Source organism: Lates calcarifer, linkage group LG12, assembly GCF_001640805.2.
Source record: "Lates calcarifer isolate ASB-BC8 linkage group LG12, TLL_Latcal_v3, whole genome shotgun sequence".
Lineage (NCBI taxonomy): Eukaryota > Metazoa > Chordata > Actinopteri > Centropomidae > Lates > Lates calcarifer.
In genome coordinates this window covers 12,798,031-12,870,119 of record NC_066844.1, presented here as the reverse complement: position 1 = coordinate 12,870,119, position 72,089 = coordinate 12,798,031, and the positions used below count along the sequence as shown (strand labels likewise).

The 72,089-nt window shown below is 39.2% G+C and overlaps 1 protein-coding gene across 1 annotated transcript; it reads left to right on the top strand.

Moving 5' to 3' along the window:
- Positions 1-28,753: 28,753 nt before the first annotated feature.
- LOC108898886 (contactin-4) lies at positions 28,754-65,021 on the top strand. Its single transcript, XM_018699006.2, has 22 exons — positions 28,754-28,896; positions 31,706-31,829; positions 32,110-32,285; positions 34,582-34,677; positions 37,840-38,043; positions 38,579-38,681; positions 38,834-39,018; positions 41,727-41,869; positions 41,979-42,108; positions 42,436-42,586; positions 47,572-47,699; positions 48,271-48,443; positions 49,686-49,803; positions 50,931-51,089; positions 53,203-53,352; positions 54,009-54,079; positions 54,504-54,738; positions 54,850-54,965; positions 59,681-59,861; positions 61,067-61,179; positions 61,980-62,148; positions 63,522-65,021. The coding sequence occupies exons 1-22, from the start codon at positions 28,836-28,838 to the stop codon at positions 63,608-63,610; spliced, it is 3,075 nt and encodes a 1,024-aa protein (XP_018554522.1). The 5' UTR covers positions 28,754-28,835; the 3' UTR covers positions 63,611-65,021.
- The last annotated feature ends 7,068 nt before the right edge of the window (positions 65,022-72,089 follow it).

The window sequence follows — 72,089 nt, the reverse complement described above, 5'->3', positions numbered from 1 at the left end:
ATTTGGAAATTTAAGTTTTAATACCAAGGCTCAGCACCAGAAAGCTGAACCATGTAAGCAGAATGGCAGTGTCAGTCAGTCAGTCTTTCCAAATTTGGAATGGTATTGCACACTGAAATATTTCAGCATCTGTTGGATTAATTAGCACAACATTTTGAACATGTAATCATAGTCCTCAGAGGATTAAGTCTACAGACTTTGGTGATCCTCTGACTTCTTTCCTCTAGCACCGCCATGAAGTTGACGTTTGTGGTTTTGAATGAAATGTCTCAACTGTATTATCCAGGTGCTCACAAAAATAGTGCCATCATAATCCTCCCAAATATTAACTGTAACTATCAAACTGTAGCAGTGCATCTTGTCTGGAGGCAGGATGAATCAGGAGTAATATCCACAGGCTAACATGTTAACGCACACTGCTCAAGCTGAGTTGAATCAAGTCCAGTATACAGGATTGTGGTATGGAATGATTTCAGCAGGGAGTGCATACAGCTATGGTAAACCCAGAGGGGAAAACATAATTCAGACAGTCACTGCAAAAAGCAAGGTTAAACTTTGTCACACAGGACTAAAGTGAATTTTAAAAAACCCTTAAGATTGTAATGCTCCCATTTATATGGATGGCATTTAATTTGATAATATATAAATGCTGTGTACGTGGGAGAAAGTGATTTCCTTTGTCAGTATTAGACTTTAGCATGTGAGAATATGGCTTCCGGAAGCAGTATATTCCAGTGTAGACCAGACATACGTCAAAATCACCATTAGAAAGGATTTGGTTGTTCATTTTTGCCCAGAATTACACCAGTGGCACTTTAGCTACTGCTTATTCCAAAGATACCAGAAACTTTGACATTCTAGCTTACTACCAGACAAAAACTATATTCAGAGTTAATGTTCAAATAGGAGATGTCAAGATTTTTCAACCACAGCATTCTTGAGATAATAAGTACTTATCTGACACCTTGCAGTGCGATGGCTATAGCTATTTGGAGCTCGCCTACTACATGTTGTTGTTGTTGTAGTTTTAAGTGCAAATGAAAGACAAAAAAAAAAACAAGTAAGCTGAACTGTGTGTTGTTGGAGCATTGTAATGTGTGTTGCCCAAATCCTATTTGTCATGCGCAGTCTCTTGGAATGTGTGTCCTCACCTTCGCAGTGCAAGACTGAGGTTTGTTATATTTCTTCCCTCTGCAGGCACCCCTTTCGCTGTGAAACAGAATGTGCCACTGTTTGCTTAAATAACCATTAAATGTAGTAATAGCAGGTGAAGAATAAATATTTTTTCTTTTGCCAGTTAAACTGCAACAAACAATTCAAAGTTACAAAGGTTTCCTGAGAAATGCCTCCATGTGTTTATTTGGAATAGAATTTTCACTGTTATACCGTAGATGTCACTTAACCAGCTGTATAATTGTCATTCCAATTCTTCTTTTACTTTTGTATTTGCTGTTTCATTGTTTACATCTCTGGTATTTCCCTGTTAAACCATACTCTCACCTCCTCTCTCACTGCTTGGCATATGTGTCCCTTGTTTAAATGACAGGTAGTTAGCTGTTAGTGTCTGACGAAGGATCCCGGTGGCTCGCTAACCAAATATAGACCAATCACCCAGAAGCACAAGGACATGCTCCTGCAACCTTCAACACATCTCCATACTCACAGTGTGCTTCTGTATCTGTGCTGCAAAAACACAATATCCACAAATTTCTCTGACCTGTTTTTTTTGGTAATTTTTTTTCATTCCAATTTTTCAACCAATGCAAATGTCACTTCAATAATGAACACAGGTGTGTGTGAATGCTCTCATTCCAGATGTAGTATATATAGTATTACTATCCTCAGCGTGTCGGAGCATTCCTTCTGCTGTTGTATAGTCTAAATGGAACCAGACCTGGCAGTAATGGGAGTCTTGTCTCCTGGGTTGATATTCTCAGGCTGAAACTCAGTGAGAGCCAAATTAATTGATACCACTGAGAGCAGGGGATGTGAGTTTGGGGTGCATGAGAGGGCAAGGGTAAAGGGAACTGTAGGGGATACTGGTGTTTGGACTAGTAATTTAATATGGAACAACAGCCTTTCATGAATATTTTGGTTTTGGAGTTGTCACTGTTGAGCTTTCTTAGTTTTGATCCAAGATTTAAAGTTAATTGCTGAGATTTCAGAACATAGGGGTATATCTGAGAACAGGTTCAGTGAAACAAGAAACACAAGCAGTCAGCAGTCACATCCTGTCAGAATACTGTTCCCTGTCCACGTAGATGGAGAACTTGTTTCCAAACAGCCAATCAAATCTTTGCAAAAAAGTAGGGCCATCATTTCTCTGTCATATACAGATAATCACACTAGCTAGTTTTCCATCTAGTAAGTCACATGCTTCATTTACTTTTTTATTTGTTCACCAGGTCTGTTTCCATTGCACCAATGATATTTTGCTTTTATCCATATATCAACTTTATCATCTCAGTCAAGTGAAACATCTTGTTGTGGAAAAGAAAATCTCTAATTGTGATTTTTCTGACAGATATTACAATTTGATTTGTGATATAATTTTTGAAAGTTACACTTCAGTCCAGGATTCACTATATACACATAAAATGTGATGTTGCCTTTTAAGAGATAATTTAAATATTAACTGCTCTATGTACTAATCCAAGGATGAGAATGAAAATGTACTATAATCTAAAATGTATTTATTATAACAAACATGTTATAGAACATACACGTAATGAACCATAGAACCATATAAATGCCAGGATATTGACAGGCACACAGAGAGCCAGTAGAGAGATACAACCGAAAAAACTACAAATACAAATCTAACTTAATATTTACTACTTCAGTCTACCATTTTCTCTCTTTTTCTCCTCTTTCCCTCTCCCCTTGTCGTCTCAGCCAGGTATTTTGTAGTAATTTTCCCACTGCATGGCACCGCTCCAAAATGTAGGCTATACAGCGGAAACACTGCAGACATTGTGGTGTCTTTGTCATAGCTGAATTATTTCTCTTGCCAGCCTGCTTGACACTGTCAGCCACTTTAACTCATTTAACACCAGTAGTTTCAGCTTTAGCTGTGTCCATTTTTGTAATGGGCATGCAGTTCTCAGCAGGTAGAACCCACCTGACACCGGAGTGACTCACACTGCATGTGTTGTGCTGTCGATTTGTCCTCCATTTTCATCAAGTATCAAACTTTAGCTTTGTGATTTGGTCATTTTAAGACAATATTTGGTTGTTTACAGCCTCTCACTCTGTTGCTCCTGTGGTGCTCTGTGTATGAACTCTGAGCCAGCTAAAAAAAGTGTAACAACTCGTCCGCTGACATTTTGCTGTAAAAATAATTGCAGACTTTGTGGTTTGAAACTCGCATTAGCTCAAATTGTGACAATTGTGACTTTGGTAAAAATTAATTAAATCGTTCAGTGCTATTTGTCAGTTCAGTAACAACTTGCGTACATGTAGAAATAAAATGTTGTTTCTCACCAGCAATCAGTGCTTTACATTAAAAAGAAAATTCTAAGATTAAGAATAAGAATAGATAAACAAAAACGTAGCTAGAAAGAAACATCAGCCCAGTGACTAGAACAATCAACACATAAGTTAGCAGCACATTTTAAAGTCCACTTAGATGGGTTTGGCAGATGATGTGTAGCTCAGGTGGATGGGTGTGTGTGTGTGTGTGTGTGTGTGTGTATCTGACACAGATGCTCCTGTACGTCTTCCTGGATGGCAGCAGGGAAAACAGTCTGTGAGAAGGGTGGTGAGGGTCCTTGATGATTGCCAAAGCTCTGCGACTACAGCATTACTGGTATATCTCCACTAGAAAGTGGAGAGGGGCACTGATGATTCTTCTGGCTGTCATCACTATCCTGTTGAGCTACTGTTGTCCTTGAACCTTACCAGTTACCATACCAGGAAGTGAGGCCGTAAGTCAGGATGCTTTCAATAGTGCCGGAGAGCCTTGTTGATTTTGACTTGGTGCTGGTTCTGCTCCAGACTGGAATCACAATTGTGCAACATTATGTGGAATACCGTACTCACCTGCTGCATGTGCATAATGTCGCCGTTGTCCATTCCTGTTCACAGCAGGAACAGTCTCTGAACCTTTTGTTCACACTTCGTATCTCTCACCTTTTCCTTTCTCCTTAACACAGAATCAAGTCAATAGCTTTGTGACATTTGACAAGTCAATTGCTTTGGTTTGAGTAAATGCTCAGCTGAGATCATGATATGGAGCCTTTTTAATCCTCTGTGTTTGAAACTGAATTGTAAGCAGGGATTGTTTTGTTCTCTTGCTCTCTGTGAGGTGATTCTTGATTTTTGCAGTGCATGACCCTTTAGCAGCAGAAGTCCTAAGCCATTTGCATTCTGAAATTGAAATGTCTCACTGCCTTTTGCCTGAGTAGCTATCAGGTTAAGTTTTGACAGTTTTTTCATCAGATACAGTGTGCTTTTGAATCTGATTGATCATTCATCTGATCATTCATTCCAGTGCTGACTCCCAACTGATGTTGACTTTGGCCACTTTGTATAATTGAATATTTTATCATTGTATTTATGTATTTATGTTATCATGACTGTTGTGTGAACAGCCACAGCAGTCAAAAGTTGTGATGAGCTTCAGTAATAAGCCATCACTGCGCCAACAAGCCTGCTAGCATCAATATAAATTAATACTAGGGTTCTTGTGTACTGGGAATGATGAAGAAGCAGCAGAGACAATTGCTCCCCACCATGCCCGAACACAAGTCTGCTCCACAATTTAGCAGCACAGTAATGAAAACAGAGAATAATGTACTACTACTACAACCTAATTTCATTATCTAATTTCCCACAGAGATCAATATTAGAATTTGATGTAATCTATCTTAACTTCTTGTCAAAGGTCTGAGGAAGTAAGTAAACTTAGATTTTTTGGCCTCACAGCATTTTAAATACATTTCATTTGGATGTTTTGTTTTTTAAATGGGACACTCCAAAGACTTCAGTTTACTTACCATAAGGAGAACTACTTACCCTGCAAAAACAATTGTATAATGTCCTCTGTGCCTCTGGAGGAGCTTTCCACTGGTAGAAAATAACCTTGGTGATGTCATCAGGGTTATCTTGAATTGCACTTGGAGATTACAAACCCTGCATTACAAACCAGTGCTGTGGTGTTTCAAAAATACATCTTAACAGTCAGGGAGGGTGTAATGAATGGTGCTATCTGGTTACTGGAGTTGTAGGATCTGGTGCATTTGGGTCATACCAGGGCTAAATGTCCAGATATTGGCCTCTGGCACATGTATTGCGTCCGTTCATTTAAAACCCAGTCTTGGTCAATTGTCCCAACTTAATGCAGGTACAATTCTAAACGCCCGATTAAAGCTATATAAAGCCTCTTTAGAATAGCTTTAAGGGAAATTTGAAATAGAGCATTCAAACGCAAATATTACACCATATTCATTCATTGTATTTGTTAACCCCACATGCTAACAAAACCATTATCTCTCCTCTGTCTTTTTAGGAGCAAAGTGCTCTCTGCACTGCAGCCAGTGTCTGTACTCAGCCAAAGATCATTTGTGAGGTAAGAGCATCCACTCTACAACACCACTCTACAAACATCAGCGGGCTGTGTATTTTTGTTATTTCAACAAATCAAATGCAGTGATACATCTTTTCTAGCAGGTAACTTTGTGTCAATTTCAGTACTCAATTAATCTTTCACTCACATCATATCAATAAATCACACACATAAACATTTTAGTTTTCAACCAGGACCTTCAGTATTTGGGTCAGATAGCCTATGAAAAATAAGGTGTGTCATAGTATTGACATCGGGCCTCAGAATTTGTGTTGTCTGCTCTGTTAGGCAGCATATGACTAAACAGGAGGGAGTTCACAAGGCTGGGCTTCAACTTTTATCCTAACAAATTTTGAATTTGGGAGAGAAAGAGACATTTCACTGATTGCTCTCAAGTCTTGAATGTACTGAAACTACAAGGGTAGAGAATGACTGCATCCTGTTACACAATACTATTAAAAGTGTGTTATCTAGTGAAGATAACTGTACTCTCTTTCTTTCTTTGCCTCCCTCTGTCACACACCACACACCACAAACAGATACATTAGCTCTCTATCTCTGTCTCTCTTTTCCTCTCACACTCATACCCGTGACTTCTCCTCATGTCAGTTTTGGTCTACAGCTTAACCATAGCTAGCTTACTTTAAATTTTGTGAAATTACAGTTATAAGCTCTTAATGAGCAGCTAAACCTCACTGTCGCTTTAGTTACCTAAAGATTTTAAACTGGTGCAATAATTTGTGACTGTTAACAAACACCTGCATCATAGCTGTTGGGTTATACTGCCTGGTTACTAAAAGGCAATCTACAACTTCCAGCCAATCAGATTTCTCAGTGGCCATGGTATAACCTTTTATAATCCAATCAAAGGATGAGAAGATGTCATGTTGTCTTTTGTTCAGTAACTGCCAAGCTGCTTAGTACACATCAGTCTTTCAAGTCTGCCTTTTGTGAGGAGCTAGATTCAGTGTTTCACATTTGCAGTTCTTGAACATATGAATAGCACATTCTACCCAGTCATGTTGCTCAATGCAGATGCACTGTAAATACATTTGTGGATATTCATAGTTGCATTAATTACTTAACATTTAGAATCATATTTCTGGCTTGCATGTAGTGTTTTTTAATACACTTTCAAATGAAAGATGCTGTCATTCCACCATTTAGCCTTAGCAACAACATTTAGGGCAAGATGCAATTCAACACCCATTCATCATTTTTTGTTTGTTAAGAGGGAAACACCACATAATTTTGCCAACTCATCAAGTAGGACCAATTCTATAAGTTCTACAATGTATCTGCACCTTTATTCATTTTAAAATGCTATCATTATTCTGTCTGCAGCACCAGATAGTCTGCTAAAGGTGGTGCTGAGAGTGTGTGTGTTTGTGTGTGTAGGTGGATAAGGTGGGTTAAGCAGAAGGATTGCTATCAATTGATGCTGACCGTCTCTTAGGCCCCCAAATCCATTGGCCTTTGTTGTGCTAAGAAGCTTTGAAGGCCTCTTCATCCTTACAAATTAAATTTAGACCAGAGCATTTTGCATAGGTTGAGAGCTCTAATCTTTCCCCTTGACAGTCTCTTTCTCTTGCTCTTAACAAGTTAATAAAGGTGCAGCCATTTGATCCATGTGCTGCTGCAAATGCACATGAAAGAGGCATTGCTAAAGACTCTGCAGTAGACATAAATATAATCTATACAGTATCTTAGCTCAAAGCTGGTGTGTACAGATCCCTCCTGCAGGCTCACTGACACTGACATTTCAAATCTCCTGAGAAGTCAGAGCAGACTTCTCTCTTCATCAAGCTTCTTCCAAGAAGCTGCCACCGAAACCTCTGTAGAGATTCAACCATGGAAGCAACAAAAAGGCATGAATTTTTTATGTAGTAACTGTATTGTGCGGTTTCTTATGTTCTGCTGCATTTCCCACTTTCTCTTGCTGTGAGACTCCCAGCCCAAGCAAACTCCTTGTAGGCTCACTCCCAGGATGTCAGAGGGGGATAATCATACAGCCATGAACCTGATTTTCTTCTACGATGATGCTCAGTCAAAGCCTTGTCAAGAAAAGCAGTCATCGTTTATACCCCACCTTTACTACAATTAGTCATTGGCCGTGTGACCTACCGGAGGGGAGATGATAGAATCCCTCTCCCTGGTTTGAAATACCACAGCTGTCTCCCACATTACTCAGGTGACTGACAGCTACAATTGCCCAGCCAGCAAGATGAGCGGGCAGGGTCGACAGAAGCCTGAGTAGCTGTGATGATACTGTATGGTGTGATGATGCCAGTGTTACAGCATCAGCAATTTATGATTGAGCTATTTTTTTCTTTGCAGAATTTGTTTTTGTGTTTTTATGTCACACACAGGGCTGTCATTGCATTGCACCAAAAACTGTAATTTTCAGTGGACCGTTCTTCTTCCCAAGGATACCTTGACTATTTTTTTTTCCACGGGTAAAATATGCACTGGGGCTCGCCAAAACACTCTTTTCATTTTGGTTTACTTGTGCTTAATTGAGGAAACAAAGATAGGCTGATTGGTCTTGGTGACATTGTGATTCCATTTTTGTGCTTTGATTGCTTGACTTTATAAGCAGTAAGTGCTGCAATTCATGCTTACAAAGTAGTCCTCAGAGTAATGCGAATATTTTCAAAGATGTCCTTGAATTTATAATTTCTCCATCAATCAGCCAGAGATGCAGTGTGGCATTTTTGTCAACAACTAGATGATGGTCAGTTTGATGAAAGTGTATGAGAAGCCTTATAATCAGCATAATATGACATGACATTAAAGCTGTTTTCAGCAGTTTTTTTAACTTTCTTTTCGGCCACAAGGGGGCAGCAGAACAAGCTGTAACCAGAACATTGGTGTATTACCATCTTGTAAGGTTGATATGATGATATATGATGATAATTCTGTGACATAATTGTAAAGCATACACATGTAGCCACAGTAGTTAAGATGTACCCCTTAACATAGAGGTGTACATGAATTAAGTCCTGTATTCACTCTCAATTTTGCTTTGTTTAAATTTCCACCAGCTCTTGAGGGAAATATTCATTTGATTCATTGTTAACATAAAAAACATTAATTAGTTAAGCTTTTAATTTAATAAAACTTTAATGATAAGTAATGATAGCTCATACTTAATTTAATAAAACTGGATTTGGTTTAGTGTGACTAGATTTAGGTCTGACTAAATCAGACTTATAACAAATAGAGATCAGCAAAAGCCATTGGAACCATTAAATCAGCAATTACACAAATAATATTAAGAGGGAAAAAATAGCTGAAATGCCCAGAAGTTCAGAGGGTGCTCTGAGAGACAGAGAAAAGTAACTGACTAAGGTATACAAGAGACTTATTCATTATGTTTCATAGCTGAGAACATTAAAAGATTACTGCATACATTTAACAACTCTGCATTGGCTCCTTAAACTGGTGATTTATTTCTACCATAAACAATAAAATCCAAATATTAGTCCCTCAGGGAGGTTGGTGTTTATGCAGATAATGTAAGCAAAGTTCATTTGTTACATATCTGCAGGCCAGAGGCTGAATTATGAGGATAACAATGTTACTGTCTCTTACAAGCAGCTCCAGGTAGAAACTAACCAACATGGTTTCTCGTGGGTGGTTTATGCTGGGCAGTGTCTACAGTGAGTAAAATAGCTGTGTAAAAGATTTACAATTGTAATATCACAGTTATTGTGATTGACAACTTAGACAAATAATGTTGCTTCAGCAAGAAGCAACGAACACTTAGTACACTCTCTTTACAGAGACATCTCATTCAGTGAGGACAAACAAAGTGGCTTGTGCTGATGAATTTGGCACACTGTATTTGTTTCTTTGTTTCAGCTGTCATGATTTTTAGAGAAATATAAGGCTTTTCTTTGTCTTCTCAGACCAGCAAATACATCACTTGTGCTGGAAGCATTCACTTAGAGAGAGGAAAGACCTGATACGACACAGTTGAAAATTTGGATGCCTGAAATTTGAAAGCATGAATTATTCATTTGTGGCACTTTAATGAATGTGAAAAGAGTTTCCCTATCATTCATAATCTGTACAGCTGCTGTAATGTGACTCTCTTGCTGTGGGCACTTAGTGGGATTTCCAGCAGGCCATGTGATACCTGAGCATATAGAGAAAGGCTTGAAATAAATGTTCGGTTCATGCAGAGATAGAGAAAAACCTGGAACTTTTGCAACATATCTGATACTATTTTGGGATGATTTCCCAAAAATGACACTTAGGGCAATAAGAATCATCTAGTTATTGAGATTTTCATCTCACTCTCAAATATGTGTAATATATCAGTAGCCCTCAGAGAAACAATCTCCAACATACTGTCTGGGAGCACAGGAACAAGGAATATTATATATATGGTTGTTTGAAGAGCCACATACATTATAAATTACCTGCTGGACACAAGGAAGGACACAGACGAATGATGACACAGTAATGCATCATGATTCATAGTCTGACTGTGCTAAATCACAGTAATATCGCCTTAAAGGATGTAACTCAGACACACAAAATAAAATATTTAGTATATTTCTTATTGTGACATTGAAAAAGTTATCTGAATTGTCCTTGATTTATCACTTACCTATTTATTAATTTAGTTTTGTGTTGATGCTGCGCAATCAAATCAGAGTCTGTGCAATTCCTGTCTGGACAGCCCCGGTGGCTTGTTGTAGATGTTAACGACTCGGGTCCTCTGCTTATTTAAAGCAAACCCCTGTTGCTGCTGCCAGAATCAAAAAATGCATTACTCCCTCAGAGAGTCTTTTTATCTACCAGACCAACCAGACACAGGACTCCGTTTTAACAGTCTAATCACGTGGATCCAAATCACATTGAACAAGTTCATTAAGGCATGTCCCGAAAAAAAAAAAAGGTCACAGCACAAGGCATGTGGTCTCAGTCTCTTAATTAATCATGGGTGTGTTCTGGGCATAACATGCAATAAACCAATCAGAGTCCAATCGGCCAATCCCTTTAAAAGCCAGGTGCGTTTGTACCTTTGTGGATCGCTATTACAATGGCAGATTTGCCAGCTTCTCCTGCCAGATGATTTCTCCTCTTCTGTGCTGCTGCTGACATATTGGGGTTCATTGTGCCTTAGCACATACAGTTCAACATCACAGCCCCTAAAGTGTTGTTATGTGTCCACATATCCTAAAGACATCCGTGATGCATTGCAATGTTAGGCAACACACAACATGCCTTTTTATTTTTCATCTTTTGTGTGTTTGTGTGCTGCTGCACATCCCTCTGTGTTACAAGCTGAGTGTACACACATTGTGCCTGAATAGGCACATATTCTGATCTTGAAAACAGTGAAATACTGAACCATCGATGTCATACCAGGTTTTTATTGGTCAATTGTGCAATTGCTTTTTAGTGCCTCTAGATAGCAATGCGCCAACAATTCGCCTGACCACACCTCATTTTAAGACCTGCACACCCATGGGCATTCAAATAGGCACTGGGTGGGAAAATGACACCTGCATCAGCAAAGACATTTGCATCACACTTGGCTCCAGGTGTATGATAGGTAGGGCCCACAGTGTTTACAAGAATTAATGCTCTGAAAGTCTTTTTTTTTAAAAAAACAAAACAGACAATGAGATAATGTTTGTTTTTGTGATTGGTTGCAAGATTTGATTATTTACTCTGGTTTTAAACTGTTGATGTGTAAAAGAAGAAAGAATGCATAATCACAAAAAATATGTATTTTCAATGTTTTCAGTTGTGTTTCAGTCACAAGTAAAGGTTGAACCTTTACAAATTGTAGTCTGGTGTAGAATGTTAAGTATCATTAGTGCATTTCAGGAGCTAAGCTGAAGACCTTGTCCTTCTGTGGCAGGTAAAAAATGTCCCAGGTAGGTTATCCTAAAAGTTTTTAGGTGTTTTGTCTTTGTTGTGTGGGTTGTGGTATTGCCATCTCGTCTCTCTGTGGTCCCTTCATTAAAACACAAAGCCCAAAAGACAACACAGGAGCCTAACTAGATGAAGAGGGAATTAATGTGATTGATCCATTTTAAATTAACAGCATGCAACAGCTTTAAAGTCAACTTTGTCAGCTGTAATTTATTCACATGAAAATGTCATTGATTATTTAATTTCTTTCCTTCACTCCACACTTAATTTCTTCAGCTCTCATTTAATTTCAAATGAAAAGTTATTTGATCTTTGCAACACATAAATTAATATGGAGCAAAACAAAAAATAATGGTAGCAAGTATCTCACCAAGCCTTAAACTCAATCCAGGTTTTAGTTTAGTTTACACTTTGGATAAAGGCGTTGATGTAAATCTCAAACTCTTATCGTGGTTGAGAAACCTGTATACACTAACTGGGATTCTCTGACAGAAACCAGGTTAATGTAACTTGTAAATGCTACAACATATTCAGGCTTCGGTGTATATGTGGATATGGAATTAAAACAGATCTTGATTTTATCTAGGTGAAAGATGCTTGAAATGATTGGTGCAAATGATACCATAATATGATCAAAATGATAAGTAGAATACCTCCATTTGTCCAGTTAATACTGTATTTAGATAGTGTGATGTCTCAGTCTACTCTGAAATTAAAGCATAGAACAAATACATAATAAAAAAAAAAGGAATCATAGAATCTTAAATCCTTAAGTTAATCAAAAAGTGTTTGTCCCAACACTGGTGCAGAAGTTCCCACAATGTGCTGCACTTGTAGGCTGTTATGTTCTGTCCAGTTCATCCCAATCCAGCTCCATGGGGTTTAGAGAGTGTGCTGGTCTTCCATCATGTGAGGCCATTGTGTTCTTCTAATGTTTTGGGTCATTATCTTGCTGTAGGATGAACCTTTGTTACTTGCCTTTTTCTTGCCATTCTGATAGCAATATACAGGACTCCTTCCTCCAGCACAGTATTGTCTTAATAATGTATCCAAGGGTGTAGTAACACAGCTTGTTTCAACACTGCCTTTGTCCAGACACAGGGTTTATCAACAAAAACAAAAACTGGGACATCTGTAGGGACATCAAAAACTGGGACATCTGTAATAACTGAGTTTAGCACTACAGCAGTCAGTCTAGTCCCAGATGAGTGAACTCTGAGCTGATGTTCCATGTTGCTTGATTGAGGTCTCATAATTTACCAAACTAAATCAGTAGCCTACTACACAAATAAATGCTTACTTTTATCAACCACGTTATAACAAAGATGCTGCATTTTTTTACTCACACAGAGCTTCTGCAACCGCAAACTTTGCATGAATTTTAAGTTATAGCACCGTGTCACCGACACAGCTGATGGAGAAAGCTGAGGCGCTTGCACCGAGGTCCGCAAGCATCACTGAAGTGCTCAAATGGTGTTAAAGCACACCCTTGAGTGTAATATTGCAATTATACAACTATTACCAACAATACTATACTGTCTATCTGTTCTGTGGAGACATGAGTTTGAACATTCGGAGTTACCATGAGATGTAGAGCTGAATATATCAGAGGTGTTGGAGATAGCCACTGCTGACTTTGTTTTCAATAATTTTCACTTCAGAGATAGAGGAGGAAGAGGAAATTGTAACTGCGAGTGATTTGAAAGTTGATGAAAGGTGTGGGTGAGCGATAATTTTTTTCAACATTATAGCTAATTAACCAGCTTTTCCTGCCTGTCATGGAAATTACTCGGCTTAGGTGTCTCAGTTTGCCTATACAGTCTATGTTGAAGTGAATGAGACTCCTGAAATCATCAAAGATGCTGGAGCTGGTTAATGTTGGCCTTTTTTCATCATAACACTGAACCAAGGGGCTCTGTAGCAGGTAGGAGGCAAAAGTATAAGTGAGATACTTTTTTTTTTTTTTTTTTTTAACCATTTCCAGTTAGGAGAGGTTTGATTTAGACAACTACAGACTATACCCCAAGCAACATACTACTTACATTCCTCAACACCCTTTTTTATCATTTATTGATATTAGTTGTAAAATTTTCCAATTGAAATCATGACACATGGTTTTCATATATCACTTTATCAGTTTATTTATCATTAGTAATGTGTTGAGATCATCATGCTGCTTTAGTTTCTGTTCTATTTGTGTCATCAGTGTCCTGATGTGGCGTTCATCCAGCAAAAGGGCCCGGGGCATGGACATACCTATATATTTTAAGTGCAATAATTGGCCCAAACCAACTCATCCAAATTCATGGGGGAGCTCAAACTAGTAATGACTTTCGATGTGTAATCCAATACAGATTCTGTCCTTAAAAGATTCAAAAACAGAGCAAAGAAATATTGTGGATTAAATTGAGATACTGTTCAAAGTTAATGGTAATGTAATCCCTTGAATTTAGTCTAGTGTATACTTGCTTTCCCCTTTTACCTCTATAGTGTTTATAGTCTGGCCAGACAGGTACAAATATTCCCCCTTTTGTGAGTCAGTCATCTCAGTGTTTTCATTTTTTAAATTGAAAGCTCAGTTTCTGATTTGGACCTCAGTTCATAGGGAGCTAGAAAGAGCTGCATTATTTTTTAATATATTTGAGATAAAGTGATGTGTTTGCTGTAGAGGTTGAGATTTTGGTCAATAAAACCCTTAAATTTCACACCCTCTCTTGTGCTTGACTTGCTTGGTCCTGCACAGAGATAGTTTTGGATTTATGTGCTGAGGTTTTGACATGTTCAGCTCTGCTGCTGCAGCAATCCCATAGAGGTGGCTGGAATTTAATTTGTGGTCCTCACAACAACAAAAATCACATTTGAAAGGCCCAACAGCAACATGTCTGTCTATGAAAACAGTGTCCTGGTTACACTGTGTAATCAGACCTCTCTGTCAGCCATTTCTACAGTGACTACTAGAAGTTTCAGTAAAACATACACACAGAGAGGGATCTATCCAGAGGGAAGAAGATCAACAGTTATGCAGTAGTCATAGCAACATAGCAACTTTAGCACTCATTTAGAGTCTGACAAATGTAAGTCCAATCTTTTCCTGCATATCCAATGTTGTGAAATAACATGGGTCTTTAGCTGCTAGATGGTCAACTTTCATCTATATCTGCTAGATTTGTTTGGGGGAAGGTATTGTATTGTGAGTTTCAGATATTGTCAGGTGAAAACAGCTGCCTGCTTGATGGGAACTGTAAGACTGAAACATACAAAAAAAAATCTGCCCTAAATCCAAAACAACCAGCTAAAATAGGCTAAGTGACATAGCTGCAGATTTGGGTTATAATTTTAATTGCATTCATCACTGCAACTTTTTCTCAGTTGATACCTTGAGCTTTAATTAATTCTTGCTATTAAAAAAAGTGATCTTTGAACAACGAAATAATGCAGGCACATGAAAAATCATCAGCAATCAAGTCAGCGGTTTCCAAATATAACAAACAGGGCCCTGGTCTGCCAAAATATTTCAATGTGATAATGGAAGAATCAACAGTTGAAAATTTGCTTGTGCATAATTTTTCATTTTTGAATGAGTTTGGTCTCAAATTTCAATACATTTCACTTCTTGAAAAGTTTCCACTCTTCCAAACAAGTTCCCAAGGGAAGCTGTTCATAGCAAGGTTCTGTGTTTTCCTCAAACACAGCTTTTACATAATACCTAGGACCTGTTACCTATTTTTCTAAAAATCCTACTTGGTGTAAAAATGTTTTCAATTTCAATTTTCTTGTCTCAAGCAAAAGACAACGTTTTCATCTGACGTTTACAATGCCAACTACTGAATACAGAGTATTTTCTTTATTGTGGCCAGCGCAAGCAGGGCTCTATCCACCTGCAGAATCAATCAGTCTTTTTGTGATAGCTCTGCTGGAGTCTGTCTTGCTGGAAACCAAATTACACTGAGTAAATGGCCTCTATGGTGCCAGTGCAGACATCCAGGTCATTATGATTAGTTTCAGTGTGTGTCTAGAAGTACGTGTTTGTGATATTTGCCTTTTTTTCTCCTAATAAATGTCATCTTTTATGGAAGTGCATTTCCATATTCAGAAAAGTGGGACTAATGTTTTTTCCTACAATACATGTCCTATATAATGTTATGGTTTATCCTTTGTTTGGTGTGTCTCCGTTGGGGAGGAGGCACAGCTGCTCAGAACAGTAGCCTTTCAGACATATGAAGGCCACACCTTTGTAGTCCTCGTTCTTGAAGGAGTCTGCCCCTGAAATGGGTCACAGCTGCCGACATATTAAGCCCAGTGAAAAGGTGGGGTGCTAAATGAAGAGGCAGAAATTATTACGAAGCCTAGAGTGCCGTTGTTTAATGAATCTAGCTGATTTTCACAAGTTTAAAGTAGCCACACAAGGTAAGCTAGTTACTTAGCTTACTTAGCTTAGTTTCTAGGGTTATGAAGTGAATAACCAAGAAAAGAAGCCCGTTGAGTAATTAGTGTAACCACAGCACTGTAGCTATTTTCTCCATAATGTTATGTCTCCAGTTACAAGCTGTTCTCTGTGGCTGGGTAGTTAGTTGCTGCTGTTGTTAGTTGTTTAGTGTCACTAAATCTTTCTCATCCAGGTAGCATAGCCATTTTCTGAATCACATAATGTTTCCCGTTGCAAGCTATTTTAGCGCCACTTAGCGTCAGTATGTTGAGCTACTATTTCTGACTTGCTTATAACTTGTTCCCTTTGGGGAAAGAAATCTGTCTGTGTTCCTCATTTCAGGATTCTTTTTACACACATTTAACCTTTGTGTTGTGTGAAAGTCAAATTTTGTGTTAAAATATTTCTTAAATATTATCATTTTTTATTGGAATAAGGCTTCAAAAAAGCTATATAAACACAAAACCCTATCCCCTCAAGTGAAGGCCTATTATATTGATAGCCACACTGTAGTGATGGGGAGCACAAAACCCCCCAAATTCCCATAGTAGTCATAGCAAATATAGAGCTAGGGAACATCTTTTTTAGGTTCCCATTATGTGCTAAAAGAACTGTAGAACATAGGACCCTTTGTCATGTTCTCATTATGTTCCATATAATTGTGGGGAATATAGGACCCTGGGAACATAGGAGTGACTCCCTTCCAATGAAGATTAGCTTGTAGCTTCACTGACTACAGTCTAGTACACCAGCACTGCTGGTTTACCAGTTATGTTTAAAATGACTTTTTTCACTGCTATCTGTCTGGAATGAATGTTTGGAACAGAAGAAAAAAGCAGTAATGATCTGTGATGGTTATGTGTGTGCCATTCATACTGTATATGACTGAACACTTTCACATAACTTTATTTCAGATCAGTAAAGCCTCAGTTCACAATTATATTACATATAATGCAAGGGGAAAAACTAGATTTAAAAAAAAACATAGTATTTTGGCCTACATTTCTGCACTATGTAATATTTTATCATTTGGAAAGTGGCTTATTTAAAACATTTATTTTCCTTGTACATAAGAAACAGTATATGCTCTCAGACATATGTCTGAGAGCAAGTGCATGAATAACTGATGGGAATGCATCTAGTGTATACTGTATTTATAATCTATACTGTATGTGTGTGTGTATTTACGTGAGGATTAATTCTGTGTATTTAAATATTTGTAAACGTGTCCATGTTCTATATACTATCATCTATGGAGTGTTGGAGGAGCAACTCTCACTTAGCTGGCCACAGGGCTGAATGTGTCTTGGCTGTGGAGGAAGAGAGCAGACTTCAGTTACTCTGTGAGTGCTCAATCAGTGGGAAACATGCTTGTCTGTTGGGCTCTGTGATTTATTATATATTGCAAATGAGAATGACCATAGCTGTTTTTCCAGGAAGAGGAGCAGTGGTAGAATATATATTGATTTCCTCTTCCTTGAAACGTGTGTGTGGGCAGATATATGTGTGTTTTCCATCCGTTGGTAATTGAGGACAGTGATTACATGTGCTATGATGAACTTCTGATCATTGTATGTGATGTGGACTATATAATGGGTTTGAACCTAAGCTAAAGCATCTAGTATATTAAATATATAGCAGAGTTAACTAATTCAAAGCAGGTCAATGGAGCTCCAAAGAGTTCAATATTAAATCAATTAAAAAAAGACATCAAATAAATAATACTATTGATAAATTGTGTAAATTAATGGGTCTTCTCTTTAATGTGTATTAAAAAATTGAGCTCACAACCCCACCTAGCTAGTTAGTCATCTAGGTAGGTAGTAAAAGATGTTAGTTTCTGTGTCTGTATAGTAGCAGTTTACTGAACTAGCAACTGGTGCAGCTCTGAACCCTCAGTGAAGGTGGATAGTGGGTTTGAATACATCTTTTAAATCTGTGAAGGGGGCATGTTTAAGCTAAAAAAGTGACTATGTACAGTGTTTTTCCATTACAGTGAAAAAACAAACTTGTCACTGTGCTCTAGTGGACAACCACGTTATGGAGAGAAACTGCTCTGACATATCTTTTGTTTTGCTGATCTGCTCTTTCTTGTTAATTATCAGCTGACAGACTGTATGTGCCGAAGCTGATACATCTGCAAGTTGATATCAGGTAATATTCAACAGTTAAAAGGTGTAACCCTCTGCATCCAAACGGTGAAGATGAAATGTTCAGCTTCTGCAACTCAGAAGAAACTGATTGAAGACCATAGAGCTGACAAAAGACCACTGAGGTTCTTTGTCTCTTCTCTCTGAGCGTTTATAAGTATTCACCTCACATCTACCATCTTACCCCCCCCCCTCTCGTACAGTTCTGTTTGCCAAGTCTGTATTGAATGGACAGGATGTTAGCTTTCAATATTCTCCTCCTTCTCTTAGTCAGTGTGTAATATGCACTTGCACAATGAGTGGCAGTTTGCCACCTGAGCTGCAGCACTGCTCATGCTCCCTCGTGGCTGACTGGATTTAAGATGGACTGAAATCTGAGATTAGAAGGCTTTTCTGGATATTTCCAGTCTGGCACCTTTTGTGAAGCAAATATGTATACTGAAGCCTGTACAGATATTACATATTTTAATAGGAGTATCAGGTTATTTAACAATTACTATGATGACCAAGGCTATATGTTTTCAGAGTGGTGGTGCTCTGAGCCATGATAAGTGGTGTCAGGTTGTCTGTATGGGGCCCTGTGTACTGAATGCCACGTTTATCATGGTAAACTCAAAAAAGGGGAAAAAAAGGCTTAATTACCTCTCACAAGGCTGCTGAAGTTAATTTCTTCAGTCACGTGTTTAACCAATTACTCAGAGCGTAATGAAGTGGAACATGGCTCACCAGAGTTCACATGACACCCTCCACCCCTCCTCTTTTCTTAGCCTAGTTTGGCTATTCCAGAGTGGCAAGCTAATCATCACTAAACATTAAACCAGGAAATATTTCACTCTGGATACATATATTTATCTGTGTCAATATCCATTCCCCGTTTAATCATTTCTCCACAGCTATCTCAATATCACGGGCTAGTGAGACAGGCGGGGGAAGCACATTATCTATGCTGGGGTGTTACAGTATTAGGGATTATCCCTGACAGATAGTTTCCCTTCCAGGCACCATTAGCTTGGCCTCATCCCATTTGGTATTTCCAACACCTGCGACCATCATCCGCTGGGCACAAGAATTATTACCATTGTATTTTTTCTAGGGTATATAAATTAATCATGGGGATCACAAGCAACTACTTTAAATTTCTGGACTGTGACCAAGAAACACATCCTCCCCAAGGATGCCGAGGACCTATGCATCATTAAAACAGAGTTGTACTATCTGACAGGGGAGCAGTGCCAGCTCCCTCTCTTATATACCTTATGGGATTGTGGCCTCTGCATTTCTGCACCACGCATAATAGCTACTGTCTATGGCTAAATGCAATCATGGTCCTTAAGTCTGACTTTGAATTCCAAATGAGGAAAAGGACGTGTGTTTTGTGAGGAAACGAAATAAAGTTGATCAGCTTGAAAGTGAAAGTGGACAGCTGACTGCAGCAAACGTAAATTAACATCGATCATTGGGCAGAGCACGTACGCTAATGACTCAAGGCTGCAGGGGCTTGTTAGACAACCTCAACCTCCTGCACTGGACTGTAATGGCTCCCATATCCTCACAATCCACTAAATACCAATGGCTGCAATTCCTCATTAAGCATCCACGTATTGGCAAATGATCCGTCTTCAATTCACTTGCATGGATGAATTATGTGGGTATTAATGTAGATATTAGGATATTACTGAGAAGTTATATGTCAAATAGTGCAGTTATATTCACTGATTGTTCTGTGGTGAGGAGTAAATGCTTCTCATTACAAAATGGCATAATTAGCAAATCAGTCTGATCAATATGAAAAACCTCATCCTTTTTCATATGTAAAGATTTATAAGGTATGTAGTTGTAACTGTCAGTCAAAATCATGAGAGTTCTTTCAAGATTTATTTTTTTCTGTATTTTCATATGAGGGTAATTTGACTTGTTCTAAGTTCCTCTGCTCACATGGTGCTTGGCAAGCATGTCTGAATTTTAAAACATATTGATTTGGAATTACTTACAGGTGCTGGCCTATAACAGTATTGATTGCAGATAGGTGTTTTGATAATATGTCTGGAAAACATTTCACATTGATTTAAAGTTTCATACGGCCCAAAATAAAGCTTTGCATCCCACTGTAATTACCATATGCAGCTTTGTGTCATTCACTGTGTCATCCAGCACCTTAATCAACGTATAATTACCTTTGACTCTAAGGGAGACTGAGAATAGCACAAGGCAAGTTTATTGAACATTTCACTTCTCCAAGTAGGTCAAAAGAATGCAGCTTCTATTGTTAGATGGATAAAGTTTCTTCATTGGTTTTCTCCAGAACAGACAAATGTATCAACCCAGTGAGTCTCATAAGGAAAGATATCAACCAAATCTCCCATTATTGATCAATCCTTTCATATATGATTGAGACACATGACAAGACTGTGGGCAGGATGACAAACAAGAAGGCAGACAGTTCAAAAAAGTGGAAACCAAATCAATAATGATGACTGACAAGATGAAGCTTGGGTGATCACTATTATGCCCTCTTAGAATAAATAATGCAGAGCAGAATAAATCTACTTCACTCCCTACACAGCTAATGCTTTTTCTCCCTTCTTCACTTCATGATCAGTGATTCAGCATGTTCTGTTCCATCCATCTGTCTCTAACAATTTACTACAGGCACTCAAACAGAAAAGGACAAAGAAAAGCTGAGGAAAAATGTCAATGTCTGTGAACACTGTGTGCATAATTTTTTTGATGAGAGCTCATAAAAGATTATCCATAAAAACTTGTAGAATGTAACAATTGTTACATTCTGCAAGTCTCAAATTGTAAAACATTTCTGTCTTTTACAACTAAATCTTTAGGCAAGTGTGTATTCTTAGAACACATTCAATAACTTTTATCTCTAAGAATCTAGAGGTTACAGTTTGTTTGTTTGTATGTTTTGGTAAATACACACATATGGTACAAAATTTAAACATTATGTTATATTAAATCTGAACACAGAGACATTCTAAACATATTTTCAGATTCAGTGCAGCTTATGCTTTCCAAGGATATCATTACACATTATTTTTTTGGTGTCAGAGTATAGTGATATTTGTCTGTAAATATCACAGCCCGGCTCGACAACTGTGGCAAGAGAGGGAGACGGCACGAGTTGGCAGATTGAAAACCAGCAATTTATTTTTACAAAAAAAAAGAGAGAATAACCAAACACATGAACAACCAAACTAACAAAAAGAAAACGGCAGCTGCCACCACGGTCGGCCAGGACCAGGAACCATCCTCCAAGCTCCCAGCCCCCCCATCGGACTCCAGACTGAGGGTTAATATAAGATGGAGCACACACTGGGCCCAGGTGTGGCTCAATCAGCTGATGACCCTCCACCCTACACCTGTAGCAAGAAAGAAGTAAAAGGAAAACAACAGGGACACCTAGTGTCCAGGTGGAGGAGTCGTCACACCCCCTCCCATAAAAGAGAGGTTCCTATCAGGAATCTCAACAACCAGCAATTACATTGGCTAACAACCAACCCATAGCTAATAACAGTAATACAACTCATTTTTTTAATAATATACTTACACCACAACAATACACCTTATTTCTGCCAACTCTGAAGATTTGCAACTATTGAGCTTAGTTTTTGTTTTTTTTTTCCCCTCTTGATACCACCATACTCACCAGACCTGGAATAATCTCTGAGCCAACCCCACCACTATCCACACTGCAACCCAGCAACCCCGGCGCCTGGGGAAGCAATTTAAGAGTGACAGAAGGGGAAAAAAAAGCAGGAGACCAGAGGTTACCACAGACATGATAAGCATTTTCAAGAGCAAGGAGCTCTGGACAATGCGTCAGCCACAACATTCTCAGGTCCTTTGATGTGACGTATATCTAAGCAATAGGATTGCAAAAACAAAAACCATCGCATCAGTCTGCGATTGGGACAAGGTAACGAATGGAGGAAAACAATAGGATTATGGTCAGTATAGACCACCAGAGGAACACCAGAATCCACATAGACGTCAAAATGCTGCAAGGCCCACACCAGAGCCAGAGTCTCCTTCTCAATCACAGAGTAATTCAACTGATGCGAGTTAAATTTCCGAGAGAAGAAGCTCACGGGACGCTCAACACTGTTGTCATCTAACTGGATCAGCACAGCACCAGCACCTACGTCACTGGCATCCACCTGCAGCTGAAACGGGCGATTCAGACAGGGTGCTGCAAGGACAGGAGGTGAACAAAGCACAGACCTAACATTGTCGAAGGCCGTTTGGCAAGAAGCTGACCAGATATATTTTACTCCGGCTTTCAACAAGTCAGTCAAAGGGGCCACTACGGTTGAAAAGTTTTTACAGAAACTGCGATAGTAACCCACCAACCCTAGGAAGCGCATAAGCTCCCTCTTAGTGGTAGGAACTGGATACTTCTCTATCGCAGTTACCTTAGCACGCACCGGCCGCACCTGCCCTTGCCCCACTACCTTTCCAAGGTAGGTGACTGTCGCCTTGGCGAACTCACACTTCGCCAGATTGACTGTCAAGTGTGCATCACGAAGTCGGTCAAACAGCTGTCTAATACGGAGGACATGATCCTCCCAGGTATCACTATAGACAACTACGTCATCAAGATACACCGCACAACCGGACAGCCCAGATACAACCATGTTCATCAGACGCTGGAACGTCGCTGGCGCATTACGCAACCCAAAACTCATCACAGAGTATGCGTAAAGACCAAACGGAGTGATAAAGGCAGATATCTCTCTAGCTCTCAGTGACAGCGGAACCTGCCAGTACCCCTTGAGCAAATCAAATTTGCTAACAAAACGCGCTGAGCCCACCTGATCCACACAATCTTCCATCCGTGGAAGTGCATCTGGCTTCGTAACCCCATTTACCTTACGGTAGTCCGTACAAAACCTCGGGCTTTTGTCTGCCTTATCCACCAGCAGGCAAGGGGACGCCCAGCTGGAAGAAGATGGTTCTGCAATTTTGTGATCGAGCATATATTTTATTTCCTTTTCCATCACCCTCCGTTTTTCCTCTGACACTCTGTAAAAGCGCTGACGGATAGGCTGCGCATCACCCACATCAATGTCGTGTTCAATCAGGTGTGTGCGGGTTGGGACATTATTAAACAGACACAAGTACTTGTGAATGAGAGCAACCAGCTCAGTGCCTCGCTCCTTGGGCAAGTGCCCCAGCAAAAACTCCAACTTATCCAGCGATTCGGAGTTGTTTAGCCGGCCTGTCAACAGGCTCTCATCAGGTGCAACCACCCCATCATCCTCTAATGATGGCTCAGCCACAGATCGCTGTCTCCCTACCGCATCTGCCGCTAGCACAGGTCTTATAATATGCTGCTGCACAGGGTCCCCCAACCCACCAGACTGCAACCCCTGATGCAAATAAGGCTTTAATAAATTTACATGGCAGAGCTGAGTCTTACGTTTACGCTGAGGTGTTTCCAACAGATAATTTAACTCGGAAACCTGGCGCAAAACTGTGTATGGACCCTGAAATTTCGCCTGGAAAGGAGATGTTACCAGTGGCAACAAAGCAAGAACCTGATCGCCAGAACTAAACTGCCGTTTTTCCGTTCGGCGATCATAGAGCTGCTTCATTTTATTCTGTGCAGAGACTAAGTTCTTCTTAGCCCTCTCCCCAGCCATATACAACCGATGCCGGAACCCATTAACAAAATCAAGCAGATTTACAGGGGGTTCAGACTGTCCCACGTGGTCATACAACAGAGTCAACGGCCCACGGACTCTATGCCCAAACACCAAGTCATTGGGGCTAAATCCGGTGCTTTCCTGCACCACTTCTCTGGCCGCTAACAACAGCCAGGGCAGTCCCTCCTCCCAGTCCTGATCCAGCTCAACGCAATACCCACGCAACAGAGACTTAAGGGTCTGGTGAAATCGTTCCAGCGCCCCTTGGCTCTGAGCATGGTATGCTGAAGCCTGGTTATGCTTCACCCGGAGCTGTCTCAGAACCTGAGCAAACAGGTGAGACGAGAAGTTTGAGCCCTGGTCACTCTGGATCACCTTGGGAATCCCAAAAATGGACATAAATTGTGTCAGTGCCCTGACTACAGACTTGGCAGTGATGGTGCGTAAAGGATACGCAGCTGGATATCTGGTGCTTTGACACATCACTGTAAGCAAGTAGCTACTACCAGACCTGGAACGTGGCAGAGGCCCGACACAATCTATTATCAAGTGTTCAAACGGCTGCGTCATGGCTGGTATGGGGATCAATGGAACTGGCTTAACAGTCTGATTGGGCTTCCCCGTCAACTGACATGTGTGACATGTTCTAATATATCTGGACACATCTTTCTTCAACCGAGGCCAAAAAAAATACTTGAGGATATAATTATATGTCTTACGGACCCCCAAGTGCCCCGACTGATTGTGGGCGGTCCTCAGCACCTCTTCCCGGAATTTCTCTGGAACAACAATTTGAAAGACAGGGTTACCAACAAAACAATCTCCATGAGGCACCCATTTCCTCACCAACAACTGATCCTGCAGGAAGTAACCCCTGGCGGCACTCTTCCCCTTAGCACCAGGCAGCACCATATGGAACAGCTCTCTAAGCGATAAATCAGAACTTTGCTCCTGTGCCAGGTCACTACGAGAAACGGACAGGAGTGAGTCGGGTATAGACACGGAGGGAGCTTCATTCCCCTCTGTGTCACTCTGCTCAGCCTCCGGCTCTGCCTCCCGGCTGCGCATAGCTCGAGTCACCGCACAAGCTGTAAAGACACTAGGGAAAGACTGCGCACTTTCGTCGGGTTTCTCTGCAACAGAAGGAGAGGATGTTACTACAGGAGGCGGCGGACCATCGGCCCACACCCGGATACCAGCTAGATCATTGCCCAGAATAATATCCACGCCTGGAATTGGCAGCGCGGGACGTACGCCCATCACAACTTCGCCCCGGACCAACCCACAGTCCAACTCCAGTTTATGCACAGGAACAGGTAATACATTTAGCCCCATTCCCCGCATTAGGATGTAATCACCGGTATCAGTGCAGTGGGAAAAAGGCAGGACAGTGCTAACAATGAAAGAATCGAAAGCCCCCGTATCTCTCAAGATTTTTACCGGTACCTTATCATCACTCCCCACCAGTGACACATGGCCATCGGACACAAACGCTGAGAAATCCCGGTGCCCAGGGCTGCAATTCACTGCAATTTCTACCTGTGTATCAGAAGGAAAAGGAGAGAGAGAAACGGAACAGGGAGAGATGACACGAGAGGAAATACTACCAGGCGACTCAACCGGACTGCTATACCTGACTGGAGCAGCAAGTGCCACCGGCTTAACCTTCGCATTACTAAACCCGCCTTTAGATCCAGCCTTCGCAGGGCACTCATTTTTCCAGTGTCCTCTGCCTTTGCAGTAATTACATCTCTTACCGGCATCATAATATCCCTGACTGCGGACGGCCTTTTCTGGCGTAGTATGGCGAGGACCGGCCGTCTCCTCCCACCGTTTACCAACTGGCCGAAACCTATTGCCATCTCCCCTAAAACCAAACTCATCCCGAGCCCTATGCTCATGGTCCACACGATGGGTCAGCACATACTCATCTGCCAGCGCAGCAGCCTCAGCAGCGGTCTTCACCTTGTGCTCCGCCACAAATGTAGCAATGTTACTGGGCAACGAGTTTTTAAACTGCTCCAGCACAACCAAATCACACAATGCTTCATAAGTATGAACCCCAAGCGAAGTACACCAACGATTAAAATGAGTCACCAGCTCCCTGGCAAATTCCATGTGCGTCTGTCTACCAGATTTTTCCCAAGATCTAAACTTTTGGCGATATGCTTCAGGCACCAACTCATACGCTTTTAATACCGCAGTCTTGACAGAAACATACACTTTACTTTCAGCTACACTAAGTGCAGAGTAAGCCTCTTGGGCCTTGCCTGTTAAAACACACTGCAGCAACAAAGTGCGCTCAGCATCCGACCAATCCCTACTTTCAGCTACTCGCTCAAAAAGAGAGAAAAATGTGTCCGGGTCTCGTTCACAAAACTGGGGAACTAAGCGCAGATTCATGGACACATCAAACCCATGCGAGGGCCCCGCAATCCCACCAGGAAGTTGCCTCATGCCACTCACATTACTCAAAGTTAACCTGCGCTCCTCCAGTTCAAGTTTTTTCATTTCCATCTGTAACAACAGAAGCTCTCTCTGTTGTTCAAATGTTAAAACAGTACCCCCTCTAGCCTCGCCAGAGGCAGCCACCCCAAACGAGTCCAAACCAGGAGCAACAGCAGGTATCTGCTGAGAGAGAACACCCACCTCCAACAGGTTTTCTTTTAAGATATTCCTCATGTTCTCTTTCAACCGTTTATCACCAACATCCATTTTAAAATGTTCGGCAATCCTCACTAATTGCTCCCGCGAACAACGCTCCAATAACTCCTCCGTCGGAACTTTCAGGAATTCCTCAACCAAATCCATGTTAACAGACATGGGTTAAATTTACCTGCCGAATTACCCGCCACCACTGATGCACGATCAGCAGCCTCTGAAAACCACAGCCACACGCCAAAGTAGCTCCGTCCCTCTAACTGCCTATCCCAGAACTAACTAAACTCACCCCTAGTCTTCAGGTGCTACTTGTAGTGGGTATTTACGCACCAAATCCCGCAAGCCCGGTAAAACCACCACAATGTGGCGACCTCACCTGCAGCTTCGGACGTGCTCCCGAGACAACTGCTCCAACCACTTTCGTCACCACTCTACAAATCCCCCCCCCCCCGACGAACTCGAAGGGAATTCGTCCTGAGCCTACCAGGGACTGAACAGTAGCCACTTACCAAGGCCGTGTCTCCAGGAATAACAGAGGTCAGTGCAAACAACAACACCATTTACATGACGAAACAACAGGTAACCAGTACACTTTAAACCCACAACCAATCGGCTTACTCACCGCATTCGTCCTTGTCCGCCACTGCCATTCATTCACAAAACGCTGCACGTGGAAAACTACAACCGCACGTCCCCGTCACTCTGACGCAACAACCGGTTCATTCACAAATACCATCTCCGCTCATCAAAATTCACTTTCCGCTGAATCAACAGCGCTACACAAATATCTACCGGGCCAAACCAGGAACGGACGAGCCCCCATTTGTCACAGCCCGGCTCGACAACTGTGGCAAGAGAGGGAGACGGCACGAGTTGGCAGATTGAAAACCAGCAATTTATTTTTACAAAAAAAAAGAGAGAATAACCAAACACATGAACAACCAAACTAACAAAAAGAAAACGGCAGCTGCCACCACGGTCGGCCAGGACCAGGAACCATCCTCCAAGCTCCCAGCCCCCCCATCGGACTCCAGACTGAGGGTTAATATAAGATGGAGCACACACTGGGCCCAGGTGTGGCTCAATCAGCTGATGACCCTCCACCCTACACCTGTAGCAAGAAAGAAGTAAAAGGAAAACAACAGGGACACCTAGTGTCCAGGTGGAGGAGTCGTCACACCATGGATACAATGAAAACAGGTACTACTAATGAGTCGCCACCCACCATATACCTTACTGAATTAGTTATGCTTACTGTTTTCATCTCCCAAAGCATCATGGAAACTTTTGTTGCAAATTTTAGAGCATGATTATCCCAAATAGAAGTAAGGCAAAGAATAATAATACTAGGACTTACAAAACTTGTTTCTTGTTGCATTATCAATATTTTTTCACACTACTGAGTGTCAGAGTGTCCCATCATCATATTGTATCATTTCAAGGTATCATCACAAGGACTGGGCAAAACAAAAATAACAATAATTATTGCAAAATCATTTTATACAGTTCCGCAGTTTTCACTCAAAAGTAAAGATCAGCCTTTAAACTTGAAAAAAAAGACAATCATTGTGAAATTGTCAATACAATTAATATATTTTTATAGTGATAATATTTTTGGCCATACTCAGCCCTAGTTCTCATGCCACTACTTTTTGAGAGTGACTGTCAACAATCAGTAAAGTTGTGGACCATAAAATCAAAACAATGACCTGAAAGATACCGAAACACTCCATAGACCTTTCAACTCCAAAGTCCAAACTGAAAAAATACAGAAATACAGACTACAGCATGAAATGTAGATTGTCCAAATTTTAAAAGCTTGATATCATAAGTTATGAATCAGTCAATCAGTAGTTCTCGGCATCATGATGAAATTTGTGTTGTCTGGCTGTGTGCTTTGGAAGGGTTTGATTGAGCTGCCCACAGGTGGATACTTTTTTCTGCTTCAATTCAGTGTGTCTGTCTTCATTCATTAGCATTCCCTGTGCTTCTGTACAGTATACGATACAGTGTACTTAACACATCACATATTTTGCCACATATACGTAAATATGTTGAACAAAGAGAAAGCTTAACATTACCTTTGGCAGGGTGCTCTGCTCATCTGTTGCTGCTGCTGTGAGACACGTTTTCCCCCTCCTTTTTGCTCCTGGGAGATAGTGTAGCAGCAGTATGTATACACTAAATATCAGCTCCCTGGTATCAGCTGCTAGCCTGCCCTACAGCATGGGATCTTGGCTCTGCTTATTTGGTTGAATGAATTATTAATGGCTCACCGATTTTCCACAAGTTCCAGCCTGTTTTCTTTTTCGAGAAGGCTTGATGTAGACTACATCTCCTCGTCTCCACAGTGCTCATTTGCCCTCCTTTTTTTTTTTTTTTTTTTTTCCCTAGAGCCAAACGGAGGAGCGTTTGCCCAGGAAATATTCTCCACTCTCTGGCAACTGGATGGGAAGAAGGAGAATCTTTGACCTTGGAAAATGAAGATGCTGTTGCCATGGGAACTGTTAATCCTTCTGTCACTCAAAGAGTGTCTGGCTGGTGAGACACCAAGTCAAGTCGCCTTTCATGCCACATCTGATATGCATACATCTCTCACAGGAGGGGGTTGCTTCTTTCTCATGCATGTTTAGGTTATCATTTCATTAGAAAGGGAATGATAGCAGTCTCAGACGGAATCATCTAGCTTTTATATCCAAGTAAAGTCTACAAAGAACATGATCAAATCTGTAGATTCCAATTTAGTTTTAAGAGCTCACCAAAGCATCTCTGTGCAAATTTGAATTCAGTCATGTAGTTTTTGTTATAGGTAAAGTGAAACTGTATTGTGTCATAAGATGGACTATTATGATGACATTTTGATCTCAATTGTCGACTGCTACCAGAGTTTCAATTTTCTTTTCAGAGTAGCACTGATAAATGTGACTCACTGCTAGATTTACATCTAAAGAGAAACTAATGGAAATAAAAAATAAAAAAAATCTCTGGTCTTTTCATGACACCCTTTTTTATTATGCAATTTTCTTGCTTTATGTCTAACTGCTGCCACTTATATGAAATGTGGCAAAGCACTATAAAAATCCACACTAACTCTTCTCTTAACTCTTAACTCTAATTTATTATGTACTCTGTTCTCAGAAACACAGATCTATGGTGTGCTCTTTCAGCTGAGAGAAAAGCAGAATAACATTTGCCCTCAGTCTTCTAATACCTGCATGAGCTACAGCTAAGCAGTTAAAATCTCACTATGCACTTGCACTTTATGTCTTGATATGGTAACCTGCGCAGCCTAGATAACCAAGTGAGATTTAATGTTGATAGTCAGATTTTAGGGATATACTGTATACTGAACCCAACCGTTTACAAGTCATCAAATAAATACATTTAAATGGATATATCAGTATATGGAGTGGGGTCTATTGCACTATTATTTATGCTTCCATTTCCATTGATTTAGTTTCTCATCTTAAGTCAGCAATTTCCCTGATGTATATCTATGCAGCCTGCAAACACAGAGTAGAGAATGAATAGAATAGAATAGAATAGAATAGAATAGAATTTATTGTCACTGTACAGCTAAGTACAACAAAATTGTGGGTGCTCCACAAAGACAAACAGTGCATTTTTAGAAGAAATTATATGGAATAGAAATACAAAATGTACACAAATAATACACATAATACAAAAATACAAAAAATACAAAAATTTACACTAATTTTACACAATTTACAAGGCTTATACACATGGCATCTCATGCTGTCTTGTACATATACCCCCTATTGAGCTCACATTTCCATGCATTCCCTTGAAACCTAATTAATTGTAATAGTGTAATTTGTATGTGTGTGTGTGTGTGGTATTGTGTGCTAGTGGTCAGTCCAGTTGGTGTGTTTACAGGGCAGCATACACACAAACCTCCTGATCATCTCCCAGGTGAAATAGCCCGGCTATTAAAGGTTCATTAATTTGTTTAATTTAAAGGACACCACAACCAGGGTAAAAATGAAGCACCTCCCTCAGAGGCTGGGGAAACAAGGCCCTTACCTGAGGCAAAGACTCCCACTCTCATTAGGATGATGATGGTGATGATGATGTTAAGGGAGGGAGCATTCTTTGTCCTAGTCAAGGTTAGAATCATGTAAAAAGGCATTTCATCCTCTCAAGTGCACAAAAAGAGAAATGAACAACGCTGGTGTACAGCTTGGCGTATGACACACAGTGTCAAAGGGAGGGGAGAGTGGACATTATCGTCTACGTGTGTGTGAATGTGCATCTATTGAAGAAGTGTTAGATTTCACAGGAGTAATTAGTGCAACATTGGTTAATTACTCCTGTGTATTGATAGTCCGGCTGGAGCTAACCAGAACAACAAGCTCGAATAAGCAGACACACACACCCAAACAACATGCATATACTGGCTCTCTAATAATAACATTATAACCAAAGCTCAGCAATACCCTGATTATGTCAACACTCACGTAAAACACCTTAACCAAGTTATCTTACTTTTATTAAGATCATAATGAAATAAAGTATAACTCAATTAGTTACTTGTCAGTCTTTCCTCACAAGTTATACAGCTTAGGCTGTCTGTGTTTTGATTCTGTGAAAGTTCACAGTGAACCACATACAAGGTGTGAGTTTAAATTAAGAAATCATATCTAGCTCTCACTGAAACACCTTTTTACCACCACAAGTAACAGAGCTTGAGTTTAAATCTGTGAATTCTGTGAATGTAAGAAATGAATTAAAAACATTTATCTGCTCTACCATAAGCTAAAACCAGCATTACTGGAGAAAGCATTATGTTTGCCAAACACATCAAGCAGTCCTCATCCTAAGAGCCATCACTTTTAATGCAAAATGAGTCAGCTGGTAACACCAAATTCAGCCATTTTTACAGTTTACTAAGAATTTCAAATGTTATCACTTAATAATGACAAATTTTTTCTTGTCCATTTCCTGTAAGTGTGCTTCCAGTTCAAAAGTAACTTAAAAATAACAACAACAACAGTAATAATGGTAAAAAAAAAATGTTAATCCCATGTTATTGGAGAAGTCAGATTACTGAACTATCTGACTGTGAATGACACCTTCAAAACTAGAATAGAATATACCATTTAGCTGATACGCTACAGGGTTATCTTAAGTTAATTGCTCTGCATTATCTGCTATGACATGTGCATAAGAGGGTTTATTAAATGCAGAATTCAGTCAAAGAGCCATTTTGGCAGTTAATTAATGGGTGTAGAGTTTATATACAGTTTCCTGAGCACTGAGTGATTTATTTTTGCATTAATTCAGTTCACTTGCTCTGCACCACTGTACAGCTAATGTCTTTTCAATGCAGAGAGTACGCGCCATGGCCCTGTCTTCACCCAGGAGCCCAGTGACAGTATTTTCCCACTGAGCACTGATGATAAGCAGGTGTTTATTAATTGCAAAGCGAAGGGAAACCCACCTCCGCATTACAGGTAAGTGTTTTGACTACCTCCTGACTGTATGTAAAGTGAGACTACAGCGTATAGCATTCGTGAATGTGTGGTACAGAGTGCTCGGTGGAGCTTTTTATGATAACAGGCTGTGTTACTGTATTTGCTACATTAATACAAAGTCAAGTCTAAGTCTATGTAAGTGTAGCCATTGATTCACATAGGAGGGCAGGTAAATTTTTAATCATGTATGTTCTTGTGGGATGTTCTTTGGTTCTTTTCCAAAGTATGTTTATTACCTCATGATTTGCTGTATCTACAGGTGGAAAGTGGATGGCAGAGAAATAAACACAGAGTCTGATCCAAACTACAGTCTTGTAGAGGGTAACTTGTTAATTAATAACCCTCATGTCATCAATCATGGAGGAGTGTATCAATGCATCGCCACCAACACATTTGGGACCGTTGTCAGCAGGGAGGCAAAAGTCCAGTTTGCATGTGAGTAGATTATTTATTTGGATTTTTGAATGTGCGTATTGTTACAGACATAAAATTGTGCTTTTTCTTTCTTTGATTTGTTGTGATTTTAATGCATATACTGTATATCACAACATATAGACTTAGATGGACTTTATTGATCCCTTTGGGATGACTCCCTTGGGGAAATTACGTGTATGTATATATAACGTATAAATTATGTGTATGTATATATAACATGATATTGCAATAGGGCTCCAACTAATGATCTGGTAATTAAACATTTGGTTTAATTGATCTGTAAAATACAACAAAATAGTGAGAAGTGTTTATCACAAGTTCCCAGAGGCCATTTTTATTATTAATTCATTTTATCAGACCAACCATCTACAATCCACTTTAATGTGAAAGAAGCTTTGCAAAAACAGCAATATATTCACATTTTACATGCTGGAACCAGAGAAATGTTAACCATTTTTATTTGAAAAAAATCACCCAATGATTAATCGATTATTATCATTATTATAGCAATTAATTTTCTGTTGAACAATTAATCATATAATTGACTAATTCAGATAAGGAACACAGACTACTTAAACTATGCTAGTAGGTATGATATGGTAGGTATGGAGTGAAACATCTCAACATCTGTTAGCGTGATTGCCATGAAATTTGGTGCACTTGCTCCAGAGGAAATATGCTTATGACTCTGGTGATCTTCTGACCTTTTATTTAGCATGACCAACAGCTTAAATTTTTCCCTGTGTCAAACACTGCAGAATACCCCCAAACCTATGTCAATTAAAGCAGTACTTTGAGCTTACATAGCCTGTTAGCATAACAGGCTAACAGTAGTATTTAAACAAGCTAACACTGATTGCCAGAATGGTAGGATGCTAAGCATCAATGTTTTTCTGCTAGCTAGGTAATTCACTTCCAGTCTTTTTTTTTTTTTTTTTTTTTTGCATATTATGCTTTTCCTTATTTTCTGTAATGCTGGTTTCCAGTTGTTTTTTCTACATTCATGATGACCTCACATGAGCTTGTCACAGATTTCTTTATATTGTCATACAGATCATATAGTCTCAAAACAGTCAGAGTAGTATCATAGGCATTTAATGTGTTCCAGTATACAAATAACCAACGGTGCAGGTTTACTATACACTCATTTGGCAACAGCCAATAATACCTTACAAGCAATGTTATCTTTGGTATGTCCTGACAGGAGACTTTTTCCACTTCAGTCAGTACTTTAGCACATTTCCCACATGTATGTATTTACCAGAGCATATATAGGAAGATTTATATATATGGATTGTGATTGAAATATTAAATCAACAGTTATGTCAAACAATAAGTAAATGATGGACCTAAGACAACATGCTGTAATCTTTGTTGCTGCAGATTTTTTTGCAGTCCATTTTCATATTTCAGTGCAGATAGATTTGAGAAATCTCCAATCATTTATGTTATGTTACTTAGTAGTTTTAAAGTTTCAGACCCTAACTTTCAGAACCTAATAATGGGTAATCGGATGAGACAGTGCTGACAAGGACTCGTTGCTGCCCCTTTGCCGAACAGAAGAAAGTGGGCTTTTAGGAGTGGGGTCTCAGAGCCAGGAGCTAATATTGCCTGGCCAAGATTGCCAAGATTTTTAAAATTGTGAATCATGCTAAGCTACTCTAGTGGAGTCCCAGAGTAAAAATAAAAAATCAATGCTGAAAATGAGCACTAGAGGTTCTCTTTAACAAACAAGTCTGAATCCCAGCATCATTTTTTTCTGCCCATGGTTACCTGCAATGCAAATCTTCGGATGGATTTTGTTTGTTTTTTTCTTTTTGATTGAATGTGAATTGCCTCTTCATACTAGTCTGTAGCACCAGTGGAACACTGAAGGAACAAGGACTGTACTGTATGTCTTGATTTCTGGGCATTTTTAATCAAGTGAGTTCTGATTTGACCACTGCTGGTATTTGCTTGATCCCTCCTTGGACTCGATTGGTATTTCTAAGACTTTGGGACTGATATGTCTTCCAGCTGTTTATTCTCTCACACAGCACAGCAGCATTTAATTAAAGGTGAAAGTAATCTCTTAAGCTCGATTGGTGAGGAGCATTTTGCCGCACCCTCTGCCTGATCTCCTGCGCACGCTGTGATATTAACAGGGGAATATCAGCTTTGACTTGTAAGCAGTGTGAAGAGACAGGGAAATATTCCGCAGGATGAAATGCCCTTCCCTGGATGTCACGTCTAGGTAAAAGTTATTACAGCTGTCAAACCCTGAAAAGTTGCAGTTTTTCTATTTCATATTCAACAGTTCTGCAGAACTTCAGCAAGAAGTCAAGGAACATGGTGTCGGTGAGAGAGGGTCAAGCTGTGGTTCTGCTCTGCGGCCCTCCACCCCATTATGGAGGTACAGCATTCTGTCCTAACTCTACTGCATTGTCTGGTGTAGTTTCACACTCCTGCTTGCCTCAGCAATCTTTATTGTTCCTCACTCTGCTGCTTATTATCTCCCTGTAACACTGCTGTGTCTCTTTTGTTTTTATACCTTCCCACCTTCTCTTTCTGCTGCTCTTCTTCCTCGAACTCTGACACCCTGTTTTCCACTCACTTCTCCTTATCTGTCAGACAGGGAACTTTTTATGATCAGCCATCGCTCTACCCGCTCAGACCCATGCCTTCACATCTATAGTTCATAGCCTCACACTTCTTAACCTTGAGCTCACTTTTCTCGCCCATATGATCTGTGACCATGCTGTCATCTATAAAGTCTCCAGTGCTCCACTTCCCCAGCTGCCTTTTTTTTTCCTCGATGTGGGCAGGTTATCTGTGGGTAATAAAGGCTGCCGGTGGCTGCTGTGGCCAGGGGAGCATTTATCCCATGGCACAGCTGTGAGTCGGCTCATGTGTCTGTGTGCTGCTGATTAGCAGACCCTCAAAGTGGTCTGCACTCCTGCAGCCATTCAGTGCCCACCAGCGCAATTTCACGCCAGTGTACCAGCCTTTTCTCTGCTCTCTGTTTCCAGCTGAATCCTGTGGCCACGTGGGATTCCACACTTTAGCAATTTGCCCTCCAGTCTTCCCTCCCTCCCCTTAAAAGCCTCCATCTCTTTATTTTTCCTCTTAAACAGGGCACAGTCACACATTTGATGGGATTTGCGCTACATGACAATGTTAGCTTGAGGTGTTTTAAAATTGGAAAATGGTGCAAAATTGTGGGGGTTTTTTTTCAAATTGCCACAAGGTTTAGATAATGTCAAAGCTTCTTAACTGCTTGTTGATGCACCACTTGAGGAATACAGTGATGCACCTTATTAAAAGAGGAATCATCTAAAGCTTTTTTGAGCAATCAATAGGTAAGTGGTCTAAAAGGAGCCATGCTGAGAGTTAAACTCTGTCAGAGGACACAAGATTATGTGCCTGCAAGTCCTCTGTTGCTGTGAGACTGCAGCTCTTAAACAGACCTAGTCTCTCATAGTCCCTAATCATGAAAGGTCTGTCAGTCTCTGCCCTGACTTTCTCTTTAATGATTTTAATTCAGTGTTTTCCCTCAAGGAAGTGAGCGGGACTTTTTGACGTCTGCCCAGTCAAAGGGCTGACTGCAGAATGTCATCTGTCTGATACAAGAGGGCTGCACTAATGGCCAAGTTTATTCTGCAATCCCTGCAGACATCTCTCTCTCTCTATCTATCTATCTATCTCCCTCACTCACTGTCAGTCTGTCTGTGTGTGTGTTTTACACTTGTACATTGACATTCACATCATTCCTCTACCATTTTATTTTAACATGAATCCTCCTTGTATATCTGTGTGACAAAAGTTGGAGATCTAAAAAACTAAAACAAATATTTCCTGTAAAAATCTACAATACAGACTACACTGAAGTGGGTACTAAGTGACATGTATGTGACATCTTTGCTTGATTTTATTGATACATATGGTTCATACTTCAAAGATAAGACAGGAGTTAGTCTATGTTTCTCTTATACTCAACAAATATAGACCTACATCACAACGACAACAATTTTTCTCCACTGTGATGATTGAAAGAAAAACAGCAGTCTATATAGTCATATAGTCTACATGAATGTACTCTACACATACTGTATGTGATTGCCTGAAGAGGTTGCATTGTGTTTCTTTCAAATGTTGGACTAGTTTCAACAACTTCTATAGAGGATGACCCTGCATTCTTTTGCCAACTACCCAGCCCAGCTGAGGCAACACAGCAGTCCATCAAAAGAATGAGGGGGCTGCATTATTTCTCAACTCAGCCTTTGAGTCCAAAGTCTGTGGCACTTACACCCAAGCCAGTTCAGTCCTATTGAACATGTAACTGTTCAAAAACAGATTGCAAATATACAGCTTGGGGATATAAGACTCCAACTCACAACTTACAGGGTTTAAAAGGATTTGCTGCTAATGTGTTGGTGCCAGATACCACAGGACACCATCAAAGGTCTTGTAAAGTCTTTTCTTGGAGGGTCGGAAATGTTTTGGTGGCACTTGGAAGATCAACACATGACGTAGGGATAGTCATAATGCTTTGGCTCGTCAGTGTTTATGTTTGCAATGTTCTAATCCTTTGTCTTTGTTAATTGTTCTGTAACTGGTTGGTGTACGCCAGATATACTGTATGTCAGAAAATATTTTATTGTTTATACACTGTAAATCCATGCCTGACCATTAGTTTATGGGTCATATTGGCAAGCAGAGAAAAGTCATAGTAGAAAGAATGCATTTGGAAGTGAGTTGGTAAAAACTTGAATGATTTGACCGACTCTGAATGAATTAATGAAAACCCTAATCACAAATTCAGTGTAATCAAAGAGGTTGAGGATCCTATAGATATAATTTTCTGGGCCTTACATAGACAGGCTTTGCCTATACAGACAGTACTTTCAACCTGCTCTCACTGTAGTTTGTAAAATAGTAATGAAATTTATTGAGTTCGTGTACATGTACACAGATTTTCCTGTTTTTTTTTTTGTTTGTTTTTTTTTTGTTTGTTTTTTTTTCGCAACAGTGAGTATGGCTTTGAAAATCATGTGTATCAGTTGGAAACACTAAAAAAATTTATTAACAGAAACATCATTACGAGGAGGTAGGTTGGAGTGGATGACAAGTGTAGAAAGTGCATGACCGGTTGGTTTAGTCACCAAAAGAATTTTGGTTAAATTAGTAAAAAATTGTGGTTATGGTTAAATTTAGATCAACATTTTGTGTCTGAAGTCATTGTGAACTTCCTCTGTAATAAACCAGATCTTTCATTTGATCTTTCAACATCAAGTGTTGTGTGCCTAACCACAAATAAGTGTAACACTGCTGTAGTCACTACAACTTGATATTTTCTGGTCATATTTTCCTTGATGCACCGCTAGAAGCTCATGTCCACAAAATCTAATATCTATATTTCTGGCAAATAGAGTATCTATTTGTAATAATATATTTTCCTGTATATATGTGACAGGTCTTTCTGTATAGTCATTTTGGCAGTGTCACTGGAAAGTGTATCTCTTTCATGTCTCAATCTCCACAACTCATGACCTACAACCTGTTCATTTTTTTCCAGAGATCAAATATTCATGGGTTTTCAATGGACAGCGCAGCTTCCTGCAGCAGGACGCTCGGCGTTTCATCTCCCAGAGGACGGGCAACTTGTACATTGCAAAAGTTGAAGCCTCAGATGCGGGGAACTACACATGTGCAGTGAGAAACATGATGACCAATGCCACAGTGCTCAGCTCCCCAACCCCTGTGGTGGTGCGGAGGGATGGTAAGCATCCTCAGTTCACCTCTGCTGGCTCCTAGTTATCTTGCACACTGAACTGACACAATATCGGAGGGAGGGCGAGCCAAGGAGATAAATCGCTTGTCTTGAGCGTGACACTGTTTTTGCTTTTGCTTACGAGTGAGGTTTTTGTACCATCCCAAAGCCTCTGAACTATACAGGGTTATGTATGCGAGAAACCCTCTCTATCTGCATGACAGCACATATTTACATAACCAGAAATGTAGTCTGCACTGACGAAAATGCATGCAGGCCATACACAGCAAGGAGCTTGCCACACATACTAAACCCCATCAGGACCATTTACGTATACCCCTTCAGATTTTAGCTGAGGCAGATATGTAATCCAGACTCATCCATCCACCAAGCCCAACGCTGTTGTATACAGTGTCAACACGCATGCTCGCTCTCTGCCAGTGTCATCTACACCATGGCTCTTAGATCCAATATGAATTACAGGAGATTCCATGTCCTTGTGTTGAGTTTTGACTGATGTGATTTGCTTTTATTCCTGATGCAGTAGTGATGGGTGAATACGAGCCAAAGATCGAGGTTCAGTTTCCTGACACACTTCATGTTTCTAAAGGATCATCAGTGAAGCTGGAGTGCTTTGCCTTAGGAAAGTAAGTGTCAGAAACATTAGCACCGTACAGCTCTACCCTTCACACTGCATGGCCAGACATCCACTGTTACAACAAACATGGCAGCAGTCCTTCTGGTCAGTGTGAGCAGGAGCATGTGGCCAACGATGACCTTTTGTGTGTGACCCCTGCAGCCCTGTGCCTTCCATCTCATGGAGAAGAGCTGATGGAAATCCACTCCCTGGAAAAATTAAAATCAATCACTCCAGTGGGGTTCTGGAAATTCCATATTTTCGCCCCGAGGATGCCGGTGTGTATGAGTGTGTAGCTGAAAACAGCAGAGGACGAAATATTGCAAGAGGGCAACTTATATTCCACAGTAAGAACCATGTATACTTTTGCTTTCTGTCTCTCTTACTCAGTCTTTCTCTCATTAAACTGTTCGTGACCCAATTCTGTTCCCAAGACACAAAAATATTGTAATGGTGGATTTCTAATCTTAATACACTCATAAATCATAAAGGATGCATTATAAGACTAGACATCCAGTCAAATAAGTTGCATAAATGTACATTTAGTAATCATAGATATAGACATCCTAAAAAAGTCCATAGTAATGGTCAGGGATCTTAACAGGTTAATCAGTACTATTTAACAAACAGCACTTTACTATATGATTATTTAGCATCTGCATGTGTTAAAGTTATTTTCCCAGTATGAAATAGTCTTGTATTGCCAGAAAAATCTGGACTTAATTTGTGCTCATTATCTGTGATTTTTTGTGATCATGACATTAAAGATCTCCCCTGGCATACTGAACAGTTCTTTTAACCCAGTGGCTTGAGGTAAAAAATGAGATTACTCATATGTTAGGATACGTCTGCCACGTCAATAGAATCAAAAGGAATCCGCTGTCCAACCGCATGCTTTGAAATAAGTCATTTGTATGTTGTAAGAAAGCACTGTCTGAGGGAATAATCACAACAGTCTTCTACAGACAATGAGAAGTCTCCTTTATGGTGCAAGTGTTCATAAGGAAATAAAAAGATGAAAATCAGTCTGGACATTGGGTTTAAGATTTATGGTTTTACATAGAATTGTCTGACTTTAGTGACTTCACTAGTGTTGGAAATGGTTGTTGACACAAATTGTAGCAAGGCAAGTTTGTCTCTATAGCACATTTCATACAAGAAGGCAAAGTACTTTACATAATGCATTCATAAGGTCACTCAGAGATATATTTCAGTCCTAAGCTACTGAGAGATTTAAAGACAACTATCAGTATTCAGAAAAATTCAGCAGCAGCACTCTGTATGAGTTCAAGTTCTGAGAGTGGAGAGTGGTTGAGTGTTTTTTTTTTCAAGGACTCAGGAGCAGCAGTATGTATGAGTCCAAGTTGTTTTGTTTTTTTTAATCTTATAAAAGACTATTACAGTAGTTGAACCTGCTGGACAAAAGCATGGACAAGTCCTCCATGGACATGAATCCATAGTAAACTATTCTTGCTATGTTTTTGAGATGATTGAGTTCAGATTTGATTATTGATTTGATGTGGCTAAGATTCACAGAATCCTTGGTTACACCAAGACTCATTTTTTATTTATTTCATTAGCTCTGCATTAGATGTTTCCAGTGCAACAGTTAGTCCTGGAGTTAGTTGGAGCTAGTTCCTGGAGTTCATGGAATAAATACATAAAACTAATAAAAAAAATTACATGTAATTGTATTAATCAATCACATGAGAAACATAGATATTTGGATCATGTCGGAGAACAACTGTCCAGATACATCCACAACATTTTACAACCTGCTTTAATGCACATGAAGATAGATGTGTTTCTTTAATAGAATATATCGCTGTGATCATTTTAGATATAATTTGGTCTATATAACTGTACTATTTGTTGAACAGGATGCCTTATATGGCAATTTTAGGGGTGTCAGTAATGCGTAAAGTGTTCAAATCTCTGTGCTGAAGTGAGCGATTTACAACAAGTTTGTCCTGTTACAGGAATTTTGTTTTCCTTGCCATCTGTGGCACTCTGTGTTTGTAACCTGTGAAGTGCCCTTCTCTTCTTTATGTGTAGTCTATGTATTCAAGGCCAGGAGAGCAACAAGATGGATGAATTGTGTTTTACTATGCATTTAGGTTTTACATGGAAAGTTCTGCACTTCTGAAGGGTAATAAATTGCTTTATCAAAATTATATTTTAGAACACCAAATAAGGAGGGGACAGGGATTATGGTTTTGTACTTTGAACTTGACAATCAGTGAACTGTGAACTGTTAACAGTTTTTGGGATTTTAAGATATGTATAGTTTGAATTTGCTACTTACTCAGAATTATAGTGAGACATCAGCATCAACATCATTTCCACTCTCCTCCTGCCTGCCAGACTTGTTTGTATCCCACTTTTCTATCTCAGCTTTCTCACTGATTGCAGGTCTTGTATTAACCAGTTTTTCTTTTAGTTTATTTTTTTCCCCTTTAGTTTATTGACTTTTGCTGCCTTAATAATACAAGGAGGACTACCGGTCAGGCTATATTGCAATTTAATGAGTAATTTTGATTTCTTTTCTAAACTTGGTTATCTCAAATCCCACTGAACTATGCTTACTGCACAATGCACCTTGAGGTCAGTCCGAGGCACCAACTGTGTAATGAGCTGCTGCCCTAGTAAATCAGGAGCTAATTACACGCAGACTGTGAATGCAAATTGAATGAAACAAGCGGTGCAAATTTGCCATGGCCTTTCATGTATCTAAATCTGCACCTGAAGACTGCAAAACCAGTTCAGCTGTCAAAATAAGACTGAAATTTACTTCAACAGTGAATACCCATGTACCAAGTATGAAAAAGCCTTTTTGGGAAAGAAAAAGATTATATTTTCAATCCATATTTTAGCTCTACAATGCATATTGTCATAAAAAAGCTTCATCAAAAATAATGTCGACCTTTAAGTTCTTTGGATTTAAATGTTACATTACAATTACAACGCTCTCAGATACTGATAACACTATATTAAATACAATACAATTTTGACATTTTTGTCAATAGCTATTCATATTCATTGGTCTTCTCCACAGATGTTGAACATCTGCACTGGGTTCAGACACTGAAAGATGCTCATATGGCAATAGATGCAAATCTGCAGTGGGAATGTAAAGCCATCGGTAAGCCTAGGCCTATATACAGATGGCTGAAGAATGGTCAGCCACTAACAGCGGAGGTAAGACACCACAAGTAACGCTAAGATTTGATATTTATAATAAAAATCATATCAAATCACATAAAGTGCACTTTTCAGACAATAAATACTCAACTGCCCTGATTTGCAGGGGAGGATCCATGCAGAAGCTGGTAGACTGACCATATCCAGGATTAGTCTGTTGGACTCTGGGATGTATCAGTGTGTGGCAGACAATGAACACGGAGCTGTCTATGCCAGTGCTGAGCTTAAGGTTGTAGGTAAGCAGTTTGTTTGTCTTGTATCATTTACAATGAAGTGAACCAGCAACAAGGCAGAGATACACTGTACTATGTAAACTGTGTTGTTTGAATGAAATGAAAGTGCTTTCTACCTGAAAGTAAATAAATAAATAAAAACAGGCTGGACTGGCTCCTCACTGAGCCATACAGTACATTTCCATAATTATTTCATATAATAAGCCACCCTGGTGTTGAAACATGATTTCCATAATTACTAGTGATGCACTTGACATTTTGGCTGATGCACAGCTGCTGGAAAGGAAAGGAAAGGAAAACAAATGGCCTTAACACAGGTCTGTTCCTCAGCCTCCCCACCTGACTTCACCCGGCGCCCTGTGAAGAAGTCCACGGTGATCCAAAGGGGGGGCGAGGTGGTCTTAGAGTGTCGCCCCCATGCTTCCCCTAGGGCCACAATCTCCTGGTGGAGAGGGGGTGAACTGCTGAAGGACAGCAAGAGGTAGGGTACTGTACTGTATGCACCACTGCTCACGCCGCTGATGGCATCTGTTAAGGGTTTATTCTTGTGGCCATGTTCGTTTCTAGGACTCATTGTTATTTATGCTTCTTCTCAAGGGGACTTTGGAAGTCAGGGTTGCATTAAACAGCCTTCAAACAGCCAAGAAAGTTATTTTTTTAGATAGACACCTTATTCTTCACATAGACACAGATGTTGGTTTTCTGTTGACACCCTGAAGCCTTGACTGGTGTCATTTTACTGGATGTAAGAGTGAGGCCATGACCCTGAGTCATCAGTTTTACATCAAGAACACAATATGATTTAGTCATTTGAAACTTGAAAGCATCCAGCGTCCCACATGTTCACAGCTCTTGCAGGCAGTCAAAGTGCTGGATGTAGAACAGACATCCTGTAGGAACGCTGTTTGTGTGAAAACCACAGAGAAAAACAATCCCACTACGTCGTTCAGTGAAACTCTACCTCAGGCTACATGACAGGCCACACCATGTCATGATTTAAGGTCTGAGGCAACACCTACGAGCTGCAGGAAACGGTTTGTTGTTGCACCTTCGCAAAGACTAATATACACAATAACAACCAGCAGAGTTCAAGCACAGTATGAGAGCTGCTTTCATTAAATGTTTGGTGGAAAAGAAGAGGAGGTAAATGTTCATGTAGGGTCAAAAAACAAGCGCTGGGGTGGGTGCCTGCTAGAAACATCCAAAAAATAAAGACACTCAAATAGTTTCCAGAAAATCTCACGAGTTTAGCAGTCATCAACAATCACACAACAGTGAAAACTGATTTGCTTTCTAGCATGAATCCACTTGCAGTGCTGTGGGACTGAAAGCAAGTATGACCCTCTTAGAGATGCTTCAAACTGAAACTCTACACCAGTGCTGACATCACTAGCCAGTGACATAATATTGGAGTATTTAGGTAATAGTAGGAATGATTAGTGGGAAGGAAAGACAGTATTGGCAATCCTGGTATTTCAAGCTTAAAGCCATTGTTCAGCATACCAACACTTTATCAAGACAAGCAATTGAAAGCATGTCTTTTTTAGAAAACACCATCAGAAGGCCTTGTCAGTCTCGAGACATATAATTAACCTAATAGCATCAATTTTCTCTGAGAGGCTTGTCTCCTTGTTCTTTTCAGGCAGCAACTTTAGTGACTTACAACAACTCCCCATAATGGAGGCTTGTAAATAAACAGTGCAGTGTGATTTCAGTCTGTCTATCTCAAGACTGTTCTTCTTCTGAAACCTGTACCTGTGGTAATTTTCTTTCTCCAGTAGTAATTTTAACAGCAAGTGTTCCTTTTTTGTATCCTTTCTATTGTGGCCTCAGTTTGCTGAGTCAAAACATTTTGTTTACCATGTATAAACCATAATCTAAAAAATGCTTCAAAAATACAGAGAATTTTCCTGTAAGATATTAAAATAGCCCCACAATCAAGAACGTATGTAGCAAATAAATGTAGTATGCTTTCTAGAATGCCTTTGTTGAGCACCAGCATTTAGCTTGCATGTTAATGTACTGTTATAACAAGGCTGTACATGTTAGGTCACTGCAGAGCCACTGACATTATGTAAAAGGTGCATGTGATTATCTCAGCAGAATTTGCTTTAGCCAGAAGTGAACTTTTATTAAAAGATTATGGGAGTAAGAAGTTTCCTTCTTTTCTTGAAAGTGTGTAACAAACAAATAATTAAACTACCTTTAATAAGTATAGTAAGCATTATTACAAAAAAAAAGGAACATGTGATTGCTCACCAGCTTTTCACCTGCACAGCACAACATACATGACCATGCCAGCTCAGGTATTTGGGGTATGTGGGCATACATTTAATTATCATATTACAGTTTTGCAAAAGTAATATTTATAATTATACACGCAAATGAATATCAACATTAAGCAGTTTATTTCCTATACTTATATAAATATGATACATACATACACATATGTGTGGGTCCTCTCTGTGTACTCTGGGTACTGCAGTCCAAAGACATACAGGTTAAACAGGTTACTCTAAATTGCTCATTGAACATGAGCATGAATAGTTGTTTGTCGCTATATATCATATGCCAGTGGTAGACTGGCAGTCTGTTCAGGGTGGACGGTTGGATGGATGGTTGATTGCTAACAACTGCTTTTGCTTTGAATATATTTATTTAAAAAGTTCATATTTACGTCTGTGTTTTATTTTACCCTATTTTGTTCCCACATTAGATGCACTGATTTCAAATGAAAACTGTCCAGAGTTCCAAAACTTCCTATTTTATAGCTGCTCTAACTAAAAAAGAATTATTACCTTGAGCCATACCGCTTATGCTTAACTGTTTTCCAGGGTGCATTGCAGTGATAGATGTGGGATTCAGCATCTCGTTTAATAACTCTGGGGACCAAATGTGACTTTTTTCTTGTAGGACGGCAACTTCATCCACCCGCTCGAGTCTTATTCTCAGACCTCTCGGCTTAACCCATCATCCTAAAAGTACATTCTCACAAAACTTCAAAAAGCCTCTTTGTTGTCAGTTCCTACAAAGTTTATATTGGCAAGATACAAGGTAGGTTTTTATCCAACTGCAGCAATATTTTGACGAATACTGTGTGTCCTGCTGTAAGTGAACTCTCAACATAATTTTTCTCAATCTTCTGGAGTCTACTGAAGAGAGTTTCCACTCAGTTTCTGGAAATTGCTTCAAAAGAAAAGGTTACACATGGCAAAATCTGTGCTTTAATAGTTTGATCAAGGGCACTTGATATTTCATCAGGTTGCTTTATTCAGTGCAAGTGCATCTTAAAGGTTTGCTGTATGGGAATTCATTAAAAATGACTCCCCTATGTGAACATAGGTAGAAGAATCTTAGTAGCTTGCAGAAATTTGCTTACAGGAGACATTTTCAATAATAATCATTCCTGTTCTTTGTTTTCAATGCAAAGGTGTAAGTGAATGATCACAATGTGATAATTACAAAGTGAAATTGTGACTAAAAATGGCTTCAACTGGACAATGAAATCTCTCTCAGTTAATTATGATTATCCCTCTTGACTTAAAAAACTTCTGTATCTTGTAAGAGTTGTTCATTCTCTCTGTGAAGAAAAGTATTCTTTATTTAACATGGACCTATCTGATGATGATGCAGAAAAGAGAGAAAGATTTGTGGCAGATTCTAAATAAAGCACCCTTTATTGTACTTATTTAACACTATTACACATGCTGACTCTTTTGAACTTTTAATTTGCAGATGTGTTATGTGTCAGATGAAGTGTAAGTGTGTAGCTGCTCTCCTGCTGTTTTTTCCTTTTTCATTTTCTGTTGGGCTCAGGCTCAGATCAATATGTACAGCCAGCTTTCCATAGACTTTCTGTAACTCACTGGTCCTGCCTCAACATGTGACCAGTGGAATTGAATAGTTATCATATTTTCCATAGGCTGGTCATGAGGAAAGGGAGAAAAATTACCCAGGCATTACCCAGGCAGCGCATTTGGACAAGAATAGAAATTCACAGCATGGAACAGGAATGTGTCTACAAAGCAGATAGTTCTTTACGTTTCTATTTGTTTTGCAGCTCATTGGCCCTCAGGTCATGTTCTCAGCGTGCCTCCATCACTCAGCGTTTGATATTTTTGTCAATAAATCAGCGCAAAGCACCCATTGTCAGACATGCTCTCTGGGTCTCAGCTCAGCCCAAGCAAATACATATTTATTCTTGGGAGCCAATATGAAATTGTGTGATTTTTGAGCTGGCTGCTCGCAGTATTTCTGTTTGATTTACTGAATCCAAAGGTCACAACAAGAGAGCATTATCCGCCTCATTTATGCATATGTTTACATGCTTTCAACTTGTCTGTTCAGATCTAAGGCACCAAAAGAACTATTCCAGGCTAAAATGTGAAGTTTTATAAACAAGGGCGTGATTTCCACTGGAGATGTGGAGGGAGATGTTCCTTTCAACTTTTACAGTCCTATTTCTGTCCCTCTCATTTTATCATTTCTGATTGATTTTCTAAACAGTGACCTCTCATTTTCCTGAGAGCTGGGTTGATAAAAATGTTGAGACACTCTTCTGAGTTGTCTTCACTTCTTAAAGTTACCTCAGGAATAACGACCTTAATGAACAGCAATGAGTGGTGCAGTGAGCAATTTCTTGACTTTTTTTTGCCTTCGGTTTTGCCTCTCAGGGTATATATAGGCTGCCGTCAGTGATGGCAGTTGTTGGGGCTATAGGCGGACCTGCAGATACTACTCAGAGCTGAAAAAAGGGTAAAGGACAGAGAGGTTTGTATCAGAAAGTGTAAGAAACTAAAAATTGTTTCAAGTAGGGTTAGTGCAGTACCATTACATTTTACAACAAAGAGAAATGTAGCTCATGAAAGCAAGTCACAAGCTGTTCTACCCGTAACAACAACAAGGTCGAGATTCCTCTGTGTAATTGTTGTTTTTGCCACATTTCAAGTGCTCTCATCCCACTCATATCCCACTTTATTTCTCCCATGAGACCAGCCTGACATGACATTTTTTTCCAGTGAGATGCTTCTATATGCGTATCTCCCATGTTATTGCTTTTCAGAAACGGCTTATAGTGTGTTGATACTATCTCCACATGTTGTAGGGTGATAAGGCTCCAGGTAAAGATTCCATTCAAATTGCCTCTCTTCAGCACTGCCCTCCTCTACCCCTCACTGTTCTCCCAGCCCTTGTGGACTGTTGTGTATCCAGTTAATATGTGCGTTTAAGCTATTGTGCTGTCAATACTCTGCCTCAGCTAAGATAATCGTTATCTTCTGAGGTGTACAAAAGGGGGGGGGGGGTCAAATTACTTAAGAAATGAGACCATATCTCAGCCAGCCTCAGGAATTAGTTCATTTGATTTGTTATCATCATGTTACATTCAATTAACAAGTTAAGAAACTGATAAGGAAATGAGAGATGTGACCTCATGATGTGCTGTTTCAGTTTTGTCACTCTCCTCAGACAGACTATCATGGAGGATGGGACTCTGCGTATCGCCAACATCTCCAAATCTGATGAGGGCAGGTACATATGTGTGGCCAGAAACCATTTTGGAACATCCAGCAGCTCAGGGACACTGGTAGTGAAAGGTATTTCTTTTCTCCACAGGTTTCCACTACTGTACCTTCTAAGCCAAGGGTTTAAACTTTTGTTAAAGGCAAAAAATACCAGCTCAAGCATGAAATTGATAATGAAATATATAGCCGTTTTATGTTTCCAGCAGTTTGACAGACATATAAGTCATCCATGGTTTTGTCATCTGTGAGTTATTGTTCATGTAGCAGAGTGGAGCAAACCTCTGCCGTCTGTGGCTGTGAGTGTAGAATATTTTCTCACCAGCATTTAATTTAAAAAGAGCTGCTGTAGCATTTTCATTTTTGGGTTTTTAAATAATTATGATTATACATAGAGAGTCCTTTTTTTCTTTCTAGTTGACATTGTGATTGCAGTGTGTTTAATTATTCATTACTGAGTTATGGGAGGCATTCAGTGCCTAAGTGAAGTTATTTAAGGTCACTTAATTACACTGATAGAGCAGAATCTGTCTCACTAGTCAAATTACATTTTATTACCTTCTTCATTTGGCTGGATTTTATAGAAATACAGTGCTACATACAGTAACAAATGGTTCTCCTTTTTCCCTTTCTCATAATGCTATAGAACCCACCAAGATTGTAGTTCCACCTTTGAGTTTGGACGCCACTGTGGGACAGAGCCTTGTTTTGCCATGCCAGGTGTCTAGTGATACATCCCTGAGCCCCATCTTCAAGTGGTTTTTCAATGGCAAAGCCATTGATTTCAGCAGGCAGGAGCACTTTGAAATGATTGGATTGGTATGTAAATGTGGGTGAACACTTGTGTTTAGTGATATTAGTTAAAAATAAAAAATGAAAATTAATCTGTACCAGAGATTTCACTTACATCATTTTGGCAACAGGCTTTTTTCCAGGAGACCCACTGCAGCTACTCAGTGAAAGAGGAACTTTAGTTTAAACATTAGTGATAGTATGATATAGACTGTAATTTAATTTGTCTTCCCTGTAGTCTAGCAGAAAAACAGAAATGTACATCATCAAATAGTTTGGCATTTTGAGAAATACGCTTATTTGCTTTCTTTCCGGAAGTTGATACCACTGTCGTATCTGTGCATTGAAGCAGAAAGATGTAACTTTTTCTGAGCAGCGACAACAATAGCCTCTGCAGTCACAAGTGGTCATTACAGGACGCTGGCACATTAAATTCTGTTGGGCTCTGAGCCCAAGTGGTAAGGATACTGGAAGCAGAGTACACCTAGATGCTAACAGCTCTTGTACAGAAACCAAAGCAGCTGCACAAGTAACACACAGAAAATTATCAGCTGAGTACAAACAAGCATTCACACTATCCACACATGTAAAGTCAGTAGCTCCATAATGCACAGACATGATTTTTCTTTTTTCCCCAAAATGTCAGACGGTTCCTTTAAGTGCAGATCAAACTGATTGTATGAGAGCATAAAGGCACCAGGGGAATTCTTAGAATGGATTTTGCTTAAAGCCTATATGTCTATAAGTGGCTACACCTAATTCAGAGATGCCAACAGATGCTAGAGTGTGTTGTGTCTGAGAGGAAAACCTGTAAACAGGGATGACATTTCTCCTGCCCTGAGGTGATCTCACTGTATGAGTAAATCAATCAATTTCTCCCTGAACAAAGGAGCCTAAATTTAAATGATTACAAGAGTTGTGCTCCCTCTGGCTGAGCGCACCAGGCCCACCAAAGTCACTTTTACAACACTGACATTTCCACAGTAAGCATAATCACAACGGCTGTATGAGTTGCCTTTGCTTTTTACACAAAGGGACCGATTTCTGAATTGCTATATTTTGCCGAGGGGAAAAAAAACTTCTTGTCTTGCCAGAGTTTTTCATCTCTTAAATACAACTAACACTGATGACTATTGTGTCATTTTTTGTCTAGTGTTCCTGTGGTGAATTCTTCCAACCTTCTTTCGTGGAAGATTTACAGCATATGACTTTGCTAAGTTTTGTATTTTTCTTCCTCTCTAAGACTTCTACGTGTATCTTTGTCATTAGGGATTTGCAGGTGACCTGATGGTGAGGAACATTCAGCTGAAGCATTCTGGGAAGTATGTGTGTATGGTACACACTGAAGTAGACACTGTTTCAGCAGCAGCAGACTTAATTGTCAGAGGTATGCTTGTTTCCCCTTACACTTCACTTTAATTTTGGAGTTACAGGGAGAGAGAGAGAGAGAGAGAGAGAGAGAGAGAGAGAGAGAGAGAGATAATACTGTAAGGCATTTCTGTCCACCCATTTTTATGGACATTTTCACATTTTTCACAATCACAACCAATCATCTGTTATTGAACACATAACCAAGTGGAAGACAAAAGTCCAGGGTGGCCTCAAGTAGGCCAATAATGCTGTTGCACTGGCAAGGCATGGTATAACAGTCTGCAAAGTCAGATGGTGTAGCTTTTACATACAGACTGTATGTTTCTGAATGCATAATATGGAAACCAAGCATTGTTGAAACCAGTGAACTTCTTCCAGCAGCAGGTAGTCCTGCTGAGGGCTCAGAGCTACTTTTGCAGATTTGTGAGGCTTAGCAGGAAATCTCATGTCAGTTATCCAAGTCCTGGCCTGTTTGTTTGATCTCATGTTGCTGATTTCCCTATTTTCAGTGAGATTCACACTGAAAATCCTGTCTTGTTTTTCCAAATCCATGGTCATTAATGTTGTCTCATGTTAAATACTGATTTCTCTCCCCTCAGTTAGCTAGTTTTTATAACTAGGCTCCTATATAGAGAACGTTTTCTTTTTTTTATATGGGTGAAGGCACTTGTGTCTAAATTTCTAAATGTTTCTTTCACTTGACAGTACTACATGATTCCCCTGACTGTGTATTTTTCTTTTTTTTTCAGATCACAAATTGTACAGTTTTCAACAGATTTCATGACCAGGGAATTTATAATGTCATATCACAAACAATGCAAGAGTAGGGATATTTTAAGTTAAAGTTAAACTGTGTTCTCTGACCTCATGCAAATGGAAGCTGATACAGTTGATGGTCTAATCTAACTTCCCACTAAACTGCACTATTCAGTGTATTGATCAGACAGGCACTCCCAGAAGAGTCCATTATATCTCCAGTAGCCCTAAATTGGGGTTGTTAGCTGCGTTATGAGTCACTTAACACCTCTGGTGGGGTTTCAGTCTGCGATGTACGAAGCTAACCTGAAGTAATTTCATTGGTTCTACCTGTTGTTGTTCAGTGAGACTGATGCAGGTATCTGTCCTGGTTTCTGGGTATTGCAGGACCTCCCAGTGCCCCCGAGGGCCTGGTGGTGACTGACATTACTGACACCACTGTGCAGCTGTCCTGGGGCTCTGGACCTGACAACCACAGTCCTGTTACGATGTACATGGTGCAGGCCAGGACCCCTTTCTCTATAGGCTGGCAGACTGTGAGAACAGGTAACAGGTGCACCAGCGTCAAACACTTTTTTAATTATTTTTTTATTACTGTAAGTCACTACAGAGGAATTACACTGTAATCTGTGAGACTAGCCTAAAGTAAAGAAAGCTTAAAGTATTCCATAGATTATTTATAATAAAACATAAAGTTTGCAAGTTATTTATTTAGCAGCACACTTTATAATACAGCACACAATTTACAGTCCTTTAGGGATGGGTTTAATATCAAGTGTTCTCTTAAAAAGTAAAAAATTCCATTATTACATTTGTTCTCACTAGAAGCTATGGTTTTACTATGGTATGACTGTTGCTGACATAAGTTATATCACAATTCTGGAAACAGTGCGGCATGTTCAACAGCTATATATGTAGTTTAGAGAGAAGTATGGACCTGCCATGACTAACTGAGGAAAACGCATAACATATAAAAAAATAAATAAAGGGACTAACTGGAAACCAAGAAAAATACTGTTTATATTTCTATTTTACTGTATGTGTGTGTGTGTGTGTGTGTGTGCGTGTATGTATATATCTCCTTGTGTTTTTAGAATTTCTTTACTACACATCACAGCAGAGATTAGCATTACCAAGCTAACATGATGTGGAATTTGACACAACAGCTAGTAGCAAGGACACTGCTAACCCAGACAAAGTTAGTTGTTGCAGGTAGTGAGAAGTTAACTGCATTTGTCCCAGTATGACTTAAAAGCATAGAGGCCTCCCTGACCTTAGTAAACTTACCATAATAAAATGAAAGTTAAAATTAACATACAAAAACCACAGAAGCTCCCTTATTCTGTATACTGTAATAGTAACATCAGCATGCATGAAAGTTCTGCTGTTATACATGAAAATCTCTTGCATTAGTGTAAAATCTGAGATTTACCAGCCACACAGTATCATGGAAAAAAGACTTAGCATACCTGTTTGTGATCAGTCTGCCACCTCCATTAACTACTACATTGAAACTCTGAACACACATCAAAATGATCACCGAAGCACTGATCATGGAGCCTGACAAATGTTCATAGTATTCATCAGCCCAAAACACAGTAACAGTGTGAGCTGCCTTATCTTAAAACAGGAGTTTCTTCCTCACCAGTTTCTGTGCAAAAACTATCTGCCACATTGTTAAAATTCAGACTCTGACAAGATCGCTACATGCTAATAAGTATTTATGCATGTCGAGCTGACAGACATCAGAACCCTGTCTGTTATGATGCCCATTAGCTCCAACAGCAGTACCTTATTCTTCCTGTGGTCCGCACCAGTTTTGTGTCAGTAGTGGTCGTGTTGTATTAAATGGGGACTTAGCATTAGTATTAGTAAAACATATTCTGTTCCCTGTTGTTAATGGGTGCCTGTGTTACAATTTAAAACTGGTGTTATGAGTTTCTCTGGTCTTTACTGCATATCTTCTCTTTCTCTGGGTTAGAGTCCTGGCTGTTTTGGTTCATATGTGTAAGTCTTGAAGCTATCAGTGCATATCACAAGCAAATATGACTTATTTTGGACACATTTTGACTTGGTTGTATACAATATGCACAGTATATGTAAAATCAGTATAAGAATATATCAATTTATCATTAATCAGCCTTCTGTTCACATTCCTTAAACTCAGTAATACTTGCCTTAATATATGGCAGAAATATTAATTAAAGGGTGAAATGCATTTTCTCTCTCAGATATGAATTGATTTCATCCTTCTGTAACTTTAACTTTGGTTTGTTTAAGATTAAGACATTTTTATCTTAAAGGCCTAATGCAGGAACATGTTGAGTTTAGTAATGTCAATCACACTAAGTGGGGCAACCCTGTCTGACAGCTTATTAATTCTATTTATAATTGCATTTATGTGTGAAAATTCATTGTGAGATACAGGCATCACTGTGCAATATTGAGGAATAATTACAGAACATGTCAAGCTGTTGGACTGGTGTCACCCTTGAGTGTACTGTAATTGTAACAGTATTAAAAAATGTCACCATTTCAGTTTGATGTACTTCACTGGTTTGTGAAATGTTTTTTATATATATTTGTCAGAGAAAAGATGTGATGTGCCTCAGTGGAAAAAAAAGAAAACACATCTCAATTCTAAATTCTTTAATCCTAGTTCCTGATTCTGTGCCTGGACAGATGATGCATGCCACAGTGACAGATTTGAACCCCTGGGTGGACTATGAATTCAGGGTGGTGGCAATCAACAGTGTTGGTGTAGGAGAACCCAGCACGCCATCAAAACAGATTCGAACCAAAGCAGCAGGTATCCTCTCAATTTGTTGTTTCTCTTCATAACAAATTAATCAGTCCCACTTGGAAAATGTAATTTAACTGTTTGATTAGTTTCACTTTGCTTCTGTGCTCCCTGTGATGTTACTCATTTCAAATCTGTTGTTCCTTTTCATGCCAATACTTTGATTACTGAATCACATGCAAAATAAGCGGAAATTAAATTATGCTTTTAGACATTTAAGTATCAGTGTTAAGCTTGTCTGTGTGTGCTAGCACTCTAGAACCTATGCCATGATTAATTAATGGTTACATCAACAGAAAATGTGACCTATCCACACATGCCACAAGGCAATAACATGAAAGTGTCTATTTTGAGCTGGTTAGCTCGAGTAATTCCATCCTGCTGGTTGAATCACAAGGGAGCAAGTTTCCCATTGTGCCTCACACATGGGGATGACATATGCCACGAGGCTAATAACAACACCGTACACGGGTGGTAATACGACTGTCAACAAAAACCTAATTCCTCTGCTGGGTGATTACCCTGTTTTGTGTAAATAAGAAGCTCTATAGAGTGGCTGTGATCATCTCATTCAAAGCTGTGTGCTTTAACAGAATCCTCCACACCTGCCTCAGACATAACAGTCCAAGCCGAGAGATGATTAAGTTTCCTTTGTGCCTCTTTAGTTCCCAAGGTTGCACCAGTTAATGTGAGTGGTGGCGGAGGAGCTCGAGGAGAACTTGTCATCATTTGGGAGGTAAGAGGATCATGGGTATTTTTGAGTGGGCATTCGTTGCGACAGAGCATTCTTTGAATCTTTTGAAGAGAATGCACTTCTGGCACAGTTAGTGTGTTTGCAGTGGTCTGGCTTCAGTGCAGTGGCTTTTAATCAGAAGCAGAGCTTTTTTGATTTTCTGCTTGTCGACTTCTCTTGTGTAAATCAAAACCAACATATGGAGTCAGAGCAAATTTCATATGTGTAAATCTAGAATTAGGTGACAGCTTTACATTTTTTTGGATGTGTTTCAAAGCACAGCAAGATGCTGTATCGGTTCATTTTCTCAACGGTTTATTAGACACAGAAACAACACTATTTTGGTTTTACTTTTTTACTACTCCCAAATTTAATTTCTGCTCACAGTTGTTTGGGTCAAAGGCGTAACTTTCTGTTCCTATTTCAGCCAGTTCCAGAGGAACAGCAGAGCGGAGAGGACTTTGGCTATGTCGTGGCTTTCCGCCCACTTGGCAGCAGCACCTGGATCCAGACAGTGCTGGCATCACCTGATGCATCCAGATATATTTACAGAAATGACAGCATCGCACCCCTGTCCCAGTTTGAAGTGAAAGTGGGAGTGTATAACATCCTGGGAGAGGGGCAGTTCAGCCAGGTTGTCAGAGTGTTTTCCGCAGAAGAAGGTGAGTTTTTTCACCCGCACATGCTGCAAAGTTGATTGTGTTAATTCAAGGAAAATGTATGCTTTCACTCTTAATTGCAAATATGCATAATCCATGATCTATTCTATATAGAGCCCTCCAAGGCACCATCAAGAGTGTGGGGCCATGCTGTGTCAGCCTCTGAGATCGAGGTGTACTGGGAACCAATTCTTCCTGGGTCCAGCACTGAGAAGATAATAGCATATGAGGTATGAAAAAAAGTTGAAATAATAGTGCTACAAGGAGTATTCAAACAGGGAGTAGACATTAATCCCAAAATGACTGACAGAACAATGAGGCTGGCAGTCAGGTGAATGTAACTGCTAATGGTGACAACGTTGAAATATTCTGACATTAAAAGACTGTATGTGTTGAAGTGGCAGGTTTTTCATTGGCCAATCTAGGGGATGAAGAGGGTCTGTTGGCAGCTGTTCCAGTCTCCAAAAGAGCTTAATACCCAAGGCTGTCTGAGAGCTGCTAGTAAAAAATAATAAATAAATAAAAAAGTGTGAACATCATACATACATCACTATCCTCTACAACAGTCTCCTGGGATTTGGCTGTGGAAAACCTAGGTAAAAAAAAAAGACATTCTCTCCCACAACCCTGACATTTTACATGGTAGGATATATCCCCAGATGGCCTGACCTCTGCTGAGAAGCTTTGAAGTCATTGCCAGTTTGTTTGGTCCACACATTGTTATGAGACAGGGGTTTGAAGCAACATAGTGACGTGTTTGGGAACAGAGACTGAGCAGTGGAGCTGAGCTGAGAGTTCTCATGGTAAACATGGGGAAACAAATCTTACAGATTTATCCCCACAAAATAAACATATTCTGACTATGGCTTGATGATAAAATGATAACTATCACAATATCATTTTATATCATGATATATAAGTACCTCATAATATGATAGTAATGAAGTAATGATGTCATTTTCCTTGACGAAGTGTAACAAATGGTCTACGAATGTTTGATATAATTAATTTACATGCTTAGATAGCATGAACAGAAATGAGTCACATCATAGGATTAGAATTATGCATTGCACAAGTATTAGTGAACATAGTTTGATATTATTTTCATGATAATTGTTTTTCTACCTCAGATTTGTAAACTGTAAAGTGTTTGCCATATTGTGACCATAAAAAATAGTTTAATACCACAATTAACCATTTGGTTCCTTCAACTCACTCAGCAGCAAAAATCAGCCTTTAAACTTAATTATCTGACATTAATCTTGATAAATATTGATATTGGCTTATATGAAAATTTTTATTGTGATAAAATTTTTGGCCATGCCAACCAGCCCTAATTTAGACAACTTAAAAAAAAATCCCATTATATGTATACAGTTTTGAAGCTTCTGCAGTTTAAACCAATATCCATATTTTTCAAGCTTTTTAGAGTATGATATCATTCCTATCTCTGCCAATATTTCGTAGAGCTCAAGAGGAGTACTAACTAGTTAGGAGCTGCCAGGAGATGGCATCAAAGAATTTTTTAATGGACCTGGTACAGGATGCAATAGAGGGAACACTGATGATTTGGGTCTGTCACAACCAATAATGTCAGCCGTAATAAATCTCTCTTTCACTCCCACAGCTTTTCCTATAATGCACAGATTAATTCTTTTTCCCACAGTGTTAAGTCAATGTACCTTTAGCATGTGCAATAACAATGACTGTATAAATTTACTGTATGTCACGCCGTGCGAAATGGGTCTAATAAAATCCAGTTTCACAATCCGTGTCAGACTGTAAACTATAAATTTGAGGCATGTCACATTGTGCAGTGAATGCCCGGCAAATCGTAGCACTACAATGTAAATGGAAAGAAAAATGCATCAAGGCAATAAAGAGGTTTTGGGCATGGTGCTGACACTTCTACGCATCAAACAGAGAGGGGGAGAAGGAGTGTATAGACCTAGCTGGGGGAATCCTGCATTTTGAACGTTCTCTGAATTTCTTAACAGGTTGACTTTGGTAACGTAATACTTTGGCAATGTAATATTTTGCCATTAAAGTGGATAAATTAAGGAATAAAAGAAGAGTCAGATTGATGGAAACAATACTGCAATCTGCACATTTAAAATGTTTCCCATGCCCATCCACAGAGGCTGACTGCCCAGCTGTGGATGAGAGAGCCTGGAATGCTCTCAGATGGCTCTGCCAATCTGTCCTAGCATGGTAGATCAGCCCCAAAGGGCTCTTCATGCATGGGGGCCCAACAAATACCATTTAGGTATTGGTGGCAGTGCCAAGTGAAGTGTTTCAAGTGAAGTGTCCTCCAACATGTCTGCTTCATGTGTTAGACGATAACAGCTACACATTCAAGTCAGCCTTGAGTCTTTAGCTGAAGACAAGTAGATGAGGAGTGGAACAGCTGTTGTGACTGGCTGAGAGGATCATGAGCCATCACCACACCCTTCAATTTATCTCACTTCACCTAGCCTTTTTGGTCATAGCGCTGCTTCACCTGTATGGGTGAAAATAGCAGGAGCGCTTTGATACACCCTCACTGACTGAATGCACAAGATGTAAATATAGCTTCAAGTTTTTACAGACTGAAGTTTGAACTACAAACTTTTGAGACTGTCTACATCAACATCAAAATGACACACAATGGGATATCAAAGTCTCGACCATGTTGAAGACATTTTGACATGTCACACTAGGCAAAGCACAGTAAATGATAAAATGAATGGCTGAGTTCAGTTTAGATGCTTTAGTTTTAGAGCCCTGGTACTGTGCAGTCTGGCTGACTGTCATGACTAACTAGGACACTCAAACAGACCAGGGCAATCATAAATATTCTTAGTAACGCCTGTGCTTTTCTTATTATGACAAGTCAAAAAGGCCTGACCACAGCATTCAGCAGCTTTATTATTTGCCAACATGCCTAGACATCAGCCTTTTATATGGTGATATAACACTTACTTGGCACCTGGATTTCTTACAATTTTATTTAGCATCAGTATCAGTAAGATAATACTGAAATAAACTAATATAATAAAGCTTAAAAGTAATGGACAACAGAAACAAGCCCCTAAGGGAGCTGTGGCCATGGGGCAGTTGCCTTGTTGTTGCCACTTTACCTCATCTCTGACTGAGACTTGGTCAGACTCCCAGCATGTTATTGAGATGACCCTCCTTTAATTTAAAGATGAGGAGTTTTCTTGTAAACAAACACTAGGATGTATTCCATCCTTGATTTTAAAAAAAGTTGTCAGTTTATTAGCTAAAAGTAATTCAATCTAACACAACAGTAACAAACCTTCCATGACGGTTGTAATGTTCAGTTTGTGTTGAAACAGTTTTAAAGAGATGTTTATTCAACTGTATGATCATTTTACAGGATGTAGTTTGTGGTGTTGTTGAAATAGACTGCAATATACTGTCAGGTGTTTCTATTATTTTGCCTACACTATTTATATCTATGAGGCTAAACTGAGCAAAACTCTATATAATGTGGAACCACAAACTTCAGCATTAGATCATGCTAACTAAATCATACATGCCCACTCTCACATGCACCTGTGGTCCCTGTAGGGTTATTTAACTTCATGCAAAGTGGAATCATAGATTAAATAGTTTCTCAGAAAAAAAAATATGAATGAGAAACTCATCTTTTATAAAGCCATGAGCCATTTTCATGTTTTTACTCATGACATGAGTCAGTATGAATCAGTGTCATCAATACCAACTGCTCTGGTCACAGTGGGTAGGTAGAAATACCTGAGTGAGGTGTAATATAATTTGATCTCACTGAAGAAGGCATTTACACCAAAATATCTGTCTCTGTGCTCAGTCATGTCAGTTTATAAATAAATGCAAAAAAGAGAATTCTGAGACAGCTTTCAATTTGAAACCCCCCCTCAAATTTTAATATTTATTTATTTAACAAACTAAATCATCCATGCCCACTCTCACACTCCACTTTTTCCAACACAGAAATGTATATTTTAGGCAAATCAGCATTTTGGTTTCATTTCAGCTTCTCACACACAAGTATTTGTACTGTTAAAACATTGTATTGGTGGTATGATACACTTTCCTGCCTCTGTCTCCATAAGACTTTGAGATGCAGCAAGACAGCTTAAGTCTCCTTAGATCCCTCTCTTTCATCCCTTCTTAAGTGTGAGTTTAGATTCTTAGAGGTGGTGTAAAAAATGGTAAACTTTCTGCCAAGGTATTTTAGGTATTTTCCCAAGTGCTGGTTAAACTGCTATAATTAAACTGCTGGTAGAGAAAACAAAAACAAAAACAAAACAAAACAAAACAAAAAAAACACCCTAGATGCACCTGTTATCAGTAATTCCAGGCCCTGCTGCTAATCTGCCTTTAACCAAGCAAGATCCCTGCAAACCTGTGTGCAGCCAATTGAATAAGTACCTACTCTCAAACCATCTGTTTGACATTTTCCTGTCTGCTTTTTCTGTCTCGTGTTCTCGGGTCATAAATGATCTCCCTATGAATACAGATGCCGACAAGCTTCTTATCCTGGTACTCCTCACTCCCAGTGCTGCTCTTGGTATTGCTGATTGTCAGATACAGTATCACTTGGCAGTTTGAAAATGTGCATTGGACTGCCTCAGGACCTACAGTAGCTGAGCTGATAGTATGGAACCCTTTTAAGTTAGGTCCTACAGAATCACTACTTAATATATGAAAGACTTAAACTTACATGACCCCCAAATTTCTTACAACTTAATAAATACCTCATGTTCTGCAGTAATATACTGTATGTAACTTGCTCTGCTGTGCAGGATGCTCATTGTGATGCTCTCTGTAGAAAATTGGCAAAATAAGGTTTGACTCAGTTCCTAGCTTTACAGATCTAAAAACAGTTAAAAAATGGAAAAAAGGCAATGGAAGGCAACATGGCTAGAGCTTCATGGTAATCCTTGTTTCGTTGGTCTAGGTTCTGTTTTGGGAGGAAGGATTTCAACAGAGTGAAGCAGACAGAGTGAGGGTTATCAACACCACAGCTCTACTCTCTGGCTTAAAGAGCAGCACAGTCTATCTGATCTCAGTCAGAGCCCAGAACAGCGCTGGACTTGGACCCTGCAGCCCTGCTTTTAACATCACCACCAAGAAACCACGTGAGTCCACACACAGGACACAAAAATATGATTATGCTTGGCCATCTACTTAAACCACCTTTATTTATTTGAGTTAAGGGTCTTTCTCAAAGGTTCTCAAAAATTCAAGTCTATTTTAATACAATACTCACACGTCATACTGTATGAATCGGTAGTCTGTCCATACTAGCTGTGAAGCCAGGACTGACAGTTAGGTCCTTAGTAATTCCTTAGGGACTTTTAATTACACGAAGAAGAGTTTACATTCAAAACTGAAAACTATAACACATTACTTACAATGTAGTTTCTCTGTTAGGGGTTGCTTCAAGGCCAGTGTGGAGTAGTAGTAGTGACCAAAAGTCAAAGTCAGTTAAAGGTGCTATATGTAATTTTTTTTTTTGCCAACAGTACCATTAACAGCTTACCAGTCTAGAAGAAACATTGCTGCATTCCTTTGCTCACCAAGAGCTGTCTCCAGCAGTGGAAAGCAACACCAATGTTTTGATTTGTTTTGCTAGTTCTAGCATTTCTCCTCTTCTTCTGTTCAGCTGGTTAGCATCAGCATGCTAACCAGCTAGCCCTGTCCTATCCACTTTTAATACCACTTTGCAATAGTACTCAAAACTTTATCTGAAGATCATATGTCTCTAGTCATCTCAGTTAGATGAATCAAGTGGATTTCACAAAAGTGAGACGAGTCCCTCAAAACAATACTCACATAAGTCACATAGGTGTTCTTTTTCTTTTTGTCATTATTTTATTGATCACTTGTTCAATTCAATCACTCATTTATTATCCTTCTCCTGGTCAGGCCACTCCTTAGCAAGCATGTAAATTCCTCTCAGCTTCACAGTTGCACAGCCTAAGTAAGAACCACTCCCAGCCACTGAGACAGCTCAGTGAAATATGATGCAGTAAGCAAGCAGTAAGCAAGACTTTCATGCTGCTTCAGGGTGAACTTTTCATTTCATCCTTATTAGCTGAGTTTTCATACACATAAATGAAAGGGTAATCAAAGAGCGTGCATTTTCTTTTTTTTTTTTAACCTGTTTTCCTCCAGTGTGCTCCTGAAGGTTGACGTGTACATAGTATGAAATGTATTCTGCTGCCACACCAGATGATTAAATCAAGGCTGACTGCAGAGTTAGTTTAGAGAATACTATTGATGACTTTGGTTTATGCATTTATTTGTGAAACCTGTGTCTATATAATTTGATTTCTTGCAGCTCCCAGTCAGCCCCCAGGGAATATTGAGTGGAACCTGACCAACTCTAAGGTCTTTCTAAATTGGGAACATGTCAAGGCAATGGAAAATGAGTCTGAGGTGACAGGATACAAGGTGGGTTTGTCAGAGTAATAGCAGAAACTCCACAACTGGTGGAAACAAATAGAGCCTCAGCAGCTGTCATCCCAATAAATGGCTTTCTCATTGCAGTGAAAAGATAGACCTCAGCACTCCAGTGTTAGATTATGGATTGGCCCTGTCTGGCCTTTCAAAATTAAAAGATCTGTTCCATGTGATAAAATGAAAGGTGTCATACCACAGAGGGAATTCAGTGTCTTGCAACCAGTACAACAATGAATCATATTTGATCCCCTTTGTATACTTGTGTAAAAAAAAAAAACAGTTTTGATAATGCTTTCCACAAATATGTATATTTGTTTTGTTCTTCAGAGATATGCAGCCTTGCTCATTTAATGATAGGTATTTTGTGGGGGTCTGTTGTAAGGGAGCATGCAGTGCATGTAGAATGGACTATTTTAATAATTTGGCAAAAACAAAGTTTGTTACATATTTTCCACATTTTTAATACTAAATTCAGACTTTGGATCTCTGTGCTGGGTGTTTGAAGTAAAAAATAAAGCATTTATTTATATAAAATTACGTTGCTAAATGAGTAAAAAATTATATCTGAAGTCTTTTTTTTTGAAGTGCCCATGTTCCTCCATGTGGAGTCTACCAGCACCACAGAAGGCATTCATGCTTTTTTTTCATGCTTTCAGGATTTGTATTTACTTTAATATGTTGAATGAAGTCATACATTCGTATGCTGATAGGTCATAAGAGTTTAATATCTAACTGTTACGGCTGTGGAGTAAGGTGTGCACCCTGGGATCCACGCTCTCTTTCTCCTCCAGGTTGTGTATCGTCAGAATTGGCATGGCAGGACTACTGTATTGGAAACCAGTAAGACCAGTGTGGAGCTGCAGATTCCCTCCGGAGAGGACTACCTCATTGAGATCAAAGCTCTGACCAAAGGGGGCGATGGCACCAGCAGCGGCCACATCCGCATACCAAAGATGTCCAGTAAGTAAACACTCTGCAGCATTACTGTTGATTACTGTTGGAATTAAGCAGAGGAGCAGTGGGATGGGTGCAGTGTGTGTAACTAATCCCCAGTGTGACTGATACTGTTTAGCAGCTTTACTGTAGGTTAACAAGGCCTTCAGAATACACATCTAAATTGTAATAAGACTGCACCGTAAGAGCAGGACGAAGAAACAAAATGTACAAAGTTATCCCTGTCTACAAGGTTATGTTTTAGTCCGCTTTGTCTGTTAGCAGGATGTCTCTAATACTTGAGAGTAGTTCAACATTTTGGGAAATATGCTGAATTGCTTTCTTTCCATGCATTAAAGCAACACTATGTAATTTCTATAGTGCAACAGTGGCCTCTGCAGCCACAAGTGGTAATTTGGTACAGGACTGGTGCATTGAGTTCTGTTGGGCTCGGAGTCTGAGCAATAAAGGGCACTGAAACTGCCGTACCCTTAGAAGCTAACAGCTCATACACAGAAAACAAAGGCTATCAATTGTTTTACCTGAGCTTAGATTGGAAGAGCTGTTGCTGCAATGAACACACCAAACTCAGTTTATAAATAGATATTTTAAAAGTTGATTTGGTAAGTCAAGGTTTTCTACATGGATACAATGTCCAGGTGGGTGAAAGAAGTAGTTGGCTTTTTTTTTGTTTGTTTTTTTTTTTTGGTTTGTTTTTTTAGTTTATTCTGATAAATATCTCCTTCCTGACAGAATGAGCTACCATATTTTAACTATATTTATGGAAATAGTTCCATGATGTTGATGAGCTGGTAGGAGCTGGAATCAGAGCATAGTTATTCTAGCTTCACAGAAAGACTGGAATCAGTTAGAAACAGCTAGCCTGTCCAAAGTTTAAAAAAAAATCCCTACCAGCACAACTAAATGTGCAATAAATAATGAACAAAGGGGACAATGTTGTTTAGGGGGAGTTGTGGACATGTTGGAAGAATTTCTTAATGAACTTTTTGCCAAAAGTGCTATTTATACTGAATTGCTCAACACTCTCACAAAGAAAGCAGCAAATAAGTGTATTTCCTATAAAACTGACATATTTCTCTTAGTCAAACTTAGTGGGCTAAAGACATTAGTTTGGTTTAGGAAGATCTCATCGGGGTTTAGGGAGGATAGTTCCATCATGCGGCCATCTAGAAAGCACTTTATGTTTTCACTTATAATTCTAAAACTGTTTTGGTTATACATGAATTGCCAATATTTTTGGAAGTACATCTAAAATCAGATAACAGGTACACCTGTAAGATTTGATGGCATTTTGCCACGGGGGCACGTAACTATAAAAAACTATATAACTATATATTATATAAAATCCTAATAATAACTTCTTTTTTTTTTCTTCCTAGGTCTTAACTCAAAAGGATGTCTGTGCCCAGTTTCAATGAAAATTTTCTGTTTCATGATATTTTTTATATTTTCTATGTTTATTTTGTAGCTTCTGATGCCTTTATATTTAGCTCTGGACATAGAGTGAATATAGTTTATGATTTTCCTCTACATGTCAGGTCTGTGGAACAAGCAGCTAACTGGAGAGTCACTCAACCACTGGACTGCAAACCCAAACTGAATGAATGGGAGTGTTTTGACAGGTTGTCAGATGCCCACAAATCTGTGGCGGGACTGTTACTCATAGGCAACAGCACAGTTACAACACATTTTCATCTGCCTATTTTCAGGACCACTGCAATCCTCCAGGATGCATGCATTTGATAAACATGGAAAAATGAATTTCTTATCTTTTTTTGGGAAATGAACCCGAGCAAAGGTTTGTGTCCCAGTTTCTCGAACCTTTGCTCAAAACCTTTGCTCAAAATCAAGTTATTTCTTGGCTTGCTGTGACCCCAATGAATGTTCCATACCAAAAGGCACAAGTTACACATACTATAGTACATGCAATTTGAAAACTAGGAGTTCAGTTAATCTCTATTTACTTTGTTCTTTTCATGTGGATTTAAAGTGCTAATCTTCATTATTTTTATATGAAAACATTTGACTGTTTTGGTGGAGTTTAACTTATCCCATATAATTAAAGGATATGTCTGTAATAAAGCAAATAAGCATATTTAAAACATAATGGTACTGCACAGGTACAGGATATACAAGTATCAACAGGAAATTATGCATTCACCCACTCTCCTGTACATGTTTGGCTACATGATAACAGTGAATCATCCTTTGGCTTCATACAACATGAAATATATACCTGATTGTGGCTGTACACTCATAGATCTCTAATTATCATCATATTATTTGTATGAAATTATTTGTGTTATTTGTGTGTGTGTGTGTGTGTGTGTGTTAATCATATGTGTGTTTGTATGTGTAATGCCTAACACTAGTCAACCCACAATCACATCACAGGTGATTTCAAACAGTTTGACTTTTGGCTCCAACTAGCATCAGCTGAGCTCCATAGCCTGACCCCCAAACCAACTACATTACCTTGCATTACCCACAATTCAACTCAATTGCCAACAATTTTGGTGGGACATTTTGGTGTGTTATGCTATTACCAGCTAATATAGCCTCAAGCCATGAGCCTTAAGCAGTGATGAGGAGCAGGTAACAGAGGTCAAGTACTCTCAAGTGACTTCACCTGAGGCAATTTATTTACTTTACTCAGCTCCCCCTGCCCCCACCCCTAGTACTTCCTGTGCCGAGTTATAATATGAGCAGACTGTGAAAAATCAGTGTTGCCCTTTAAATCTGCCAAACACTATAGATTTAGAAATAGACTCTTAACTTCTACTTTTATGGTATTTTCTGTGCAAAACGCCTTTAAAAAATCAGGCTTTTTAAAAATTAAATATAATACATGTAACAATATTATCTTATATATATATATATATATATATATATATATATATATATATATAATAATGACTGGGTTTCATCTATTGTAGGTGGTACAGTTCAGTGCATCATTTGTATCTGTCCATGCTGAATTATTTGTCATTGTAGTTTTACACATTCTTCGTCTCAGACCACTGTCTCCACAGTCTACAGTCCATATTTCATTTTGCATGAAAGTGGTCAGGATACAAGTCTTAACCTGCTGTGACCATCACACAGGTGATGCCAAATCTATCAAAATAGACAATTTTAGGATTAACACTTAACACCAACCTGTAATCATCCACAGTGCTAGGACAGCTGTAAATGGTGTCTGTGTTGATTTTATGCAAAGGCACACTGGGCAATCTTTTGATAGTTTTTAAACATACATTAAGGAAAACTTGGATTGCTGTTTAAATGGTTTGTATATTGGCAACAGATTCAAACCCAGTTCAGATTAATTCTTCACGTGTTTAACAAAGCTGCTTTGCCTTGTTGAGTTTATATTCTTCAAACCTGCTGTCAACCAGTCTTTGAAACATGCATAAGGGCAAACTCATTACACATAGAATGTAGAATATTATTTACTTTATTTATTTCATTTGTATTTTATGTAATTTTGTATGGTGGGAAAATAAAGTAATAGTAGTGGGGAGGCAAACTGATGGCAGATGACAGGTCTGAAACACCACCTCTCCAGAAGAACTGTTTTATGCATTTAGTATGATTCATTGCAAACATTAGCAATCACCATGACTAAGTACATACAAGAATACTGAAACTGCATCTAACCTAGCTGCACAAGTCTTAAGTTGTAATACAAATAACATTTGTCTTTGAATAGTTACATGGATAGGACGTTTCTGAATAATGACTGTTTTATCAATTTAACATACCTTTATGTAGGTACATGACAGGATAGCACAATAAAAGAGTGGATATTTTACAGATAATTTGGTATTGTCTGATATGATCAAGAAAAAAAAATCTGCATCTTTAAATTATTACACATCTTCCAAGACATGTTTCTGTGGTGCAAAATAGTTGTAGGTATTGATATTTTGTTTTTCAGACACTTCACTCACCTTCACACAATCCACAGTAGGAGAAAAAGTTAACAAAAGCTACAATGATGTTGCCGCTATGAATTGTAAAGAAATGCTACTGTTAGTTTCAGATTTGTTTGCTATGCACAGCTTTTATTTCAGATCATTTGTGTGTTTTATTCTTCTCATTTTAATGACTGAAGTGCTAAAAAAATATTTATAATACATCTTTTCCTATATACATTTACTGTTTTACTGTAAATCTATATGACCTTTGTGAGAACTATATCAGTCCAAATCTCATTGCTTTGTTAACTGAAGGGTTTATTTTTTTGTGCTGTCCCATTTCCTTAAACCTGAAATCCCTTTACATTTGCCTAATGTTTTTTTTCTGTTCTAATGTCTAATTATGATGTCTCAAATTTGTGTTTCTGCCTTTTTCATTTATTATTAACATGCTTTCCTTAGCTGAATCTGAATTTGTTACTTCTGTAATGTAATACCATTGTATTAATATAATAAGATATCTCTGTGAGATACCCAAGAGTGAATAAAATTTTCACATTGAAATGCTTCAATCAGTTAATTAATTTGTTTATTTTCAAAATTGATTTCTCCCATACTGTGCAGTAGACAATCAGGTAAGCAAAAGAATAGTTTCAAGAGGTTGCTTTGGAAAATAAATTTTTTGTACTAGATGCTGTGATGTGGAATTGTAGAGAATATAAAATTTAGACAACAAACAAAAATACATTCAGAAGAATCACACCCATGGTGAAACTGACCATGCTGACTGATACCCTCTCACATCCATGAAAAGGATCCAGAAGACTAATAAGTTACTTAACACAAACTTCCATCTTAACCTTAAATAATTTAAAACAAAGAAATTTTTCAAAAGTTATATGGGTTGTATGTCAAAAGTCAAAATTCTGGGAATACATGTCCATATTAATGAGGAGGTCCTATGACTACACAGATTAAAAAGAATCTTTGGCACAAAGTTACCTACAGTTACCTACACTCAACCAGCTTGCTTAGAAGCACTCCTGTCAAAAGGCATTGTTGCCATCATCTTACCAAACAAAACAGAGATGTTTTAAGAGACTGTCAGTCCTTCAGTCTCACAATATCACCTGGTATTTAGAGAGGCAGAATCAAAGTTATGAACATATACAAATAAAGTTGGTATCAGTAGCAAAGATCCTGGTTGAGCCAATTAGATGTTTGATGGATTAGGGTGTTGATCCCTTAGTCATTAGTCTTGGAAGATAAAAATCAGCAGAAATGTGATTTTCCTCAGACCTCACCAGAAGCTTTCTGATCTCATCTTATAATCTCTGTGTCATAAAGAAAAAAACTGAATTACTGTAAATATGTCCAACATGGGGGGATATAACATTTTCAGGTAGAAACTAACCAGAGGGAACTCAAAGACATGTTCCAAGTAGCGACTATGGATTAACATTCAAGACAAAAATAACAATTAGCCCTGTGATATGTACACTTAGTCCACCTTGTTTGACACATCATTTAAAGGCAGCATCAAGAATGTCAGCAACTTACATCAATATACTCCTATAAGACTTGTTACCACTACACCACAACACTGCTGCACAATCTCCTTTGACTTTATGCCGCCTGTTCTGCTGGTGCAAAATTCGGCCTTGAATATGTAAAGCAACTGGAAGAACCAGAGCTTGACTCACAGCTTGTAGCTAATCCTTTATTCATGGAAATCTCCTGAGAATGGCAGCGTTCGAGGAGTGGCCTCTTTACCTTTGCTGGGGTTTGCATGTTGTGCTGCTTTGAATCCACATCCACTCATTATTATCAACATGTGATGCCTCATATGGGGCAATCCAAAGAAACTGCTCGGGTCACCTGATAAGCACGGGGTGATCTGTCATGAGCTAAACCCAGAGCACTTATTTTATTCTACTGTGGCTACATCCCCATCACACACAGACATACACACTGCTAAGAAAAGTCAGATATAGAGTAGATTGGTGTGGAAAGGTAGGCAGGCAGCTCTGTCCCTACATCGAGTTTGAAAATATGATTTGTTGTTCATATTGAAAGTGAGTTGGGGGTGGCGGAGGAGCTGACAATATTTTCTGGTATTGTTGAGGTGTAGGCTGCGAGATATGTCAGAGAAGTGACAGTGTGTGGACCTGAGCTGAGCTCTAAAGTAGGGATAAAGTGGTGTGATGGACAGAAGATTGGCTGGGAATTAAAAAGACCATGAGCCTTCTCCAAGCACCATGGGACAGCTGACAGGCAGCCTGTAGAGCTCTCCTCCCAGGTTCACAGGAATAAGGCTCTGTGGAAGACCAGTGCTGTAGGCTCCAACTGACGAACATTGCACTCATCACTTTGATTTTTCACTGTGGTCTGTGGGGGCCAACATTTACAGTATCATACTGTCACACTTGATATTGTTTCATGTCTGCTGACACAAAATAATCATAAATCCCAAATCAATTTATATCACGGAAGAACAAGCTAATTTCCACAGATGCAGGAGGGTGTAATGCTGTTACAAAATCAGTGTTGTAACAAATAAGGCCTTTTAGATGTCCAGTTATAGCCCAAACATTAAGCTTAAAAAATACAAGTAGTATAATATAATTCAGTTATACACTGTACAAACCAAACAAAATCTGTGAACATAGTGATATCACAGCAAATAATTGTAATGGGGCAAAAAACAAACAGCAAAATGATGAAACAGGTTGTAAACAAGACAGAAATCTCTTTGGATTATCTAAGGCTCTTTATTTGGAAGAAGAATTGAAAATGAGTGCCATCAAAATTCCAGTGATGATCCCTCATTGCACAGAAACACTGGATGCACAGCTACAGAAAGTACAATAGGTCAAAGTCTGTGAACTGTTATTTGTTATGTGTTATTTTTACTGTACTGCTCACCTCCATATTCTCTTCTAAATAAGCTATAACTTGGAGTTTGTTTACAACCCATCTGATTGTCTGAATGCTCATGTTTCTAGCCCTGCTAGACCTTTTTTTTTTTTTAGCAACATTGTTGTGTTCATACAATGAACTTGTTGACTTGCTATTATTCTTCACAGGGATACAATACAAACTTAATAAAGGAAAAATAATAATAATAATAATAATATGAACCAAACAGTGACGTTTCAGAGAAAAAAAAAAACTATGACCTAGAAGAGGCTAAAATGCTCAGTACAGCTGCAGGAAACTGCAGAATTGGAGTGATTATTTTCTGTGGGTTGGCACTTCAGACAGCACCTTTCAGACTCATCTGTGCTATTGTTCAAATAGCTAGGCACAGTGGTTCTTTGAGCTAAATGGTACTGTCAGCATGGCCAAATGCTTATGTGCCACCACCCTGATAATTAGCAACTATGATGTTTACCATTTTCAACATCTTTAGTGTGTTAGCATGCTAGCATTTGCTAATTAGCCCCAAGCACAAAGTACAGCTGAAGAGGATGTGCTTAACATTAATTTAGTATGTTTTGGCCATGAACCAAAGTATTGGGCATGCTAAATGTTGACCTGAAGATGGAGGTAGAAGTCAAGAAACTGCCAAAGCTATTACAGTTCATTCTGAGGGGGCATGGATGTGAACACTTAATGGCAATTTATCCAATGGCTGTTGAGATATTTAAATATGGACCAAAGTGGTGAGCTAACTAACTGCTGGCTAACGTCTAATGTGGCTCATGAAATTAGTTAGTGCAGCTTTACATTCATTTTTACATGTTTTAGACTGTGCACCAGATGGGCTAAGCTTTTACAAGCCATATGTCTTACATTATTCATCTAAAATACCATTTTAACTTTGTTACTATGGCAGCTTGGTTCAGCTATGATTTTCTCTGACCTGAAGGACAACAGAAAATAACATTTGAAAGGAAACAGAATTGATGGCTTGACTGATAGTTGGGGAGAAGCCTCAATTCAAGTCAAAAATACAGGGCAGACCAAAACCAGGATGTGTTCAAAACGAGCTGCAGAAATGTGACATCTTTTGTTACTGTCACTCTTCATACAAGTCTTTTCAACACAGCTGTCAGTTCAGATTGGTGTCAGATATTGGTTATATCCTGGAATAGATATTAAGAAAACATCAAAAAAAAGTCACATATGAGCAGCATTTCAGAGCTGAGCATGGAGGTCTGCCTTGTGAATATGGCCTATTTATTTGGATACTGCTACTAAAGACACCTCACCATCACAATCATATCAGCTTCAGCACTGATATGATTGTGAATGTATTCTTCTATGTCTAATCTGCTGTCACATAGTACAGTATGTCTTCTCTGCACTGTACACAAATTCCTGGTAAGTATATTCAGTTCCTAGTGTGTCAGTCTTCCATTACTGATTTCTTACTGTAGGGTTGTAACAGCGGGAAAACTGTTTTTTTATTTAAAACAAATTTTGTGAGCAATTTTTCTTTTCATTTGACCTTCATCACCTCACTACACTGTAGGCACACTGCTAGTCTGTCATTCAGTACACAACAATAATGTCTCCTTATCTGTTAATCCCTGTCAACCTCTAGCATTTCAGCACATTAATGCATGTATGCCATTAACCTTGGAAATCCCATGGGTTGTGGATGCTGCTGCGTCGATCAGTGCTCTGTAAATTATTGATCGGTTTATATCTCATCACGTGTTGCCTATATGTACAGGAGCTTCAAATTCATATACTGTATACTGTATCAGAGCCTGCATTCATACAGTTTTGTAAAATAAGTTTCCACATGCAACTCCTTCTTTAACACATTGATTTAATGGGCCATGGTTCCTAATGATCAGTGATTACGCTTGTTTATTGTTATGTTTGTCTCCTCTCTATTCTAGTTTCCACAATCTGAAAAATACACAATATGATACATACTCTCAGTTTTTGTGCAAATTTAGTGTGAGTTCATGTCTTAGAAATGCATAAATGGCATAATGCTATCTTCTGTGGACTCTTGGCTGATAAACATAAACACAGAGCACATTTGATGTACTCAGTAAATAGGATGAAAGCCTTTGATAAGACAACAATCCACTGTACTGATACAATGAGAAGCAGCCTAAACAGGACTAGTTTATTAAATATTTGCGTGCCACTTACATGTGTGTGTAAAAACTGCTGATCTATCATCGTGTGATTATTCAAATTGATTAGTGTGACCAATTTACCAAACTGGATGGTGTGCAATAACAATAATACTAGTAATGTAAGTGGAAGTAATGTAAGTGCACCAAGTTTGTGAAAAGGCACAAAAGGCAAAAAGCAAAGACCATATCTCAAAATACAGCTGTGTGATGTGTGTGATGTGTGTGTGAGAGAGAGAGAGATAGAGACACAGAAACATACAGAAAGAGTCATCAAATTATTTCATATGAGCCTGAGTGGTTGGTTTTGGTTTTGTTGAAAATGGAAAATGGAAATGACTTTGCCTCTGTCACAACTGAGAGCGTAGCAACAAAGGCAGGGAGGACACAGAGGCACAGGCAGCTGCAATGAAGGAACTTTAATGTTGTCAATGACTACAGGTACACAGAAAGACAAGCAGGTGCAGGCAGGTTTAAATACTAGCTGGGGTGATGATGAAACTATGAAAGGGTGTGTGAGTGGGGAGGAAATCCCAGGTGATTGAAAATGGAAAACAGGTGAGTAGGTGGATATGGAGACAGGATGAAAGTCCAGGGACATCTGGTGGGTGGATGGAGAGTGGCACAAGACAGAGGCTAAAATAAACAGGGCACAGGAATAATAAGAGTGGGGATGATGGGTCCAGGAGAGCAAACAAGAGAGCCCAGAGACTAATCATGACACCTTCAACCTTACTCTGAGCAGGCTTTATGTATGTAGTGTGTTAACACTGAAAAGGTGAAAGAATAAAGAATAATTCAAAAACAGAATTTAAAAAAAATGGTTGATTTCAGTATGCTGTTAACGCACTCTGTTGTCCTACAGTGAAGGAAAAATAATATTATTTGCCTTACAAATGTGACGTATGTGTATTTTAGATTTTTTACA

Excerpts from the sequence above, each read along its gene's own strand:
- LOC108898886 (XM_018699006.2), top strand. The coding sequence starts at position 28,836 with ATGAAGATGCTGTTGCCATGGGAACTGTTAATCCTTCTGTCACTCAAA. Across the intron at positions 48,444-49,685 it reads ACTTTGAAATGATTGGATTG|GGATTTGCAGGTGACCTGAT; the intron begins GTATGTAAATGT and ends CTTTGTCATTAG. Across the intron at positions 51,090-53,202 it reads CTGGCAGACTGTGAGAACAG|TTCCTGATTCTGTGCCTGGA; the intron begins GTAACAGGTGCA and ends CTTTAATCCTAG.